General features: G+C 49.1%; 2 protein-coding genes across 2 annotated transcripts; both read left to right on the forward strand.

Moving 5' to 3' along the window:
* The first annotated feature begins 14,430 nt into the window (after positions 1-14,430).
* On the forward strand, positions 14,431-54,030 carry DLGAP3 (DLG associated protein 3). The gene is made up of 11 exons (XM_055587021.1): positions 14,431-14,514; positions 15,921-17,078; positions 21,382-21,587; positions 21,867-21,939; positions 32,596-32,809; positions 33,090-33,403; positions 33,848-33,933; positions 50,968-51,452; positions 52,400-52,491; positions 52,753-52,896; positions 53,605-54,030. The coding sequence occupies exons 2-11, from the start codon at positions 15,972-15,974 to the stop codon at positions 53,821-53,823; spliced, it is 2,940 nt and encodes a 979-aa protein (XP_055442996.1). The 5' UTR covers positions 14,431-14,514; positions 15,921-15,971; the 3' UTR covers positions 53,824-54,030.
* Positions 54,031-61,773: 7,743 nt separating this feature from the next.
* Positions 61,774-66,105, forward strand: SMIM12 (small integral membrane protein 12). The gene is made up of 2 exons (XM_055586453.1): positions 61,774-61,914; positions 65,171-66,105. The coding sequence occupies exon 2, from the start codon at positions 65,176-65,178 to the stop codon at positions 65,452-65,454; it is 279 nt and encodes a 92-aa protein (XP_055442428.1). The 5' UTR covers positions 61,774-61,914; positions 65,171-65,175; the 3' UTR covers positions 65,455-66,105.
* The last annotated feature ends 4,288 nt before the right edge of the window (positions 66,106-70,393 follow it).

Below are 70,393 nucleotides of genomic sequence, written 5' to 3' on the forward strand. Positions count from 1 at the left end.
AGGAGTGTATATGGGGGAAGAGTTTGAGAACTTGAACGTGAACATTACTACTGAGGTTTCAAGAATCAAACAGGACAGTCTGGGCTCAGTGGATGAAAGGGGCAGGGATTTTATGGAGGTCCAGGTGTGTGTATCAGCCTGTGCACACGTGTACATGTGTTTGTGTAGATGGATATGTGTACATCACTTGTCTTTGCCTTAATATGCATAACTCAACATAAATGCACTTTCTAATGTGTACATATGAAAAAATCTACAGGAATATACCTACCAAAAGAGGGATTTGTTGATGTAAACATACATGCTAATGCTCATATGTATATAGACAGAGTATGCAAAATATGTATGCACTTACTAAATATGTAGGCATTTGCTAAAACTGGGCTTCCCAGGTAGTGCTAGTAGTAAAGAATTCAGGTGACTTAAGATGCAGGTTCGATCCCGGGGTCAGGAAGATGCCCTGGCCAAGGGCATGGCAACCTACTTCAGTATTCTTGCCTGGGGAATACCATGGACAGAGGAGCCTGGTGGGCTACAGTCCATGGGTCGCAAACAGTAAAGCATGATTGAAGCAAATTGACGTGCATGTGTGTCCTAACATTGGCCCGATGGCAACCCATGGCCTCACTCACCCAGGTTAACCACAGCTTATGAAGAGTCCCTCTTCTATCACATGTGCCTCACATTCATGCATTCATTCAGCCAGTGTTTATCTCATGCCTGTGTTGAGCCATGTACTGGGAATGGTCCTCGACCTCAGGTAACTTACAGTCTAGACCTGGATCCAAGAAAGGAGAGTGTTCAGGAAAACAGGAGGACAGATGTATTCATGGGGGCTAAGGAGCGGGGGCAGTCTGGGGAGGGCTTGGTCAGTTCCGGAGTGCGAAAGGTAGGGCCTCAGTAAAGCATCCATAGAAGAGGAGGCCATTGAGCCAAGGCTTGAACAGCTATTCACCAGGTGGGCAACTTTAGGAAAAGGTGTTTCAGTGACAGGAAATGTCTCAACTGGTCTCCCTACCTCCTCCCTTGCCAGCCCCTCCTCCAGAGAGCTTTCCCATGAAAGCAGCCAGCCTGAGATAGTGTTAGGTGCTCAGTCATGTTGGATTCTTTACGACCCCATAGACTGTAGCCCGCCAGGCTCCTCTGTCCATGGACTTCTCCAGGTGAGAATACTGGAGTGGATAGCTATTCCCTTCTCCAGGGGATCTTCCTGACCCAGGGATTGAACCCAGGTCTCCTGCATTGCAGGCAGATTCTTCACCGTCTGAGCCAGTGGGGAAGCAGAATCATGCCTTTCCCATGGCTTTCCATCTCACTCAGAGTGAAATCCTGAGTGCTTGCTTAGTAGGTCCTGAGTGACAGAAGTGCTGTGTGTAAAGTAGCCTCCGGTGACCTCCCTGATTTCAAGTTCCTTCCCTGCAAGTGCTTCCTTTCGGTTCCACAAAGATGCTGAGCTGAGCACAGCCTCATCTCAGGGCTGCTGCTTTCCCCTCTGCCTGAAGCGCTCTCCCCCCAGGTACCCGCGTGACTTACTCCTTCATTTGATTCAAATCTTCGCTCAAAAGTCACTTTTTTGGAGAGGCCTCCCCCACAGTCTATCTTAAATAGCCCCCTTGTCATGCTGTCCTCTCACCTCAAGAAAAAAATTTCAGCACTTACCACCTCCATTATTTCATGCATTTGCTCAGCATCTCCTTTTCCACTAGGATATAAACTTCATGAGAATGGAGCATGAAGAGATCTGGTGTTGCTCCGGCACCCACTGTGTTCCGAGAAGTGCCTGGCTCAGAGGCACCCACTACACACAGATCTTAGGTACATCACAGTGGCAGGCAGTGAGGAGAGTGGATCGGGCCGGGCCGAGATACAAGGTGGGGAGACCAGTTAGGAACCCGCTGGAAGAGCTTTGGTGGAAATTTAGGATGAGGGCAGCCTGATGGGGAACATCAGGAGTGGAGGTGGTGAAAGGGAGACACAGTATACATGACACACGCATGCATGCACACGCACACATAGACCCACGTGTGTGCACGTATTATAGTTTAGGCAGTCATATCTACCGTCGTAGTCAAAGAAAGCTAAGGAGGAAAGTAAAAATGTCTTAATATGTTAATATGGTATGGATGCCATGAGCCCTGAGTGACAAGCTGGACACCCTCCAGCTAACCCTGGATGATGCTCTCCACGCATCTGCCTGCCTCTGTCAACCAGGCTCTAAGGACTGCCAGGCAGGTTCTGCCGTCTATGGGGTCGCACAGAGTCCGACACGACTGAAGCGACTTAGCAGCAGCAGCAGCAGCAGCAGCAGCAGGGCTTCTGCCTCAGCAAACAAGGGTAGGGTCCTGGGTCCTGAGCAGGGGAAAGGGTCTTCACACATCAGAGTCACAGAGACTTAGAGACAAGTGGGGGAGGCACGTGGACCCTGAGAGGGGTGCTCAGAGGCAGCGACCTTTGGCTGGGCCCAGACTTCCTGAGGCCAGATGTGGTGGGAGGCAGGACAGCATCCTCAGAGGCCATCCACTGGGTGGCCCCCGTCTTTCCCCGCCCCTCCTCCTCTCCCTGCTCCTCTCTGGTCCTTTTTCCTAGTAGGGTGGCTGCTGTGACCGCAAGTATGGATTTCGGAGTGAGTGGTTCCCACCTGCCCCAGGGTGTGCGAGTTCAGGGATATGGGGACACCCAAGGAATGGAGAGCCAATTTCTAGGACAGACTGGGGGTTTGGTGGTAGGGGAGGAGTCTCTCTGAGAGTCTCAGCTTGGTCTGATTTCCTCCCTAAGGAGAGAGCACGGAGACTTGAGCTTCGGTTGCAGAAAGAGGCACTGAGGTTAGCCCTCAGGCAGGCCCATTCAGCGTCTAGGGTGAAGCGACGGAAACTTAGTACCTGGGGGAAGCTTGGAGGCCGGCGGGTGAGAAACGGAGGAAGAGGTGGGAGCCGTGGGGCAGCCCCTCCGGCGCCGCCCCCTGACTCCTAGGGGCCGGGGATGGGCGGGGATGAAGGCTTCAAGTCCTCTTTGAGAGCTCCTCCCCGAGACCCCCAAGCCTGCATCTGGGTTGCTTCCTTTCCAAGAGCTAGAGACCCGTCGGGCTTCTGGGGTGTGTGACAGGGGCCTTCTGCCAATCTCTGCTCGCCTCTGGACCAGGGGCGGGGGCGCTGCCGCCGCTCCCCTCCCACCTGGGCTCTGAGCATGGGGGTTGGGCCGAGACAGCCGCCAGAGCCGCCCACCTGCCCGCGGTGTCATGGCAACGACTCTGCCCACGTGGACGTTGAAGAAAGGGAGAAGAGAGGCAAGGAGACACCACACAGACAGAAGGATGGGAGGGGGCTCCTCTAGGTCCTGCGTGCCTGAGCGTCCCCCCACCCCTCCAGTTGGACCCAGGGCCCCCAGCGTAGGGTGAGACTTGTGCTCCCGGCCTGGCTTCAGAGGATGCATGTCCTTGGGCGTCCTGAGTGATGATGACCTTGGCCTCCTGTACCGGGGGCCCCAGTGGGGTCCTGGGGGGGAGGGGGGGCTTTGGCAGGTGCCGACCTCTCCTTCTCGCCCCACCCCACAAGGGATGGTGCCTGGGGCTGAGGGGATGAGAGCCCGACCTACTTCTCCATTTTCTCCCTATTTTTCAAAAGGAAAATGACCCACTTTTCAGCCAATCAGACTGGGGCCTGTTCCCAGGCTCGTTCCCTGAGCCCCCCTGCCCAGGCCTCTGCTCCTTCCTCAGCCTGTTAGTCACGTGCTGGCCCCTCTTCCTGAGGGAAGCAGGCCGCACCTGTGTGGAGGGCCCTTCCCCGCCCTCTACGCCAGGCTGGGGAAGGGCCTGTTCCAGGGGTGGCCGGGGCCTGACTGATTCTGCATCAGTGCCCCTTTGGGCAGTCGATCACCATGGATGACGGTGGTACTGGGCACTTTGAATGTTCTGTCCCCCATCCCCTCACTCTCCTAAGATCCACACCCTGGAGAGACAGGAAGGGCTCCGGGGCTGGTGGGAGAAGGTCGTACCCCCCTCTCATTCTGTATGAGTGGGTGCTGGTGGGCCATCTTCCCAAGCTGCTCCATTTTCACATGTAAAGGGAGGGCTGGCAGCCCTGGAGAACCATGGCTGCTTGTCTGCCTTCCAAAGAACCCTCCTAGAGGGTTCTGTTTAGGCCTCTCTTCCCAAGCCCCTCCTCCTCTCTAGGATATTGGTCTGGGCCTGAGAGCCCCCTCCCTCCCTCAGCTATATTGGCTTGGGCCGGCTTGGGGGGTGATTAGGGATTTAATTATTTAGTTTCTCCAGCTCAGTAGATTAATTCCATCCATCACAGGCAGGCTGAGCCATCTCCCCATCTTAGGGCTGCCTGGCCAACCCCAGAGGGAGGCAGCATCATTGCTCACCTGGGCCCAGTATTAGATCTGGGAACAATGGATAAAGTTCTTGTTGGGGGAGGATTTGATGTATGACATTGAGCAGACGTGGGTGCTTAAGCGATGTGAGATGAACATGGGTATGTTGTATGGGGATAAACGTGAACATGTATGTGAGGTTTTGTGTCTGTGAAGCTTCTGTGTGCACAAGCATCCATGTCCTTTGGATGAAAATGCACATGTGTGAACCCCTGTGGGAACAAGTCTGTATGTATGTGTGCACATTATGTGACAATGACTAGTTATTTGAGGACAAATGCCATGTGAGTTGTGTTGGATGAGTCTGCGTGGCTGTGTAAGCTGCCTCTGGAGAACACACATGTTAAATTGTGAATAAACATTCTTGGGGCCATGGATGCCCATGTGCAAGGGGAGGGATGGCGAGGGTGGAGATTTCCTGAGGCTGAGTGATGAGTCAGGGCACACTGGGAGTCCACTTGGTGATCTCATCAGACCAGTTTGGTCAGAGAGATGCTCCTTCAGACGTGCCAGGGCTTGATCTTCTAGTGGTTGAGAGTGTCAGGCCAGGACCAGATCCATATTCAAATCCTCTACCACCTGTGTAACTTTGGGCAATTTTTACATTTCTCAGCCTCAATCTCCTCATCTGTAAAATGGGAGTAATAATGGCACCTACTGCAAAGGATGGTTTTGAGGACTACACAAAAAAGTACACTCAGCACTTGACACGGTGCCTGCTCAGTTGTAGACATTCAGTGAGCTGAGCCTTAGGCTTTGGAGTTGAAAGGTGCCAGAGGTTGTGTGGTCTGAAATGTGTTCTGTGCTTCAGTGCATCCTATACCATCCTCCAAGGTGGTTCTCCAATCTCCGCCTATATGCCTCCCTGGACAGGATACTCCCAGCTCTTCAGGAAACCCACATCATACTGGACCAGCCCTGCCTGCTGCAGAGTTCTGGTCCAGCTGCAGGGAGTCATTTCCCTCATGCTTTCTCCCATTTCTCACTCTATTTCTATGCCCCAGCAGATGGGTACTACTTCTCAATGGCTCAGTTACTAACCTGAACTTATTGAGCATCTAGTCTATGCCAGATTTTGTTTATACAGAGATAAAGCAGATGGATCCTGGTTTTTAAGGAGCTCACACCCTGCAAACACATTTTTATCCTACTGTGTTGAAGTATGGGACCTTAGAGAAGGTAGCAACTGCTATGCCCTGGGGTTGATGAGGTGGGCAAGCTTAGGTGAGGTTTCTTGGAAGAGAGGGTGCCTGAACTGCATCAGAGGCAAAGGTAGAGGGACAGGCTTTCCATATGGAAGAATCCTACAGTCTGTGCTGACTCGTCTCCCCATTCTCTCTCCTGTTGTGGTCCTGGCTCCTGCTAAGCCCAGAAATCTAGAGAAGAGAGCAGGGGTTAAGATACCCTGGATGCTGGGGGAGGACCAGGCAGAGCTGAGGAGTGAGAGGTGCCACCTCATGAACCTGGCTGTTAACCAACCAGCCAGCCCTCATGGGACCCAGCTCTGTGCTTGAATCCTCTGTGGGAGAGGCCTGGAGGAGACAGCAGGCAGCCCCTATCCCAACTCATATAGAGAGCCTGCAGGGCAGTGTGCCAGCCCAGGAGGCAGGCTTCGTGAGGGAACAAGACCCGTGGGCCAGGGAGCAGGACAGGCCACAGGCCCGACCTGGCTGAGAAACTGCTGCCCAGTGGACCCTTGCCATAGACTGGGGATTCTGCCTGTTGTTTTCTGATAACAGGCTCAAGGCTGGCAGCATTCTGGAGCCCAGGGCAGCAACAGCCCAAGTCCCACCAAACACATACAAATAAAAGAAGACACTAAGGTGCTGAAGTCAGAAGTAGCCAACATGTGGAAACATATGTGCTAGTTGCCTTGGACAGATCAACTTGGGTACTCATTGCTGCAACTTAGGAGGTAGGTTTTGTTAGTCCTGCTTTACAGATGACAGAATTGAGACCCGTGGTCATGCAGGTAGGCTGAGAGAAAATGGTTGGAAGCAGATGATTGTCTTCGCAATACCCAGCAAAACGTCACTCTGGACTTGCCCTCCCAGATCCTTGGAGCTGGAAGAGAGACCTAGCCCTGGCTGCAGGGGTTGCTGGGGTCTACAGATCAAGGGCCTCTAGTTCCCTCAGATGCCATCATCTTTGACCACTGGGGCTGCTCTGCTGTCTTCAGCATCTCCAGGGGTGGGAGGTCTTCAAAAAGAACCCAGGCAAACAGAAGGTCCTGGGTGAAACATGAACAAGTGAGTTTTCAGTTGTGGACCCCTGATCCAGATCTGAGTCAGGTGTGGCTCCAGCCTCTGCCAGAAGCTGAGAAATCCTCTCAAAGGCCCTGCTTCCAGATCTCACTGGTTCTCGCAGTTTCTCCCTCGTTGTCAGGAGCTAACTCTCAGCGCTGTGCTGTTTTACCTGCATGACCTTAATACTCATGACATCGTGGTGAGAAGGGACCTATGCTTGCTCCCATTTGAAAAGTGAAGACACTGAACTAGAGGGAGAGGTCCAGAGACTTCCTTAAGGCTTCACGTCTAGTAACCGGTGGACCCTGGAGGCCCAGGACCCACAGGCTCTCTCGCTAGCTATCCCTGACCAGGGTCCTGTAGGATTCTAATCCGGGTGGTCTGTCTCTCAGTGGTGGACTGGGATGTCTTCCCCAAAACAGGCAGGTAGAAGGGGGAGCATGGGCAGGCAGACCCTCCTGAGGACTGATCAGTTGACAAAAAGGGAAGAATGGGCCTGAAGCAGTTGACCGTGGCTGCGGCTATGGGGTGAGGCGTGAGACTGAGCAGCCTGAACTGTATCGCTTATTGCCTTTGACAGCCCTGAAAAAGCCTGAACTTTGCTTCTGGCACCTCTTGGCCACATGGCTTCTGCTGGGAGAGGAGCTGGAGCCCAGATTGTCTGGAGGAAGAGAGCTATTTGGGGCTGGGAGATTCCCCTCCTCTTCCCCCTCACTGCCTTCCTTGAAGGCAAAGGGGGCACATCTGGAGAGCCCCAGACGTGGCTGAAAAAGGACTATCCTTACCTGCTAGTTGAGAGGGGCTAGATAAACATGATGAGCAGGGCTGGGTTTGGTGGTGGGATTTCTAATACCACACCCTCCAGAGGCTCTCCAGAGCCCTTAGGGGAAAGGAGGGGAGGTCCTGTCTGTGGGCTGTTGGGCACAGGAGTAGAGTGGAAAGTGAAGACATGCAGCCATACACTTGATACTTTCTGAACACCTGTTCATGCCAGGCATTGTTCTAGACACTCAGAGTACCACAGCACGTGACAGACAAAGTCCCTGCCCCCCTGGGGCTTATATTCTGCTATGGGGAGACATACTATAAACATGGGCTAGGTAAAGAAAATAATTTCAAAGAGCGATAGCCCTATGAAGGCAATGAAAACAGGTGATGTAGAGCATTCCTGGGGGAGGGAGCTCGACTTCAGCTAGTGAGTGGTCAGGGAAGGCTTCTCTGAGCTGAGACCTGAAAGATCAGACAGAGGAAGCCATGGGAATATCTGGGGCAGAGTGTTCCAGCAGAGAGAACATCAAGTATAAAGCCCCCTGAGGTGGGATTTTCAAAGAGATTATAGGTAGTATGGGTTATTCACAGGCTGAGCACCGTCCTATGGGTCAGGAGATGGATTTAGCCTTTGGATCTTCCTGTGTCACGAGTGTTTTGGAGCAGTAAGCCCATTTTCTGTAAAATTCCTACCCTAAACCCCCAGGAGGAGTTCATTAAATAAAGTAATAAAAGTGAATGAAAAAGATCCCAACCCTCCCTCTTATTCTGTTCACCCTTCCTTCTTTCCACTTTTTGGGGCAGTGAGGGGAAGAGAACGTTTTTCTCGGGTCCAAAGGGTGGAGGTTGGGCAGAAGCCATGCTGAGTCTTCAGTGACAAATCTGGGGAGTGAGGTGAAGAGAGGCCAGGGGCCAGGAAACCAGCCCAGCGGCAGAGATCCTGCCCAAGAGAGCGGAACAAAGCCAGTGCTGAAATGGTCAAGGGGGCTCAGACAGCCCTGGATGCAGGAGAAGGTGGGGAGCCAGAGGAGGAAGGCCCATCACTGAGCATGGGGTACAGGTCAGAGGCTCTGTGTCAGGGCTCCCCAGTAGCTGGCCCCTTCACAGTGGACAAAACAGCCTCAGCCTCCAAGCTGCTGTCAGGATAGGGGGTGGAGGAGGACTGGAAAGGGAAACTGAGGTAGAATCCTGGCCACTCTGGTTAGGCTGACCCAGGGAAGGAGAAGAAAGCCTGAAGTTCTGAGGTCCTCCACCCACAGCCATGGAGGAGCCCAGGCCTACAGCAGCGAGATGAGTTCCAGGCCTAAGTTGTTATAAGTTCTGCTGTATTGGAACTGGTATGGGGATGACCTCAGAGGCTCAGTGTGAGGGGACTAGAGAAGGCTGATCCCCAGCCAGAGAGCAACCATACCCTTTGCTGCCATCTGGACCATCATGTCCAGTGTGTACCTCTTCCAGACGGTTTCTTGGGGGAAGGCAGTTAATACTTGCTTTTTTGAAATCTTTAACCCAAATCATCACTTTGTGTTCACCTCTGAGACACTGGCCTTTGTCAAAGGCTCCTTGATCCTTGAGGGCGCAGGTGTGGATGATTTTGAGTAAGAACTGCCTTTTTCTTTTTTTCTTTTTTTTTTTTAATATGTATTTAATTATTTGACTGCACGAGGTCTCACTTGCAGCATGCAGAGCTTTTTTAGTTGCAGCATGGGAACTCTTAATTGTGGCATGTGGGATCTAGTTCCCTGGCCAGGGATTGAGCCTGGGCCACCTACACTGGAAGTGAGGAATCTTAGTCACTGGACCACCAGGGAAGTCTCAGAACTGGTTTTTTTTTTTTTTTTCCTGTAGAATACTTTTGGTCTTATACAGTTGTCCCAGAGAGATTAAGTGACCTGCTCAAGGTCACACTGTAAACCCATGGAGGAAGTTTAAAAAATGAAAATACAAATACCTATTGCTCCTTTATCGAGGATTCACCATGTGCCAGGCACAGTATTATATGCTTTACCTGGTTGACCCTCACAGCCTTCATAGCTTTCTGATAACTCTAATTGTACAAAGAGAAAATAGGCTGAGCGAGGCGAACCATCTGCCCAGGTACATACAGCTAGTGAGTGAATGGAAAGGGATTTGAGCCCAGAGAGTCTGACAGCAGAGGCTATACCAGGAACTACTTTGATGCAGGAAATCTGGGAGTCACCTAGGTCTCAAGAAAGGAAAATCAGCTGGCTTGACCAAGCAGGGCCCTGGGGGAGAGGAAAAGAAAGCACCGTGACTCTTTTCCTCTGCAGCCCTTTTCCTTCCTCCATTTTCCATTCTTTTTCTGGAAGGTAATTGCTTGGGGCAGTGACAACCTCCTGGCGAATTACACAGCTGGTTTCCCAGTGAGATTTGTAACAACAACCCCGCCAGCCTGGCAGCCCCAGCAAGTTCCGGTTTAAGAAACTAATTGCTGGATTGTGTAGTTGGTGCTAAATTGGGTAATTTCTTGGTGACGGCATGTGTGCCACTTCTTCCAATCCCAGAAAGATGTGAGTTGCATCAGAGAATGTGTCACACATGGCACCCTCCTAGCCTCCTTCACCCGCCTATTTCCCAGCCAGCCACAGGCAATCACAAGAGTGGCTGCTTCCCTGGGCCCAGAGGTTCACCCCCTGGGCAGCTCGCTGTGTCCTGGGGAAGTAGGTAGATGCCTTGGTGCCATATAACGGGGGAAAGTAACACCAGCACCCAGAGTTGTCTGAGGGCTTCAGGGAGCCTCCTCTATTCTCTACTTGTTTGACCTTGGACTTGGGACAAATTCAGTACTCACCACACAGGGGAAAGGGCTAAACCACACTCTGGTTACCTCTGAAGAGTGTGGTATGTGTGAGGTTCTTAGTTTTGTGTTTCCCTTTTTTAAAAAAACAAATCCATTACTGCGTTCCTTCAGAATGGTGTTTAATCAGTTTGGCTTCCCTGGGCAGCAGCATGGGAAGGAGAAAAGCTAAGGCATTGGAGTGAGGCTATGCTGGGTTTCACTTCTGGGTTTGCCATCGACTGTGTAGCCTTGGGACTGTCTGTTAGGCCCTCCCAGCCTCAGTTTCTTCTGCAAATTGGGGGGTGGGGTAATATCTATCCCTTGGCATTTCTGTTGTTGTAGTTCAGTCACTCAGTCATGTCCGACTCTTTGTGACCCCATGGACTGCAGTACGCCAGGCTCCCCTGTCCTCCTCCATCTTCTGGAGTTTGCTCAAGTTCATGCCCATTGAATTGGTGATCCCATCTAACCCATCTCATCCTTTGCCGGCCCCCTTCTCCTTTTGCCTGCAATCTTTCCCAGCATCAGGGACTTTTCCAAGGAGGCAGTTAAAATGTCATAAATGAATGGATCTTGTTCTTTGTAGGTTTGCATCCACTTTCCCAACACATGCCATCTGCCAAGCATTGTTCTAGGAATGGGGGAGATAATGCAGTGAATAAGATGGATGGAATTCCTGCACTTTCACGGAGCTTACCTTCTAATGGGAGAGACAGACAATTTCTGAATCACACAAATTGAAAATGGTAATGATAGAAGAGCTATAGAGGTACACAGTGCCTTGAGAGCAAACAGCAGGGGGATCTGACCTAGTCAGGGAGGCCAGAGAAAGCTTCCCTGAGGAAGCAACAACTGGGCTGAGATCTGAAGGGTGTGTAGGAGTTAGCAAGGCAGAGGTGGATGGGAAAAGCTTTCCAGATGGGAGGGAAATAGGCCCCTTGATGGGAGGGATTGTGGGACTGCAAAAGACCAGCCTGGCTGGAGCAGAGGAAGCAAGTGGGGAGCGTGTTGTGAGAGGATTTTGGAAGCCCAGGAAGGGCCAGAGCCTGCAGGCCTTGTTGGATGGGTTAAGGCATTTTATCCTAAGAACATCAATAAGCCAGTGAAGAGTTTTAAGCAGGGAAGTGACATGATCAGATTTGTGTTTCCAAATGACCATTTGGAGGGGAACTGGGTAAGAATGGAGGCAGGGAGACCATTTAGGAGGCTTATGCAGACATCCATGCAGGAGATGATGTTCTGAGGTAGTTGGATTAGTTAGCAGCGCTTTCTGCTGCAAATACAGAAAATCTGGCCAACAGCGGTTTAAATAAAGAGGACTTTATTCCTTCCTGCGTTTAGGCCTGGAGGAAGGCGACTGCTTCTGTTGGTTCCCTGGCTCGACGACTCCAGGGCCGGCATTTCTGTGATTCTCTATGCCTTGCTCTCATGGTGGCAAGACAGCTGCCCTGGGTCCAGGCATTGTGATTGTATTCAAGCTGAAAAGAAAGGAAGGATGGTACTGGCGAGTCCTGCCCCTTTTATTATAAAGGCAAAATCTTTCCCAGAGACTCTCATCAGATTTTTTAATGTATATATTATTATTGAAATGTGAATCATGTGACTTCTAGGTACAAGGGAGTCTGGGAAAGGGGAAAGGAAGTTGTGAATGAGTTTTGGCCAGTCGGCTGACAGTGATTTGGTAGATATGGAAATAAGTGGGCAGATCTATTTTTAGGAAACAAAATCCATAGGACATGGTGATGGATTGAATTATTAGTCCCCTCCTTGCTTGTTTTTCCTTCTTATTGATTATGTTTAGTAATGGGGAGGCAGCAGAAGGAATGTGATGGTAATCGTGAGATATAGGAGGAAGTTTATATAATTAAATCTGTATCAATTAAATCATCTCTTTAAGAAATCCAGAAATCGGATAGCTTCCTTTTCTCTCAGTAATTTGAATTTGATTGTTTTGTGTAGTATTTGGACATTGGGGATTTTGGAAATCCAGAACGAGGGCTTCACATGGGGGACTATATTGCTTAATCTTTAGAGTTTATAGCGTGGTTTCATGTACGTTGTATCACTTGATACTAAAATCCTTGGAGATAGGTGAGCAGGTATCATTAGGCTTTGAGAGGGTGGGTCACCAGGTCTCAGGGTGGTCTGAGGGTTTGTGGTGTCAGGGTTTGTGCTTTTTTCCACTAGCAAGTACTACCCCGTAGGACATGGGAAAGGGAGTTGGGAGTGCTTTGTCTGGAGAGAAATAAATACAGGGCACATCTCCTCTGAGACTAGAGCTGGGGGAACACGGTGCATGCGCGTGTGCTAAGTCGCTTCAGTTGTGTTTGACTCTTTGCAACCCTATGGACTAGAGCCTGCCAGGCTCCTCTGTCCATTGGATTCTCCAGCAAAAATACTGGGGTAGGTTGCCATGCCTTCCTCCGGGTGTGGGGGAGAACATGGATTGATGCTAAAGAGACTGAGTTTGATAAGATCTTGATGAAGGCTCAGTGGCTGGCAGCAGCACCACCTGTGTAGTGATGGGGGATGTGGGAAAACCTGGGAATGTCCAAACCATTGGTGTGGACATTCCCAGGCTTGATGTGGCCACAGACAAAGTAAACATGGTGGTCTGGGTTTCTGCCAAACTGGCCTTTTGTGCTGTGAGCCTCAGACATGGGTCCTGCTTGGGGCAGGAAGAGGACTGTGCCATGGATGAAAGACCAAGCTATCAAAGCATCTTTCCAAGGTGGAGAGATGCTTCTCAGTGCTTTTCCAATAACTATTTGAGAGGCCATTTTGGTCTGAAGTCCCCTCTGCTTCCCCAGAGAGGGATAAAGATGGAGAAGAATTGCCATCTGGAGATAGGCAGTTGGTATCTGTAAGGTTACCCCAGTTCCCCGTCCTGGCAGGGTAACCAACAGCCTCTCCAGCTCAGGCCATAGGGTGGGCCAGAGGCTGGACAGGCCCTCCCCTCCCCTCTGTGGAAGATTCCCAGGAGACTTCACAATCTTCCTCATTGTCTCACATCCCTCAGGGTCAGGAAGTTCTTCTTGTTGTCTGACTGTGTCTCTTCCACTACTATTAATCATGCCCGCAAAGCTAGCTCTTCTTCCTGACATCCCTGTGTCTAATAATGGCATCATTAGTCTTCCAGTCACGGCTGCTGCAAACTTCAGAGTCGTCTTCCTTTCTGACTCTCTCTCTCTCTCTCCCATCTCTTCCCAGTGTTTTCCAAACCCCAAATGTCTGCTGGAACTCTCTCATCCCACCCCTCAAAATTGCTTATTTGCCCACCTCCTCTGCCTTTGTGCATGCTCTTGCCTTCACTGGGAATTCCATCTCCCTTACACACAGCCATCTTGTTCTCCATCTCAAGCAAACTCTTCTCTGGGAAGTCTTCCTTGGTTTCCCTCTACTGGAGCTGCTCTTGCCCTCATCTTAACTGGCCTAACATTTTGGAACCTCTTTCCAGCACAGTCATTTATTCATCTACTTAGTGAACATTTGTTAGGTACCCTCTCTGGGCAAAGCCCCGAGCTGAGTGCTGGAGATCCAGTGAGAAACAGAATTTGGTTCCTACTCTGCAAAAGACCAGATTCTACTTGGGGAGACAGAAACTGAAACAGACAATTTCAGTGCAATGTGATAGTTGCTTTCATGGGGTAACCCAGGGTATTCTAAAAACGCAATAGAGAGGCATAACCCAGAAAAGTCTTCAAGGGAAGGCGGAGCTTAATCTGAATAAGTGTTAGCCAGGGGAATGTGTTGGGGGGTGGATGAAAGTAGATTCTAGGAGAAGGGAGCAGCTTATGCAAAAATACAGGGACCTAAAATAACCCTCTCATGTGAAAGGTTGGTCCCCCTGTTAGACTATAAGCCTCTTAATGACAGGGACCACTCTTAAATCACCTCTATTCATGTCTCACTCTGAGTCTTGGTATGGTAGCTGCTCAACAAATATTTGTGGAATGGAATCATATTTGAGGGCAATGAAAATGCAGTGGCTCAGCACCACGGACAGATCACACAGACACCTGCAGTTGGAGGTAGTCCAACCTGTAAGCTTATTTGCATGTATTTGCATAATGAAGCCAACTTCATTTCCCTGGGGGTCCAGAGGTTCTGCATCATGGGGGATCCAATCAGTCCTGGCTTGGGGGGTTGGGCAGGGAAACTGTCAAGGCCAGAGACTGGTCCTCTGAGAACTCTGGGAGAATCTCTTTTCCTCTTTGCTTACCACCCTTTTCTTTCTGGTTAGGAGCAAGTGGTCCTGAGCCTTCTGAAGTTAGGATTCTGCCTGGCGGTGGAGATCCTGACACCAAGGATGGGACACCCCAGATGGTGAGTGATAAGAGAGTCTGGGGGATAGGGTTCTGAAATCAAAATAAGCTGGGTTTGAATCTTGATGCAAAGTGACTCACCCACTTACCGGCTTTGTGACCTTACCATTTTGAGCTATTTTCTCATGGGTAGATGTGGATAACATCTACACATAGGATTTCAGGGGGATTAGAGAACATTGAGTATGCACAGTACCCAGTACATGGCAAGTGCTCAGAGATGAACTGTGAGCGGGATCTGGAAGAAGCTTGAACCATGGTGGGTATGGGGAGGCCGTGGTGGGGAGGAGGGGAGGGTGAACCTTGGAGGTGCTGCTGTCTGGAGTCTTTGAGGCTGTCATCTCCTCACAGTCAGCAGATGGCCCAGGAGCCTGGTCTGGGATGAGGGAGGGCGCCGTCTGCCAGCTCCTTGGTCCCCGTCCCTCCTGCTGGCACTCCCTCCTGCTGTAGCTCCTGTCCTGGCAGCTCTGGAGCCCTGATTGGAGGCAGTTCTTGCTGAGAGCTGACCTCTCTGTCCTGTAGCCTTGGCAAGCCTGGGATGGGGGCCAGGGCCACTGGTTCCAATGCTTTCCCTCCATCACCTCCCTGCCCTGCCAGCCCACTGTTCCTGGGAGGAGGAACTCCTGGGTTCTAACCCCAGTTTAGGATTCAGATGCTGCCTGAATAGCCAGTGTTCCTCTTTTATGTTTCTCCTCCCTTCATGACCTCTCCTCCACTGAAATGGGGGTGGCGGTAAAAGGCATGGGGGGAATTTCATCAGGGAATATTTGGAACCCAGCAGAGGAGGGAGGAGTCATCTCAGGTTATCCCTTCCTGTCTCAGCCCTGGAGGGGAGGGAGAATGAGCCTCCAGCCAGATGGAAGGAACTGGTTGTGGAAGGAAGGGGAGGGGTTATCCTACAGAATCGTGATGGATATGTAGATTTGGGTCCAACATTCTCTTTGGTTATTGCTTCTGGGAGCTGTGACCCAGAGCCCTGGCTCTTCATAGCAGGGGAATTGGGTAGGGATGGGACACAGGTGTGGTGCTGACTCGATTTGCCTCACACCAGCTTGTTAAAAGCTAGTTCACATGATGGCTCATATGTTTGACTATTGTTTTTATGTCTGTATTGGTATCTTTTTACTTTTGTTTACCTAAGATTTAAAAAAAAAACCCGTTTGGTTGAGGACATTTCCTCTTGAGAATAAGTATTTATCATCTTTGCAGCATTTGATGAATGGTGATCTTATTTTGTGCCCTTGTGAGTGTCTTTGTCTAGTATGACTTTTAAGCCTGTAAGGACAGTACAATTAACCACAACGAACTGATATGCATTACCTAAGCAGTTCTAAGAATACCTGATAAAAGTTTCAGGTCAAGTGGCCTGTTGTTCGATCCTAATCCCATTGCTCCCTATTTTCCCAGGAGGTTCCTGGGGCCTGGCCCCCAGCGCTATGAAGAGCCCTTGCTGAGGCCATGAGGGGTTACCATGGCGACCGAGGCAGCCATCCCCGCCCAGCCCGCTTTGCCGACCAGCCGCATATGGACGTGGGCCCTGCTGCCAGGGCCCCGTACCTGGTGGGCTCCGGGGAGGCCTTCTCCACCGAGCCCCGCTTCTGTGCCCCAAGAGCTGGCCTGGGACACCTTTCTCCTGAAGGGCCCCTGAGCCTGAGTGAGGGGCCATCCATAGGCCCCGAGGGAGGGCCAGGAGGGGCCGGGGTTGGGGGGGGTAGCAGCACCTTCCCCAGGATGTACCCCGGCCAGGGCCCCTTCGACACCTGTGAAGACTGTGTGGGCCACCCGCAGGGCAAGGGTGCCCCCCGCCTGCCTCCCACACTGCTGGACCAGTTTGAAAAGCAGTTGCCAGTTCAACAGGATGGCTTCCACACGCTGCCATACCAGCGGGGTCCAGCAGGGGCTGGGCCCGGGCCTGGGCCGGGGTCTGGCACTGCCCCGGAGGCCCGCAGCGAGAGCCCCAGCCGCATCCGGCACCTGGTCCACTCTGTGCAGAAGCTGTTTGCCAAGTCCCACTCTCTGGAGGCTCCAGGGAAGCGGGACTACAATGGGCCCAAGGCCGAGGGAAGAGGTGGCTCCGGGGGAGACAGCTACCCAGGCCCGAGCTCTGGTGGCCCCCACGCCTCCCACCACCACCATCACCACCACCACCACCACCACCACCAGTCCCGGCATGGCAAGAGGAGTAAGAGCAAGGACCGCAAGGGGGATGGCCGGCACCAGGCCAAGGCCGCGGGCTGGTGGAGCTCCGATGACAACTTGGACAGTGACAGCGGCTTCCTGGCCGGTGGACGGCCCCCTGGGGAGCCCGGGGGTCCCTTCTGCCTGGAGGCTCCGGATGGGTCCTACCGGGACTTGAGCTTCAAGGGGCGCTCGGGGGGGTCAGAAGGCCGCTGTCTTGCCTGCACTGGCATGTCCATGTCACTGGATGGACAATCAGTCAAGCGAAGTGCCTGGCATACCATGATGGTCAGCCAGGGCCGGGATGGATACCCAGGGGCCGGGCCCAGCAAGGGGCTCCTGGGGCCGGAGGCTAAGGCCAAAGCCAGGACTTATCACTATCTGCAGGTGAGGCTTTGGTGGGGCTGGGGAACAGGATCCTCAGTCCTCACCAGTGTTGCCCTGGGGGCTGTGGAAGGGGTTGGATGGGAGCCAGCTCTTCCCATGATGACGGGTCTGCAGGCAGCGGGTCCTTCCCTGCCTCACTGTCGTGTAACACCTTGAACCCCTTTGGGGACTTCAGTTTCCCCGTTTGTGCAGTGAAGGGGCCCTTCTATTTTGATGTATGTCAGTGCCAGGAAGACTTTTCCTCTACCTGCTGTTTAGGACAAGCTGTGCCGGCCTCTGTCTTGTGAGGCTGGAGGCAGAATGAGGTTGAGGGTGAGCAGTGAACAGGACAGAGTGGGGCTGCCTGCCTGTGCTTCCCCAAGATTGGAGGTCAGCAGTTGGAAAGCAGCTGTCTTGCCCCCAGGCCTTCTCCAGACCTCTTTTCTGCCCAAATCTGGGTGGTCCAGATAGTGTTTGGATATGAAGGTCAGTTATTTCCAGAATGTGCCTCTGCTGGTATTGTCATTCTGGGGAACCTGCGGTGGGACACCCATGAGGCTGTGGAAGAGCCAGGGAACCTGTCCTGTGGGTTTTGCTGGGCTGGGGTGCACACTGAAGTCTGAGCTCCAGACCCAGCAGTGGGCTAGGGATTCCTGGGAGTGGATGGTGCGGGTGATAACTGGCACACTGTCCCTGTCTTCTTTTACCACCTCTGTGGTGTCTGCAGGTGAGGCTAGGAGCTCTGACCCTTTCTTCTTATGGAGCCTTGGTCCATCCCTCACTGTCCCCTCTCCATCATCCTATAGAGATGGGGTTAGGGGCTCTTCCTGCCATCCACCTTCCTCTTCTCTGCCTCACACTCCTCTCCCACATCCCCTGACGTGTCTTCTTGAGCCCTCCTATAGTTGGAGGAGAAAGAGTCTAGACAAGTTCTAGAAGTCCAGTAGACTTAGGGTTATCCCCCAAATCCACATTTCACATAGTTAATCCACATCCATTCATTCTACAAGTGTTCCCTGGGTGCTGTGAATGCAAAGATGCAGACACAGATGCTGCCTGGAGGAGTTCACAGTTTAACAGTGGGATAGACAAGGCAGCTTTCCTGGTGGCTCAGATGGTAAAGAATCTTCCTGCAATGAAGGCGACCCGGGTTCAGTCCCTGGGTCAGGAAGATCCCTTGGAGGAGGGCATGGCAACCCACTCCAGTATTCTTGCCTGGAGAATCCCCATGGACAGAGGAGCCTAGCAGGCTACAGTCCATGTGGTGGCAAAGAGTCAGGCATGACTGAGCAACTAAGCACAGCACACAGAGAATAGAGTGCAGGGAGGCGGCGAGAGAAGAGATCTTTGGGAACCTTGGGAGTCCAGAGGAGACACCTCACCCACTTGGGTGGTGGTGGCCAGGGGCTGCTCAGAGCAGCTTCTAGGAAGAATGTCCCCTGAACAGAGTCACAGTGGACAAGTTGGAGTTAGTCGCGTGCAGCGTTTCCAGGACTGAGTGTTCCAGGAAGAGGCTGCAGCATGTTCAGAGGCATGGAGAATTGAGCTTGCACATGTCTTTTGGGTATCTCTGGCGTGTTTGGTAAGTTGTTCACATGTTAGGGCTCTCCTGGGTGGGGAACTCGCTAAAGCTCAAGGGCCATAGTGGAAGCAGAAAGGAGAGAGAGACAGAAGGGGAGACTGGAGACTTATGGGATTCAGGATTGGTCTTGCACTGCCCTCTCCCTGGGTAGGAAGGCTCTCTAAACTGGGAATTGAAGGGTCCAGAAGAAAGGGCTCAGGAGAGAACACCAGCCCTTCTTCTCCCATCCCTGGAGCCTTGCCTCCACTCCGCTGCTCCCTGCTGCTTCTCCAGGGCTGCCCTGACCTCCCTGGGGGCTTCCTTTTTAGCATGCACCTCACAGTGTCCTGCAGAGGAGCCGGCAGCTCTGCAGTGGCTGTGGAGTGGGAACCCTGCAGTGTGGCAGAGCGTGCCCTGGCTGTCCTGTCACCTTCCTCTGCCTGCCTGTGGCTCCTCTCTGTAGAGTGTGGGGAAGGGGAGGCCCTGTCAGGGGCTAGGGTTCTGGGGGATCTGAGGACTGGGAAGTCTGAGCCTTTTTGGCAGAGAACAAACAGACAACCTGTACTCCCCTGGCACAAAAGCAGGGGAAGCTGGTTGTATCAGCCCAGGTGTCTTGGTTGGTTCCCCAGCCCTTTTGTTGAGACTCGATTCTCCCACTGGATTCAGGTCTCCTGCCAACTTCTTCCAGAACCCCCCTTCTCACTTGGAGCCCTTGTTCCTTTATGGAGCCTCATCTCCTCCCTGTGTTCCCATTTGATTGAGCCCAGCGCCCTCCCCTCCCCGCCCCATCCTCCCACCGAGGGCGCCTTCATGGGGCCCACCCATCCCTTAGTCCCTGTTCTCACTAATCTCTGGCCTCTCATCTAGCCTCTCCCTAGAGTCTCTGTTCATCTCCGGAACCCTATGCTCTCCCCGAACCCTGATCCCCACCCCCACTTAGCCTGTTCTTTTCAACGGGCATAGGCCAACCATTACAGACTCCCTCACCCACCTGCAGACTCATCAAGATCCCCAGCCCCCATCATCCCCTTCCTTCTTGGCTCAGAGATGATGCTAGGACCACGCATCCCATGGTGACCCCTCCATAGGGCTTGAGCCCATCTCCTCGGAATCCCTTTCATCCATGAACTGTCCCTGCTTCCTCCCCACATTTAAAGACTATCTTTCTCTTTACTGACTCTTTCCCTCATCCTGCAAACATGCCCAGATTGCTCTCATCCTAAAAAAACAAACAAAACAAACTTTCCTTAACCCCATACCCCCTTCCATCTCTTTCCTGTCTCCCCTTCATTTCCAAGTTCTTAGAGCATAGACTCCACCATTTGCTTTCATTCTCCCCTTTACTGGACTGACTTCCACACTCCTGGCCTCTGAAATGTCCTGACAGTGGTCACCAATGGCCTCTTGAGAACCCTCCTATCTCTCAATGCTTACCATTATGGTAGTTAATCTTGAGCCCTTACTCTCTGTTGGTTCATTTATTGTTTCCACCAGTGCTGTGATGCAGGCGTAATTATCATTACCAGTTCACAGATGAGGAAACTGTGGCAGAGTTTAACCAACTTTGCTCACATTTACACAGCTAGCAAGTGATGGGGCCAGAATTTGAATATGGTTCTAACTCCCCAGCCCAAACCGCTAACCTTAGCATGCACTGTGGCATTTGACATTATCAACTCCTTCTATTCTGGAAATGTCTCCTGTTTCCGTGACAGGGCGTTCTCCTGACTTCCCTCCCACCCATCTGCCCACTCCTTCTCAGGTGACTTCATAGGCTCCTCTCCCTTTCTTCGCAGTCCCCCTTTTAAATGTCAGTGGATCCCTGCCCACCTCTCTTTCTTCTTTCCTCTGGGCTGTTTCATTCACTCCTATGGATTCAGCTGCCACCCATGACTCCCCCATGTCTGCCTCCAGCTCAGATCTCTCCACTGAACTCCAGAACCAAACACTCAACCACCTGCTCCACAGTTCTTTGCCAGCTCAAGATGCTCAACCCTGAACCTATCACCTTTCCCCCAAATATGTTTCTCTGGGATTCTGTGGCTCAGTGAGCTACAACACCATCCCCCAGGTCCTCAGCCGGCAACCTCCCGGTCCTCCACGACTGCTCCCCGCCCCCTCACCCCCCAAGTCTAATCAGGCTCACTGATGCTCCTGAACACCTCTCATTTCCATCTTCTCTTCCCCCTCGTTGTCATTGTCTTAATTTAGGCCTCATCATCTCTTGCCTGGATAACAGCATCAGCCTCTTAATTGGTCTCCCTGTCACCACTTGAGCCCCTGCCCTGCTCCTGGCTCTCCACAATCCAACCTCTGTTTGGACTGTTGAAGTGCTCTTTCTGAAACACAAACTGATATCGCTCCTCCTGTGGCTCTTCACAGAAGGGAGGGGGATGTCAGAGGATTTGGGATGTAAGCACATTAAGAGGATGAAGGAGAAGGAGGGGTGAAAGGTGACTGATGTCAGGGGCTGCCTTACGGCTAGGCGTGAGATTGACATAGGTCACTTTGGCCTCTGAGCTTCAACCTCTTGGCACCTATCATGGGAGCCCTTAGACTCTTTAGATGGCCCTCAGTCAGGTAGCAGAAAGCCCATGGAGGATGAAGAGGCATGTCCTGTAGGGGAGACCTCACCTGATCTGCCTTGACATATTCCTGAGCGTGGTTTGCTTGAGCCAGGGCTGTGCATCTCCCACTGGCAGTGAAGAAAGAGGGTCCCGGCTTCCGGATTTAGTAGTTGCTTGAGGCCCCTTGTCCCTGCAGGTGCCGCAAGATGACTGGGGGGGTTACCCCACTGGGGGCAAGGACGGGGAGATCCCCTGCCGCAGGATGCGGAGCGGCAGCTACATCAAAGCCATGGGGGATGAGGAGAGCGGAGACTCGGACGGCAGCCCCAAGACATCTCCCAAAGCGGTCGCCCGGCGCTTCACCACTCGCCGCTCCTCCAGTGTGGACCAGGCCCGGATAAAGTAAGGACAAGGCAGAGCTGGGGGTTGGGGAGGGGGCAGCAAGCTGATGCTGGGTGCCTGCAGGAGGTGTGCATCGCGTGGGTTCCCTGCTTAGGGTTCCACTGGGCAGTCTTGCTCTGGCCCATATGAAGAGGGGGTCCTTTTACTCAGCAGTCTCCTCCTGGAGGTTCTGGGGGCTTCTGAGGAACAGAACCCATTCAGGGACCCCAGTGCTCTCATTCCCCTCCCCCACTTCCTAGCAGACCCCCATTCTGAATCTGGAATTTTGACCTCTCCCAGCTGCTGTGTACCACCCCGGATCCACCCGCGGAGCTCCATTCCTGGCTACAGCCGTTCCCTCACCACCGGACAGGTAGGAAGCAGCCCAGCATGCCAGGGGTAAGGGGTGGGGAGGAGGATTCGCTCCCATGCTCAGCCTTGGTCTTAAAAATCAGGAATCTGCCCCTGGAGACAGCACAGATCTGGTTCTGGGGAGCTGGGAAGCATGCCCTGGGATTCTCAGAGCTGAATCAGACTGAGGATCTCAGAGAGTCACATCCTTAAAAACTACCAAGCATCCTCCAAGTGATGGACTTGGAAGGGCAGTGTCAGTTCTCTGAGCTTCCCTAGCCCTGTCCTGGTCTGACTGCCCCAGCTCCCCTACCCCATGTAAAAGGCAGGCCTGACCGCACAGACTGAAGAGGGCAGAGCTTCAGTCTCAGAGATGATCAGGGCTTGAGCTCTCTCCTCTCCACTCCACCCTGGGGACCACTGGCAAGATACTTTCCTCTCAACGCCTCTGTTTTCTCATCGTGGAAATGATAATTGTAGTGATGCTTATCTCAGAGGGTTTTTGGGAGTTCAGAAAAAATATATGCAAACACAAGGAAGCTAGTCCCAAACTGGTATTTTATAAGTGTGAGTTCTATACCCAAGTATAGACTTTCCCCTTAACTAAAGAAGGCAGTGCAGTTTAGTAATTAAATGCTTGAGGTGGGTTTGAATTCCAGCTCCACTTCTTATCAGCTGAGTGACCTGGGGCAAGTTACTTGACTTTTTTGAGCCCCACTCTCCCTATTTAAAAATAGGCATTATAATAGTGTTCTTGGCACAGAGCCAGCACTCGATAAAGGTTAGCTATTTTTACTGTTTGCTGGGGAAAAAAAGCAATGCAAAAAGCAAAAGTCTACCCTCCTTGGCTTTCATTGTTTGTTGCTGCTGCTGTCTCTCAGCATTTCTTTGTTACATTTCCTGAATCAGGGAATCTTGACTGGCACAGTCATCTTTTCACATAAGACCAGCCTATGTTGCTAAACTTACTTGTTAATGCTCCGTCTTTGCTTCACTTGAGCCATCAGCAACATCTAACACAGCTGATGATTCTCTCCTGCCTGAAACACTTCTCTCAGTGGGCCTTGAGGATGCCACATCTTTTAGATTCTTCTAGATTCTCTCTCTGGCTGCCTATTCTCAGTCTGTGTCACTGGGGCCCGCAAACTCTTCAGGATCTAAACACTGGAGCTTTCCAGGGCTTACTTCCTGGACTTCTTCTTACACTCACTCATTGGGTGAGCTCATCCAGCCTCATGGCTTTCAATCTTATTGAGAGCCTGATGGCTTCCAAATGTTTATCATCAGCCCACATTCTCCCATAAATACTGGGCATGTATATCTAACTGTGTATTGAAATCTCGCTTGGATGCTGAGTAGACATCTCAAAATTAAAATGTCCAAAACCAGACTGCTGGTGCCCTTTTCCTTCCTCTCCAGGTTACTTGTTCCATCCACTGTCTTCTCCATTTGCTCTGATCACCTCTTCCTTTCTCACATGCACTTGTTGCAGTATTTTAGTTTGTACTTCAGTACTTTAGCATGTACAGTATTTTAGTTCCCTCTCACTATACCTTCTTGCGTTTCATTCCTTCCTTTTATTTTATTTTTTGCTGTGCCGTGTGGCTTGTGGGGTCTTAGTTCCCTGACCAGGGGTTGAACCTGGGCTCCAGGCAGTGAGAGCACCACATCCTACCCACGGGACCATCAGGGAATTCTCTCGTTCCTTCCTTTTAAAGTAAATTCTTTAGTAATTTTTTTCAGTACATGTCAGTGGCAAATTCTGCCTTTAACCAAAAATATAGTTTACCCTCACTATTGAACATAATTTAGCTTATTACAGAATTCTAGGTCAACATTTATTTTTCTCTGTGTTTTGAAGATATTCCTCTGTCATCTGTTCTGTTGTTGCTGTTGAGAAGGCTGCTATTAACCCAACTGTCTTTGTTGGTAATTTTCACTTCTCTCTGGTTGCTGTCAAGATCTTGCCTTTGATTTCGGTGTCCTGCAGTTTCACAGTGATGTGTATGTGTGTGTGCATGCTCTCTCACACACACACACACACACGTGTGTGTTTCCAGAATCTGAGGATTCATGTCTTTCATCAAATCTGGAACATTCTCTCATGTTCCTGTTCGCTGGTACACCCTTTTACTTTCAACCTATGTGCTTTTTGATCCAGTCTGACAATCTCTGGCTTTTGAATGAGTGTTTTGTCTGTTCACATTTAATGTGATTATTGATTTGGTTGGATTGTCTCATGTCATTTTTGTTCCTCTGTTCTTCCTTTATGCCTTCTTTTGTATTAAATATTTTGTGTACAGTTTTATTTCTTTTTGTTAATTCCCTTTACTATATTATTTAGTGCATTAGTGATTGCACTAAGAATTACATGTGTAACTAATTAAAACCTAGTTTATTCTGGTAAAATATACAAGCATTGCTCTAATATATCTCCTTTTCCTCTCCCTTCTTTGTGCTATTATTGCCATATATATTTTCTATATGTGTCATAAGCTAAAACTCATTATAAACTGATAATAGTAATGGAATAATTACTTTGCACACTCTTCTGTCTTTTTTAACCTTTTTAAAATCTTATGTATTTTAAAGAATTTGAGAGAAAAAGTGTGAAACATATTTATATTTATTCACATATTTACCGTTTCTGGTGCTCTTCATTTCTTCCTGTGGATTCGAATTACCCTTGGGTGTCACTTCCTTTTAACCTGAAGAACTTGCATTAGTATTTCTTATAAGATAACTCTGCTGGCAATACTTTCTTCAGTCTGTATTTATTTGGAAGCGTCTTTATTTTTCCTTCATTTTTTGAAGGATAGTTTTGCTGAATATAGAATTCCTGGTTGATCGTTTTTTTCTTTAAGCACTTTGACTATACACTTTGAACATCACTGCTTTTGGTGTTCATGGTTTCCGACGAAAAGTCAATTAATAATTTTTTTTGGTATGCAATGAATTGTTTTTTCTCTTGTGGTTATTAAGATTTTCTTAAAAAATATGTTCTCTTTGTCTTTAGAAAGTTGACTGTAATGTATCTGGGTATGGATCTCTTTGTATTTAGTGTGCTTCGGATTCATTGAGTTTCTTTGACCTGTGGATTAATGTTTTTCAGCAAATTTGGAAAGTTTGGGGCCATTATTTCTTCAGATATTTTTTCTTCCTCTCTCTCATCTTTTTTCTGGGACTCCAGTTACATGCACACTGGTATACTTGATGTTGCCCATAGGTCTCTGAGACACTGCTCATTTCTATTCAATCTTTCACCCCACTCTATTCTTTCTATTGGATAATCTATGCTGATTATCTTAAGTTTTACTGATAACTTTTTATGCTGAGCCTTTCTAGCCAGTTTTAAATTTCAGTTATTGTACTTTTCAGGTCTAGAATTTCCATTTGATTCTTTTCTTCTTTTTTAAAAATTTTCTCTTTGTTGTGATTTTCTATTAATGCCATCGCTGTTGTCATACTTTCCGTTAAATATTTAAATATGATTTCCTTTAGTTCTTTGAACATTCTTATAATAACTACCTTGTAGTCTTTGTGTAATAAATCAAACATTCATGGACATCCACATTTTCTCATTTATTTACACAGTGTCATAAATACTGTACATTTTATTTAATATATTGTAGCAACTCTGGATTCTTATTTTACCTCTTGAAGATTGCTATTGCTTTGTTTATTTGTTAATTCCTGGTCTAAATCTGTGAAATCTGTCTACCTTGCCAGATGTAGCTTCTGATGTCTCCACTAATTTTTTTTCTTTCTTGATTTTATTTTAAAGCCTGGTTTCCTAGGGGTTGACCCTGTCTCTGCATAGCTTAGTGTCCAGCCAGAGACTGATCAGAGGTTGTGCTGAAAAACTTCAAGCCAGTAAGGCTTCCTTCCTCTCCTTTCATGGTTCTGTGTGTGAGCTGAGGAATACAGACATTGCTGTTTTCAAACCTGCTCTGGCTTCTATTTTTCACAGGCTCTCCTACATTCCTTCTGTACATATGCATAGGCTCTATTGGCCAGGGATATGTGGGGGGGCTCAAGGCCTTTCTGATTTTTGTGGTACATGCACCCAGCCTCTAGTTAACCCAGATTATGTGAAGTGCTTATCAAACTCTCTGTGGCTATCTTTCCCCTCTAGAATTCCCCATCAAGTTCCTGTCTAGTCTGCCAGTCCCATTGCTTGCCTCTAAACAGTGCTGAAACCTCAACCTGTTAGTGCCGCTGGTTATTCTTATTCTTGACACTATAATGGACAGTGCTCAGAATAAAGTGAGCCCCCTTTGTTAGTTGCAGTTAAGCAGCTGGTTTTCATAGCAGGGTCCACCCTAGTTGAACTATTGCAACTTAAAGAGCTGGGAACTTGTGTTATGGGATCAACTCCAGGTGAGGACACTACAGACTCATTGTTCTTACCCAAAGTTCAGCAGTTTTCATGAATGTGTTTCTTTGTTGTATAACTTTGATTGATTTTCAGAGTGATAAAATGGTTGTTTTGGAGAGCTTTGTGCAGCTTTATAGTTGTCTTAGGGCATAGGGTTTGGTATCCTCACTCTGTTATGTCTGAAGTCAGAAGTCTGGAAAATTCTTAATGACTAGACTATTATTATCAACCCACTCCAGTATTCTTGCCTGGAGAATCCCAAGGACAGAGGAGCCTGACAGGCTACAGTCCATGGGGTCACAAGAGTTGGACATGACTTCACAACTAAACCACCATTATTATTTCTTAAAATATTGCTTCTTCTACATTTTATCTGGGCTTCCCTGGAGAGTCCACCTGCAATACAGGAAACCCAGGTTCGATCCATGGGTCAGGAAGACCCCTGGAGAAGGGACTGGCTACCCACTCCAGTATTCTTGCCTGGAGAATTCCGTGGAAAGAGGAGCCTGGCAAGCTACAGTCCATGGGTCACACAGAGTCGGACACGACTAAGCGACTAACACAGATATTTTATCTAGTCCCTCGTCTAGAACTTCTATTAGTTGTGTTTGGGGTATTTTTTATCATTTCCTTTATATATCTTAACCTCTCCTTCATATTTTCCATTTATTTACCTCTCTTTGCTGCCTTTGGAGTAAGTTCCTCAGATATATTTTCTGGTTCTCTATTTTTCTCTTCTGTTGTGTTTCATTTACTACTTAACTCATTATTTGTGTTTTAATTTTCCCCTCCCCTCTCCCCCCCTAGAAATCTGATTTGGTTTCTTTGGAAATCTTTCTGCTTTTTTTTCCCAAAGATTTTATTCTATCCTTACGTTTTCAGCTTTATTTATCTTTTTAGTTTTAGAAAATTTAAACATAGCTTAAAAGCTAATCTGCTTTAGCTAAGGTAGTGCTAGCTGCTATAACAGATAAACCTTGAATTCTCAATAGCTTAACTCAATAAAAGTTTAGTTCTTATTTCTGTCACTGTTTATATTAGTTACGTATTGTGCTAAGTTGCTTCAGTCATGTCCGACTCTTTCCTATCCTTCGGACTGTAGCCTACCAGGCTCCTCTGTCCCATGGGGTTCTCCAGGCAAGAATACTGGAGTGGGTTGCCATGGCCTCCTCCAGGGGATCTTCTCGACCCAGGGATTGAACCTGTGTCTCTTATGTCTCATGCATTGGCAGGCAGGCTCTTTTCTGCTAGCATTACTTGGGAGGCCCAGTTACCTATTGCTGCATAAAAAATTACCCCAAAACATAGTGTCTTGGAACTCTCCTGATGGTCCAGTGGTTAAGAATCTGCCTTCCAGTGCAGGAGACGCAGGTTTGATCCCTCGGCCAGGAACTGAGCCTGCACAGCACAACGAAGACCCAGTGTAGCCAAAACCAAACCAATAAAAACATGAGTCTTAAAACAAAAAATATTTATTATTTCACAATTTCTATAGGTCAGGAATCTGAGCACAGTTTAGCTGGTGCCACCTGGGTCAGATGTCTTACAGGCTTTATCAAGGTGTTGGCCAAGGCTGCAGTCATCTCAAGGTTTGACTAGAGGAAGATCTCTTTCCGTGCTCACCTGCGGTCAGCAGGCTTCCTATCCGTAATGTGTAGGACTCACCGTATGGCTCGTAATATAACACAACTCACAGCACAGCAACTTGCTTCCCCCAGAGCTAAGGCTCTGAGAGAGTGAGAGAATGTGTCCAAGATGGAAGCCCTGGTATTTTTGTGATCTAATCTCAAAAGTGACATGCCATTGTATCTGCCATATTCTCTTCATCAGAAGTGGACAAATAGGTCTAATCTGCACTCGAGAGGAGGGGACTATGCGAGAGTGTGAATGCCAGGAGGTAAAGATTTAGGGGCCACGTCAGATCACACTTTCTAATATGAGGTCATCTTCAATGGAGCTTTATTTGTGATCATCCTCATCAGCTTGGCTTAAGAGTGCGTCCCCCAGATTTTTAGATTGCTCTGTTGGACTGTTCTTGGTCTGGGACCATTTCATGTTAATTTTTAATTTGGGGAGGGATCTGGCCCATGTAGATACAAAATCCTGTGTCTGCGTGAAAACTACCTTGTGAGTATAAATCTTTAGGGAATTTATCTTCTTTCCCCCCTCCTCAGTGCCTAGACTTCTGACTACCTCCTTTGTCATCAGTTTGTGCCGATAATTGATTTTTTTTCTAGTTTATCATTTTATCAAAGCTTTCTCCTTTTCTATTTGTATGCAGGTTCCCATTTCCAATTTCATGCTTCATGTGGGCCCAGAGCCTTACTCCTACACCCAAGTGGGCGTTAAAATCTAAGTCCTTTGGTTACTGAGACCAGCTCCCCCTTCCCCCTCCCTCCCACCTCCACTGGGCTGTTTGCAGCATTGGCTTACACAGCTAATATTCTGATTTTCCAATCTCCTCTTTGTTTTTGTCCCCTGGGGACTTATCTCTCTTTCTTGTGAGCTCAGCTATGCATATGAAATGTTTGTTATATTTTATCCAGTGTTTTAGAATGTTTTAAAATGAGAGGGTTTTCCAAAGTTATCTAAGCCAAATGCTATATGTAAAGTATACAGGATGTTGCCTCGCCCCCAACTAGACCCACCAGCACCAGTACAGACAGTTTTCAGTTAGACCCAAACAAAATATTTTCTTTTAAATATCCCACAGCCTTGGAAATACTGATTCTGAGTCTGGATTGCAGAAAGGCTAAGGTTTTTATTTCCCAAGAGGATTTTTTGATTTTGACTCACCTGAAAGTAAGTGTCAGGGGGAGCAGGATAGAAGGCTGTATAGGGAAAATAGGAGAATTCACAGCATAATGTTAAAATTTCATACTTGTAATACAGTAAAGATCAGCTCAGATGCAATATTCCTCTGAGAGTCTATAAAAGTCTGCATTTCTCTTGGGTCCTCGTCCCTTATTGGAACTCTAGAAGTTCCTCTTGGCTAGTAGAGATGGAAGATGTGTGGCCCTGGGGAGTTTCTCACCCCCCTTCTGTCTGCCTTAGATAGAGTTGGTTATGGAACTAACATATGGTTGGGATTTCAAGAGCTTGAGAACCTTTGGGAAAGAGGGGCCTCTGAGAAGTATTGTCATTGTGATTTAAGAACCTCTTGCTACTAATAATAGTAGCAATGTAAATTTATTTATTTTTATTATATACATAAGTATTTTAAAATTTTGGAGAAAGAAATGGCAACCCACTCCAGTACTCTTGCCTGAAAAATTCCATGGACAAAGGAGCCTGGGGTGCTACAGCCCATGGGGTCACAAAGAGTCGGACACGACTGAGCAACTTCAGTTTCTTTCTTTCTATTTTAAAATTTATTTATTTTATTATTTATTTTTGGCTGCACTGGGTCTTCATTGCTGGTGCAGGCTTTCTCTAGTTGCAGTGCATGGGCTTTTCATTGTGGTAGCTTCTCTTGTTGCAGAGCACAGGTTCTAGGTGCATGGGCTCAGTGGATGTGGCTTTTGGGCTTAGTTTTCCCACAGCATGTGGAATCTTCCTGGACCAGGGATTGAACCTGTCTCCTGCATTGGCAGGTGGATTTTTAATCACTGGACCTCCAGGGAAGTCTGCTAATGTTTATTAAGCATCTGCTATATGCCAGATATTATGCCTAGTGCTTTACACACAGAAGAGGGCTAGAGATACAGAGATAGGCCACAGAGTGAGACTCCTTCTATCCTTGGTGTTCAGACTTGAGGTCAAAATGCTCTCTGCTGGGGTTGGGTCAGCTTTCTTGTGCTTCAGAGGGACCCTCTGGGTTGGATTGGTTCTGGCTGGGGAGTATCTTGAGCCTAGCCTAGAAATAGCAGGAGTTAGGTTATCTCTTGAGCTTTAGAAAATAGCCTGGCACCACTGGTGCTTGGTACCCCAGAGGTCAAGAGATAGGAAACTGAGAGGTAGACTCACAAGGAGTTGTGATTTGTCCATTGGCTTCCCTTGTACCTCAGATGGTGAAGAATCTGCCTGCAATGCAGGAGACCTGGGCTTGATCCCTGGGTCGGGAAGATCCCCTGGAGAAGGGAATGGCTACCCACTCCAGTATTCTTATCTGGAGAATTCCATGGGCAAAGGAACCTGATAGGCTACAGTCCATGGAGTCACAAAGAATTGGACACGAATGAGCGAATAACACTTTTTTTGTAATTTCTGTACACTTGTAATGAAGTTCGTTTAGAAAAAAGCTGAAGACAGTCTTCCTTTTTAATTACTGGGCCAATATTGGAATCACTGAACCTGAATCTCCAGAAAATTTGGCTCTGACCTTCAAAGCAGTCAAAACAAAGACAGGCTTAGAGTTAGAGAACTCTGGGTTCAGATCCTTAGGGTAGTGCCCAAGTTAATGTAAATTTAACAAGGTCTCCAGGAAATTCTGATACTCAGTCAGCTTGGCAGGAGAGCCAGGAAACTGAGCACTTTGGTTTTCTCACGTACATGCTGGGCATCTTTGAATAATTCATCCACCTTCTCTGAGCCTTGGTTTGCCCATCGGTAGAATAGGATGGGAATTCCTGCTCAATTTGAGGTAGACTGTAGTGTTATAATATCATATATACTTTGGAGGCCGAGTTTGGAAATGTTGAGCTACATTTTACACATGGATCAAGCCACTCCTTTCTCTGTTGACTGCACGTAAATAGGTTGCCATGACTCTTTCCTGGGAGATGTCACAAGATGCAGCCACGGGATACTTGCTGTCATATTCATCCTCTGGTTGCTACTGAGGACCTTGTCCATGACTTCATCCAGTGACCTCTGCATAATCACCCATGGGGGAATTTCCCTGGGACTCAGTGACAAGACTAGTGTGGTTGTCATGAGTGGTGGCCTGTGTTTGCCAGGCAGGCCCTGAGACACATGGCACAGATGGAGGGCTTACCTGCACCAAGTGCCTCTCATGTTTTTCTTTGAGTTCCCTAAATAGCCCTACGAGTATGGTACCATTATCTTTCCTATTTGACTGGTGATTAAACTGGGGCCCAAAAACTTTAAATGACTTTCTCAGGCCACACTGCTAGGAACTAGCAGAACCAGCATTTGAGTCCAGCTGAGTCTCACAACACAGCCCTTGCAAACAACCCACAGCCTATACTCAAAGTGCTGGCTGTTCTGAAGCTCAGGGTCAAAGATGCAACCATCCTGTTCCCTGAGCGTTGAGTTTACCACTAACCCACCTTCTTCCATACCTTTATATTTTCTTTTTGCCAGTTTTCTCATTCAAAGCAAATGAAGCAACAGCCTCTGGTGTATTTAGTCTTAGTGCAGTGTTATGCAACATGGTTCCATGAACAAAATTCTTGGTTTGCTTTTTCTTAGTTGCTTAAATTCTTTTTAACACATCACAAAATGATTCTGCATCACAAACTATCAAAACCAAAAACAAGCATCTTGATCCTCAATGACTGAACTTCCCTCAGAGGAGGAGGGCAGGCTAGGAACCTGCAGGCTGAACCAGGCTGAGTCCCTCCTTAGTTAGTGGGCAGAAGGTGGGGAAGGGCTTGAAACACTACAAGGTAGATAATTTTTGCTCCATTATGTACTCATTAATTTCCTTCCTTCCACATGATTATATCTCTATAGGTTGCTTTTGATCATTTTTGTAATGCAGTAGGTCATAAATGGGCTTCCCTGGTGGCTCAGACAGTAAAGAACCTGCCTGCAATGCAGGAGAACTGAGTTCAGTCCCTGGTTGGGGAAGATTCCCCTGGAGAAGGAAATGGCAACCCACTCCAGTATTCTTGCCTGGACAATTCCATGGACAGAGGAGTCTGGTGGACTGCAGTCCTTGGAGTCGCAAAGAGTTGGACATGACTGAGTGACTTTCACTTTTTCAGGTCATAAATAATAAAAGTTGTTCTTCCCTGCAGTACTCACCCCCCATACTTTGCGGTCAGCTCCCTTGTCCTCTCCCCCAGGGGTCAGGTGAGAGAACCCTGAGGGGATGGGATCAGGTGGAGAGGAAGATGGCGCCGTCTGGGAGAGGTATAGCTGGGGCAGAGGGAGGAGTATTTAGGGGAAAGATTAGACACTAAGGTTGATCCCAAAGCAGGCCCCGGGACCAGCACAGGGCAGAGGTGCCTCCATCTTTCTCTGCATGGGCTGGGGGTTTCTTTTAGTCCAAATACCTAAGTCTCACACTGAGACCCAGCCTCTGCAGAACTAGAGATGTTCCTAAGGCAAAGTGCCTCAGACACGCCCCCATTCCGGCACCACGGTAACTGTCCTTCTGGTCCCTGCACCCAGCTCAGCGAGGAGCTGAACCAGCAGCTAGAGGCCGTGTGCGGGTCCGTGTTTGGGGAACTGGAGTCCCAGGCCGTGGACGCTCTGGATCTGCCCGGCTGTTTCCGCATGCGGAGCCACAGCTACCTCCGGGCCATCCAGGCTGGCTGCTCTCAAGACGACGACTGCCTGCCCCTCCTTGCTGCCCCTGCCTCTGTCTCAGGGAGGCCCGGCTCCTGTGAGTATGCCCTCTCTGCCCCTGGCCCAGCCCTAGGTTGGAGAGTGATCTGGGTTCTAGCTCCGGCCCTGGTGGCGGCCGTGCTGCTCGACTTTGGGCAGATCGCTTGCCTCTCTGGGCCGGATGAAGGAATGATCCGTGGTTCTTTACGTAGCGGCACGTGGGTTAGGCGTGGCTGCTGGGTCCTGTGCTACCGCGTGGGTGCGGGGGGTGGTCGGCCACAGACGCTTACCAGGACGGCGTTTCTCACCCGCTGTGTCTCTGGGTTCCCTGGCCGCAGCCTTCAACTTCAGAAAGGCCCCGCCCCCCATCCCGCCGGGAAGCCAGGCCCCGCCCCGCATCTCCATCACCGCCCAGAGCAGCACCGACTCCGCCCACGAGAGCTTCACCGCGGCGGAGGGCCCAGCCCGGCGCTGCAGCTCCGCGGACGGGCTGGATGGCCCGGCCATGGGCGCGCGCACCCTGGAGTTGGCGCCAGTGCCACCCCGGGCCAGCCCCAAGCCCCCCACACTCATCATCAAGACCATTCCTGGGAGGGAGGAGCTGCGGAGCCTGGCGCGGCAGCGGAAGTGGCGGCCGTCCATCGGGGTTCAGGTATGGCCGGAGGAGGCGCCAATGAAAGTTTTGCTTTTTCATGGTTGCTTAAATTTTTAACACCATGGATTCTGTATGGCCTTGGCCATGTTGAAGATGGGTTGAGAGGGTCAGTGGGGCCTTCTGGATACACAGACCTTTTCCTCGCTTGCTCTTAGCCTGATCATCGACGGGGCGTGGGTTGGGGTTGCTGCTTCAAACAGCCGGGCCCACATCGTTGTCCCTCATCCTGGCACCATCACCCCTGGCAAGCGGAGAGCGGTGCCCAGAAGTTGTAACCTTAATGCATCCGATCTCCTGGGTCTGCCGTCCTGTTCAGGCAGGTCATATTGGCAGGATCTGCCCTCTGGCTTGAGACTCAGGCATCGCTTGCCCTTCTCCCTGGGGAAGAGCTTGAGGGCCTTGGTCTAGCCCTGCCTACTGACTCCCCAACCTTGCCACCAGGTGGAGACTATCTCAGACTCAGACACGGAGAATAGGAGTCGAAGAGAGTTCCATTCCATCGGTGTACAGGTAGAAGAAGACAAGAGGTAGGTCCCAGTGGGGATATCTCAGGCCTTGTGGACAGGGGGAGAAGAGGAGAGAGGGCTGCATAAGGACCTCACAGGCCTGGGCTCCCTGTAACCCTCTCCTCCTGGTCCTGGGGAGCAAGCCCTTTTACTGGGGAGTTGTCAGAGCAGCCACAGAGGTTCTTCGCAGAGATGCCCCACCCCGGGCAGTCATCAGATATAAAGTGAGTTCTCTTAGTTCCAGTGCCTGTCCCAGGTGCTGAGCGGTGGACAGGAGGTATACAGAGGTCCAGGGAAGGGGGTAGTAGGGAACAGTGGCAGGTGGGTGCAGAGTAGGCCTCCAGCAGCTGTGCTTTACAGAGGATCACAGGATTTTTCCAGTCCCTGCTGACTTCCTGTGGTGTACAAGTATGTGAGCTCAAAAAGAAACAAATAAACATGAAGATTGCCTCTCAGGGACCCCTGGTCGATATAACACTCCTCCTCATTCGGCTCACACAAGCATTTAACCAGTCGGGGGTACCTGTTATATGCTTGAGTCTGTGTTGTACCCAAGAAATCAACAGCCACTCTCTGGCATTAGATGGTCTCAGAAAGATTGTTTTCTTAATTTCCAACTGAAAAATTAGCACTGAGAGCTCTGGAGGGAACACTGGAAGGAATCCCTCTGTTGTTGCGTTCGTGTGGAAGATGCTTTCTTTCCCTAATGACCAGGTAGCTGTGCCACAGTGGCCCATCTACCTTCTGGGCTGCCCTGCTGCCAGGCCAGTGGCCCTAAGTGTGGTGCCTGGGGCTGGCAGTAAGAGTTTCATGGTAATCTGTGTGGCCCAGGCCGTACCTCCTGAAGGAATAAAACTAGAGTGCCCGTAGCAGTCCTTAGCAGCTCTGTTTCTGGTTGCCACTGTTGGGCTTTTAGACTTTCCCTAAATTCCCCCAGCTATTTCTGGGAACCCCTGGGAGCATTTTGTGTGTGTGTGTGATCAAGACTTCTTGAAGTTCCTGTGGGGATTCACCATTTTCCTCCTCTTCATGTTAGCTCCCTGCAGCTCCATATGCTCCTAAGGCTGTGAACGTCTCTATCGAGGACAGCAAAAAGACACCCTTGTTGCCCCCATTATTCCTGAAAGCTCCTGTCCTCCAAATTCTTTTTATTTATTTACCTTCACCGGGTCTTAGTTACAGCATGTAGGATCTAGTTCCTGACCAAGGATCGAACCCAGGCCCCTGCATTGGGAGTGTGGAGTCTTAGCCACTGGACCATCAGGGAGGTCCCCTTCAAATTCTTAATATACCGTAAAGAGCTCAGAAAAGTTGTACTTTATGGCAAACCAAATCCTATAAGTCCATGACGAGTTCTTGAGAGGTGAGGTAGGAGTCATGGCTAGGTGCAGCTCTGTGTTCAGAACCCTGCCGCCAACTCTAATGCTGAACCATGGACCATCAACCAAGCCCATGTGGCCCCGTTTGCCTCTTGATGAGGCTTCTTGGTCCCTCATCCACATAGACCCCCAGAGGTCCCCCATTCCGCAAAACAAACCTGAATCCTGGGAAGGGTACAGCAAGCATGCTGCTGAGACCTGAGCTAAATCAGCAAACTCTGTCATTCACTCCTGGATTGATTCATTTAGAAAATGCTTATTAAGCATCTGTTACATGACAGCTTTGTTAAATGCTCTGGGAAGCGTGAAAGACATGACTTTTGCCCTCATAGGAATTGTGGCCTAGAAGGGAATCAAGGCAACAAGTAAACAATCCATGAGTGGGATTTCCTCGGAGGTCCAGTGGTTAAAACTGTGTTTCCAATGCAGGGGGTGTGGGTTTGATCCTTGTCAGAGAACTAAGATCCCACAGGCTGTGTGGTTCAGCCAATAACTAAATACATTAAATAAAGTTTAAAAAGAAAATAATACATGAGTAAAAATATGATTACACACTATGGTTTAACAAGTAATGGGATATTATTACACATTACAGTGGTCATATGAAAGAAAAAATCAGGTGCTAAGAGAGAAGGGACTTTATTCAGATTAAGCAGGAGACATTTAAGCTGAGACTTGAGGGCTGACTGGGAGCACTCAGGTGATAGCAGGCGGGGGGCTGGTGGGCTTGCGGGAAGCATCCCAGAAAGAGGGAATAGCACTATGTGGGAGCACTGGGAGAGGAAAGAGTGACACGCTTCAGGAACTGAAAGAAGCTTCATATGGCTGGTGTGGAACAGGATGGAGTGGTTGTGAGGCAGTGGATTGGAGAATAGGTGGGGCCAGGTCATGTAGAGCATGGGCATGATAAAGAACTGGAACTTAATTCTTTTTTAAAAAACCTTCTTATTTTATATTGGAGTATAGTAGCTCAGACGGTAAAGAATCCGCCTGCAATGCAGAAGACCCAGGTTCGATCCCTGGGTCAGGAAGATCCCTTGGTGAGGGGAATGGCTACCCACTCCAGTATTCTTGCCTGGAGAATTCTGTGCACAGAGGGCCCTGACGGGATCGCAGAGAGGCAGACACGACTGAGTGACTGACGCTTGGACACCTGGATAGCTGATTAACAGTCCTGTGACGGTTTCAGGTGGACAGCAAAGGGACTCAGCCATGCATATACGTGCATCCATTCTTCCCTAAACTCCCCTTGGAATTTAATTCTAACTGATGAGTGGCCTTTGAAAGGTTAAAGAAGGGGTGTGGTATGATCTAATTTATGTTTACAAGGGATCACTAGCTGCTGAGTGAAAAATTAATTTGAGGGAAGTAAGGGCAGACATGGGGAGGCTAGGAAGCAGGATTTTTTCATGGTCCAGAAGGAAGGCATTGTGGACAATCTCAGGTTAGGGATCTTTTTTCCCTGTTAAAAGTATACTTGGGTACTACCAATGTGTGGGAACACTGTTAGGTTTTACATGTTAATTTTGTATTCAGTAACCTTCTGCTCTGTCTTATTAAGACCCAAAGTTTGTCTGAAAATCATGATTTTTTTTTTATGTAGTCAGTTTTGCAAATGAGAATATTTCTTTTAAATCTATATTTTAAAAATTTCTTGGAATTCCCTGGCTGTCAAATGGTTAGGACTCCACATTTCCACTGCTGAGGGTGTGGGTTCAATCCGTGGTCAGGGAACTAAGATCCCACAAGCTGCATGGCACAGTCAAATAAGTAAGTAAATAGATAAAAGTAAAATCTCTTTTTCTTGTAACAGTGCGTCAACTAGGACTTCTAGTTCACTGTTGAGTGTAGCATTCGTGTGTCATTCCTGGTATTAGTGACTATCTCCTAAGTCCCACTTAGAAGTATGATGATGTTGGCTGCAGATTTTGATGGAAATCATTTACCAGTTAAGGAAATTCCTTTCTATTTCTAGTAGGCTAAGAGTTTTTATTTTTCAACAAAAAATGAGAGTGGAATTTTATTGAGTGCTTTTCCAGAATCTACTGAGATATGATCCTAGATTTTCTCCTTTTATCTGTAATGTGCTGAATTATATTGATAGATTTTTCCATGTTGACCCATTCCTTCATTCCTGGGTTAAACCTCGATGGATCCCATTATCAATTTGGATTAAGTTTGGCTAAACAGGGCTAAACAGGGCCTACTCACTCCAGTGTTCTTGGGCTTCCCTTGTGGCTCAGCTGGTAAAGAATCCTCCCACAATGTGGGAGACCTGAGTTTGATCCCTGGGTTGGGAAGATCCCTTGGAGAAGGGAAAGTCAACCCACTCCAGTATTCTGGCCTGGAGAATTCCTTGGACTGTAGAGTCCATGGGGTAGCAAAGAGTCAGACACGACTGAGGGACTTTTACTTTCAGCAGACAGGGAAGATGCAGGATCCATCCCTGGGTTGGAAAGATGCCCTGGAGAAGGACATGGCAACCCACTCCAGTATTCTTGCCTGGAGAATCCCATGGATAGATGAGCCTGGCAGGCTACAGTCCATGGGGTCACAAAGAGTTGGACATGACTGAAGTGACTTAGCATGGACACAAACAAATAAAAAGCCTGGATGTAGAAGTTCAGTGTCAGGACCCCAGACTCTTCTTATCTTGCTGCTCTTCTACCCTTTGTATAGCACTCATTCAAGAAGCTGATGATTAAACCCTAGCTATCCTGTCTGCATTCTGAGCAGTACCAAGGAGGAAGAGAGGAGGAGGATGCAGTCCCTCCTTTTTAAGAGACTTCCTAAAAGTTACAGACAGCACTTTCACACATCACATTGGCTCAAGCTTCATCCCATGGTGGCATCTGGCTGCAAGGGAGGCTGTGGAATAGTCTTTTATTGGGAAGCAAAGTGCAATGAGCAGAGCTGAAAATTAGGGTTCTTATTGCTGCAGACAAAGAGAAAAATGAGTATATGGAACTCTAACAGTTTTTGTCACAGTCTTGTGGTGTTATTTTCATAGACATTGCTGGATTTTTGAATAGCTGTTACTTTATTTGAGATTTTTATATTTATGTTCATAAATCATATTGGCCTACAATTTTGTTTTGGTTGTTGTTATTTAGTTCAGGCATTAAGGTTATGCTTGACTTTGAAAATGAGCTTGGTAGTGTTCTCTGTGTTTCTGTTCTTTGAAACAATTTGTGTAAAATAAGGGTTATCTCTTCCTTAAAGTTTTGGTAAAGGCTGCCTATAAAGCTGTCTGGGCCTGATGCCTTTCTGGGATAGGAGAAACTTCAAACTACAGCTTCAGTTTCTTTAGCGGTTATTGATCTGCTGCTGCTAAGGCCCTTCAGTCGTGTCTGACTCTGTGTGACCCCATAGACGGCAGCCCACCAGGCTCCCCCATCCCTGGGATTCTCCAGGTTATTGATCCAGTCTGGTTTTATTTTTCTTCTTGAGTCAATTTTGGTGACTCATGTATTTCTAAAAAATGGGCCCTATAACAAAAATCGACAGTTTTCAAAATTTTGGGTATAAATATTCTGATACTATTATAATTTTATAAAATTTTAACATATTTATAAGCTGTGCCTCATTTTTATTCCTAATACCACATATTTATACCCTGCCTCTCTTTCTTGACTCATTTTGCCAAAGGTTTGTATATTTTATTATTTTAATATATTTTTAAAAATTGTCCTTTATAGGTCTTAAAAAAAAAACACTAGCTTTTGGTTTGGATGAGCGTCTCTATTGTTTCTCTTTTACCTTTAATATTTCCTTTCTTCTACTACTTTTGTGTTATTATTTTCTTTCTTTCACCATGTTTGTTTATTTTCAGCCTCTAGAACACTACTTCTTATTTTCTAATGTGTTTTTAACGCTATCCATTCGCTTCTAACTACATTGCTGTATCTGTATCTCATCAGTTTTGGGGTGCAGTGTTTTCATTGTTCAGTTCTAACTAGTTTGTAACTTTCATCATAATTTCTTTTTTAACTTGTAAATTATTTAGAAGAATTTTTTTAAAGATTTCCAAATGTATTTTGTGTGTGTGTGTGTGCGGGGCTCCTTTTCATTCTCAGTTTCTAGATTTGCTACATTGTGGTTATCGAATGCATTCTGTATGCTATTTATTCCTTAGAATTTGTCAGGGCTTCTTCATCATATACGTATATGTAGTCAGACTTACAAATTACATTTTTCAAATGTTTACCTTTGGTTTTTGGATGTTTAACAGGTATGAGACAGGTGTGTTAAAAATGTCTTACATGATTATGGATGTGCTGTTTCCCCTGGGAATTTTATTAATCCTTTTCTTTAACTTGAAAGAATGCTGTTTAGTATTGCCGACCACGAATTGGCACCTGCCGCGGGTGCTTGCCACCATCCGCCTCCACGAGGGTCACATCATGTGCTGTTGCTGCAAGAGCAGCTCCGCCACCCATGAGGAGCTCAGGGTGGAGCAGAAGTGAGGCGTTCTGCGGGAAACCCGGCAGCACAGGCCCTCAGATAGTCAGATGTTCTCAGGAGCTGTTTCCATGAGCCCAGTTCTTGTATCTCATCATATCTAGAAAAGCACTAAAGTCTTTCACCGTGACAACTGTTTCTCAGCAGAAACTTTCTACAAAAAACTGTGCTTGATTGCACATACTCCCCCTTTACCAAAATCACGTGTATACTGTCCTTCCGCCTCACCTCTTTGAGCAGTTTCTCAGAGCTATCTGAGCTTGTATCTCCCAGGCTGCAGTCCTTTTTGCCCCCTATAAAACTTAACTGGCAGCCCTTACATTATGCATTTTTTTAAGTCAGTAGTATTCAGGCTTATGATTATTGTATCTTCTTGATGGGTTGGCCCTTTTATCATTAAATAGGATGCTTTTCATCCTTATTGCTGGTTTTTGCCTTGAAGTTGATTTTGCCTGGTTTAATTGCTATGTCTGCTTTCTTTTGATTAATTTTCAACTGCATCTTTTTTCATCCTTTGTCTCCTCATGTCTCTGTATCCTTGTGTTTTAGATATGTTGCTCATAAGCAGTATGGGGCTAGAGTTTAGTAGACCTATTTAATCCATTTATATATTTTTGATTACTGATTTATTTGACCTTATTTCTATCATCTCTTGGAAAATTTTCTTCCAGACATGCTTTTTCTTTGTTTTTATCCTCCCCTACTTTTCTGCCATCTATTGACCTGATCAAGGTGACTTTATTTCTCTTATTCCCTCCATCTCTCCACTGGTTTGGAAGTATATGTTTTAGTAGTGATTTCCCTCAGATTTCAAACAAATATACTTAATTTCACACTTCTCTAATAGAGTCTGAAATTAGTATTTCTATCTTGAAATAGGCACAAAATAAGAACCTTGAAACACTTTAATTTCCTTCTTAGTTCCAATTTTCCATGTTATGTTTTTCTATTATTCTGATTATACCTCTTTACAAAACCCTGCCAAATCAGTTGTTGTTATATCTTTTATGGCTTAATAGTTTGGATTTACAAACATGTTTTAACAATTTATGTGTTCACTATTGCTAGTTACTGCCCACTGCTTCCTCCTGGGTTCAATTCCCTTTATGCCAAAGTACTGCTTGAGCTTGGGACCAGTTTTAGAGTTAATATCTCAGCTTGAGGTTTCTGTATTTCACTGGTACTACTCATTCAGACCCCACAGCCACACACAGAGCAGCCTTAATATTCTGATTTTTCAGCATCCTGCTTCCAGGCTACATACCTGAATCATGACATGAGTTTTTTAGTCTGCGTTTGTAAATGAAACAACCTTTTTTTTTTTTTTTTTTGGCTGCTGGCTTTATTCATGGGGTCTCCTTCCAGGTCCCCAGGATGCACAGGCTCAGGGTGTCTCCTTTTATCCTCCCTGGGCATTACCATCTAGCCTCTAGCATATGTCTGGCCCGTATTCCTGTGGCTCACTTGGCTGAGTTTCCTGTTCACCACTCAGATTTTGAACCTCTTCTTTGTTTCTGATACTTGAAGTTGTCTCTTTCCTATTTTCAAGCTTGGCATTGTAGCAAAACCACCTTTTGGGCTTTGCTTGATCCAGCATTTCTATGTGAATGGGGGTGGTAGGTGGGAACTTCTTAGGTTGGTTCAGTCCACTACATCGATCAGTCGTCTGGACTAGGCCATGAACAGCAGATAGAGAAGTGGACTGATTTTGGAAGCATTTGGAGTGAAGTCAGGAAGGGTGGGGACAGGTAGAGGCTGAGGTCTTCCTTGTCCTCATGTAGGTGCTCAGGGAGGTTTGGAGGGGTGGGTTGGGGAGGGGAGATGGTGTTGGATCAATGTCTAAGGAACTGAATTGCTTGGGACAGGTGATCACATTGGGAATCCGGAGCGGGTGACAGGTGGGGAGAGAAGAAATCTGGCGCATCTTTCTGGCCAGGTTCGCTTGCGTGTCTGCTGGAGGCATCCTTAGTTATGCGCCTGCGCTGTCCTTTCTGTCCCTTATGTCCCTGGCACTCAAAGTCTGACTTACCACACACCATGTCCCAACTGGTACGTAAAAGTGAGCCATGAGTACCAGCAGCCGTTCTAGGCATGCATCCAGGCTTAGCCCCCCCCACCCGCTGCCACCAAATTTTCCTGGACTCTCTTGTCCTTGCTCCTGTCTCACTGGTCCCAGTATTTCTCTCTTTCTCTCTCTGTACTTTGGTTTTAAAAATGGCAGGGGAGGAAAAGTTTCTCCTTTTCTGCCATGCAGGGGTTCTCTGCTAATCTTTTGGGTGAAAAATTCAGATTTATTGCCCGTAACACCTGAGAGTTGCCTGTGGGTCTTTGCTGTTGTTCATCAGCAGTGGTGGCCTGGCTTAGAAACAGACAGGAGTTGGGGTTGGTGCCCTTCAGTTCCATCTCCACCATGCCCCCACCTAAGATTCATTTGTCCACAGGCGTTAATTGTATCCCTGGTATTTGTGTTACGTTTTGTTCTGGGCACCAAGGATACAGAGGGGAACCCAGCCAGACACAACCCTGCACTGTGAAGCTTGCTGCTGCATTAATCTAAGAACCTCCTAAGTGATGCAGAATATAACCGCAGGAGCCTCAGAGGAGACGTATATACACTGTGAGAGTGTGTGATACGGGGCCTGGACCCATCATGGGGGTCAGGCATGGACTCCCCATTGTGGAGGAGGTGACATTTGAGTGGAGACCTGAAGGATGAGCAAAAATCAACAAGGTGAAGGTGGGAGCTGAGCGTTCCCGGCAGAAGGACCAGCAGGTGCTAAGACTCTGTGGTGGGAAGGAGGGAGGGAGCATAGTTAAGAAACAGTTACCAGCCCTGTCTCAGAGCATCCCACAACACCTGTCTTTCCAGACCCAGCACACTCTGGGCCTTGATAAAAGAATACATCAAATGTCGTTGCTGAATATCAGAAGTCTGTTCCTAGGGCCTTCTGAGCACATCGAAACCATGTGATTTTTACTTCTGACTCTCTCCAAACATGGGATCCCCTTGTAGCTTCCATTTCTAGATCTCTCCCATTAAGATCTTATCTTAAATCCCAAATTTAGCAAAAACAAAACAAAACAACAAACATGAGTAGAGAACACTATACTAGCCAATTAAATTTGATTATCAGATAAGCAGTGAATTATTTTTAGGAAAAGTATTTCCCAAAGAGTACTTGAGACATATACTAAAAAATTAGCTGTTATTTATTTGAAATTAAAATTTAACTGAGAGTCCTGTAGTATTTTATCTGACAACCCTGCTTAGATCCAAATGCCCACTTAGGGATACCTGGTGAACTCTGTGCAGGAAGTCCACCCCTTTCTTAGTATCATGGTCATTTCTGGCACTGTGACTTGAGAAGGGAATGTGCTGAAAGAACAGGATGCATCCATCCTCATGATGTTATATTCCAAGAGCAGTCCTGCAAAAGCAGTGAGTTGCTGACTGGCCACAAGACTGGGGGGTGGACACCACCTCTAGTCCTCTGCCGTCAACTCCAAGATGGTCATGATTCTCAGTCTCCCATCCTAGCCCCACTTGGGTGGAGGTTGGGAGACAGCCCCCAGGCTAGGGATGGTGGACTCGGGGATCCCTGATTGATCATATGCTTAAGCTCTTGGATGCTTTCTCAGAGAGGGAGCTGGTACAACGGCTGAGCCTTGCTGAAATCTCCAGGCCCATTTTCCCTTCCACCCCTGCCAGTCTGCTGCCAAATACTCCTAGCAAAACCACTTGACAACTCCTAGCAAGTTGAGCATTCCTTGGACAATGCATCTCTTGGGATAAGCCAGTTTCTTCCCAGAGCCTTTTGTTATCCCTTAGAGAATCACAGTAGAAACATCTTCCAGAAGTAACCATGATGACAACTTCCAGAAGCATCAGGAATGTGAGCATTGTCATTCTAAAGGACTTGAGGGGAGAAGGCCTCCTCAACCTTGTTAAAAGGCTTGGGGAGAAAATATTGTGAAAGGCATTGTTATGAGTTAATGGTGATTCATAAGTGAAGCCAATTTCTATCCTGTGTTTGCAGCTGTTGGTGAAGACTGCAGCAAATACTGCCAGATCCAGAACTAAACAGGGGCATAAGCCCTGCACTTCAGTGCCCTGAAAATGGATCTGTGAGAGTTACAATTAGGTTTGGCTGTGAGTTATAGAAAATCCCTAAATGACAGTGACTCAAATATGACAGAAATTTATTTCTCTCTTACTTAGAAGTCCAGAGAGTCAGTTGAGGGCTGGTGGGTGCTACACAGTGTCAGGATCCAGTCTTCTTTTACCTTATTGCTCCTCCATCCTCAGTACTTGGCTTCCATCTCATGTTCCAAAATGGCTGCTTGGGGTCCAGCCATTGTGTCTGCATTCTGGGCAGCAGGGAGGAGAAAGGAACAAAGGAGGGCATACCCTTTCCCTTTAGGAACATTTTCTGAAAGTTGCACATTCTACTTCTGCTTATATCCCCTGAGCTACAACTTAACCACATGCTGCACCTGGCTGCAAGGGGAATTGGTAAAAGAATCTTTATTTGAAGTGGCCATGTGTCTAACTTAAAACTGTGGGATTCTATAATTAAGGGAGAAGGGCAATGGATGTTGAAGGGTGATTCGTAGTCTCTGCCATCCTTCCTTCCAACCAACAAACCAACCAACCTACCACTCAAGCAACATTTATTTGAGGAACTGCCCAATTTAATAAGGGAGACAGATATACAAATACACAACTATAATGCAGTGTGATATGGAGTATAAAAGAGGTTTTATTCAGAGTGCTGTGGGAGAACAGATGGAAATGATCAAAAGCAGTCATGATAATCAGTAACTACAATGGTCTTGCTGGGTTCTCAGTGCTACACTCCCATTATTTTATTTGTCCACCTCCCTTTCTTTTCAGTGCAAGCTACAAGCCTTCCTGCCTTACCATATAATAGCTAACATTTGCAATGGGCAGGCCAGGTGCTGTTAAATTTTTTAGATTTATCGTAACACTCCTGTGAATAGGTACTGTTATCATTCTCATTTACAGATAAGGAAACTGAGGCACAAACCATAGAGCTGGGCTTTGGACCCAGGCTGTGTGGCTCCAGAGCATACATGCTTAACCACTCTGCTAGCCTGCATCCCCAAAAGCTGTTCATTCTCATTTCCTCCCCCAGCCTCCTTACCCCCTAATCTCCAGCAGACAACTGCCCTGCTTACTTTATTATTTTTTTAATTTATATTTTATTTTTTGGCCATGACTTGCGGCAAGTGGGATCTTAGTTCCCTGACCAGGGGTCAAACCCGTGCCACCTGTAGTTAAAGCGTGGAGTCTTAACCACTGGACCACCAGTGAAGTCCCCTCCCTGCGTATTTTATTGTAACAATTGAGGTCATCTGGTGGGATCTCTTTCTACTTCTGGACCAACCTCTAGCTTTGCATCTCTTCCCTTGCCTTCTCCAACAGTCTGGCCTCAGGGCTTGAGGTATCTGCCTTTCTGGTTAAGGCTGCCCCTCTCCCTCAATCCTAGAGAGGCAGTGGAGTGTCATGGTTTAAGAGTTGGCCGCTGTGGACAGACTGCCCTAAATTGATACTACCAGGTCTCAGGAAGTCACTTAGCTTCTCTAAGTCTTAGTTTTCTCACCTGTAAGTAGGGTTGATACTAATGTGATGATTGAGCATATTGATTAAAGCATATAAAGTGCTTTAGCACATGCTAACTGCTCAGAGGATGTTCATTTTTATTTGTTCCCCTCATATCTGGTCCTTGGATTACTGCCTTTTTATTCTCTAGCTTCAGTTGACTTCTCTTTACAAATTGCATTGTTACCTATTGCTGATAGGATATATAGTCACAAATTTAGCAGCATCTAATAATCCATATTTATGATTTGACATTTCTAGAGGTTGGAAGTCTGCACTGGGTTTCACTGGGCTAAAATCAAGGTGTTGGCAGGACTCATCCCTTCTGGAGTCTCTGGCAAGCCTCCATTTTGTCACCTTTTCCAGTTTAGAGAGGCTGTCTGCATTCCTTGGCTTGTAGCCCATTTCTGGTTTCAGAGCCAACAGTGGCGGGCAGAGTCCTCACATGATGTCATTCCAGCCTTGATTCTGTTGCCCCATTGCCTTCTCTGATGCTGACTTTCCTGCTCCCCTCTTTCACTTATAAGGACTCTTGACTAAAATGTACACAACTGGATAGTGCAGGATCTCAAGATCCTTGATGTGGTCATTTCTGCAAAGTCTTTTTTTGCCGTGGAAGGTAACCTATTCACAGGTTGTGGGGATTGGGACATGGACTTCTTTGGGGGGCCATTATTCTCCCTGCCCCTTAGGGACATAGCATGTGAGAACCATCCTGAACAAAATGTCCCTCCTCACAGTCCTATTGAGATATAATTTCCAGATAATCATATTATCCCTTCCTTAAAAGTACTTTGCCTTCTCTCTTCCTCCCTTCTCTACCAGGCTCTTTGGAAGAGTTGTCTTGCCTGGTGGTGGTGGTTTAGTCGCTAAGTCCTGTCTGACTCTTTGTGACCCCATGGACTGTAGCCCACCAGGCTCCTCTGTCCATGGGATTTCCCAGGCAAGAATACAGAGTGGGTTACCATGTCCTTCTCCAGGGGATTCTCCTGACCTGGGGATGGAACCCAAGTCTCCTGAATTGCAGACAGATTCTTTACCACTGAGCCACCAGGGAAGCCCACTGTCTTGCCTAGTTTTCTCCACCTCCTGCCTGGGGAATCCCAGGGACAGAGGAGCCTGGCGGGCTACATACAGTCCATAGGGTCGCAAAGAGTCAGACATGACTGAGCACTCAGGCACACACTCCTTCTCACAGCCCCCTGCCTCTGCATCTTGCTCTTACTCCACCAAACTGGCTCTTGCCCTGATCACAAGTGGCTTCCATGTCGCCAAGTCGGTGGACACCTTTCCTTCTCTGCTGCTGCTGCTGCTAAGTCCCTTCAGTTGTGTCCGACTCTGTGCGACCCCATAGACGGCAGCCCACCAGGCTTCCCCGTCCCTGGGATTCTCCAGGCAAGAACACTGGAGTGGGTTGCCATTTCCTTCTCCAATGCATGAAAGTAAAAAGTGAAAGTGAAGTCGCTCAGTTGTTTCCGACTCTTTGCGACCCCATGGACTGCAGCCTACCAGGCTCCTCCATCCATGGATTTTCCAGGCAAGAGTACTGGAGTGGGGTGCCATTGCCTTCTCCGAATTCCATTCTCAGTTGGTTGCATTTTCCAGTTGGTTGCTCATTCCCTCTTGAGACCCTTTTTTGGGGGGACTCTCCACTTTTTTGGTCTCCTATCTGCTTTTAGGTGACTTTCTCTTGATTTTCTTCCTTTTCCTCTCTGGCTTAGACACATCTGGGGCTAGACTGTCTCTATCAGCCCCTGAAATGCCTTTGCATCTTTGTTCCATTGCTCTTTTCTTGGGTAATCTTATCCCACATTGCTAGTTTTATTTATTTTTAAAATCATTTATTTATTTTTGGCTGCTCTGGGTCTTTGTTGCTGCAAGCAGGTTTTCTCTAGTTGCGGCAAGCGGGGGCTACTCTCTGATTGGTGTGCCCGGGGTTCTCATTGCGGGGACTTCTCTTGTTTCGGAGCACAGGTTCTAGGCACCCGGGCTCAGTAGTTGTGATGCGTGGGCTTAGTTGCCCCACGGCATGCGGAATCTTTCTGGACCAGGGATCAAACACCTGCACTGGCAGGCAAATTCTTAGCCATCGGACCACCAGGGAAGTCCTACACTGCTAGTTTTAAGTGCCACTTGCTCAAGGATGACCAGTTCCTGCTTGTGCTGTGCAAATCTCTGGCTCCTGGCTGGAAGTGTTGGTAAAGATTGTGTTTCCAGTAATCCTATAAGCTCCTCAATTTCTTTGGTCTTACTTCAAGTAGACACGATGAGAGAGCTCCTTGAGGTACTGATTTGAGAACCATGAAGCCTGGAGCACTCAGGCTTCTGAAGTTCCAGACTATGTGGCCTATTTCCATCAAGACACAGAGTGATCTTCTCAGGACCTCTCAGAGGATAGTGAAAGGCACAGACCCAGTGATACTGAAGGACAGGTCCATGCTTCGTGGGGGTAACAGGAAAGCAAATAGGGAAGGCATATCTTCACTAATGTATTTACTGGGGCAAGCCCCACCTTTCCCAGTGTGGTTTGCAATTGCCGGAGCACTGAAGGAGCCAGAGACTAACTGGAGCTCAAAGCACAAAAATATTCAAAGGAAGCCAAAGGGCATCCTAACAGTTCAGTTAGACACACAAAACTCTCACCAGAAACAGAAAAATGTAACCAAACAGTGGCATGCATGAGTGCTCAGTCATGTCTGACTCTTTGCCACTCTATGGATTGTAGCCCAGCAGGCTCCTCTGGGGTTCATGGGATTCCCCAGGCAAGAATGCTGAAGTGAGTTACAATGCCTTTCTCCAGGGGATTTTCCTGACCCAGGGATGGAACCTGTGTCTCCTGCTCGGCAGGAGGATTCTTTACCCACTGAGCCACCTGCTGCTGCTGCTGCTAAGTCACTTCAGTCGTGTCCGACTCTGTGTGACCCCATGGACAGCAGCCCACCAGGCTCCCCCGTCCCTGGGCTTCTCCAGGCAAGAACACTGGAGTGGGGTGCCATTTCAGCCCTAAAGAGTGGGATTGCCTCCATGTGCAAGAAGACCGCTGAGAGAGACATGGTTCTGAGGATGGTCTAGGAGGCTCACAGAAGACGGCACTTGAGCAGGGAACCAACAGGCAGTGAGGAGGAGGAAGGCCCTTTCAAGTGGGGGAATAGCGAGCGCAGAGGCTAAAGTCAGGGCCACGAGAATCTACTTGGGGAGCAAAGAGGGTGCAAGCTGGATGAAATCAGAGGGAACTGCATCCAGAGTAAACGTCAGCACAGGAAGCCTGGACTCTATCTTGGTGGCAGTGGGGAGCAATGAAGGGTTTTGAGCAGGGAATGAGTTGGGCAGAGGTCAGCTTCAGAAAGACTACTCCAGGGACTTCCCTGGTGGTCCAGTGGCTAAGACTCTGCACTCCCCATGCCAGGGGCCCAGGTTTGATCCCTGGTCAGGGAACTATTATTAGATCCCACATGCTGCAACTGAGTTCTCATGCCACAACTAAAGATCTTGCACTGCAGAATAAAGATCCCTTGTGCCTTGACTAAGACACAGCACAGCTAAATAAGTAAATAAGTATTAAAGAAAGAAAGAAAGACTATTCTAGTCCTGGGTGGATTGGTGAGGGAAAGTTGGGCCCCAGATCCTAAAATATGCATAGGTATAATTGTATAAGACATAATTTTTAAAATTATAATTTTATTTAAAAATTCAGTATTTCCATATACTATATATATATATATTGCAGTGGTCACCACGATAAGTCTAGTTACCATCTGTCACCATATAAAGTTACTACAGTAGTATTGACTATATTATTCATGCTGTACATTTCACCCCTGTGAGTTATTTATAATATTTTGTAGCTCGAAGTTTGTCCCTCTTAATCTCCCTCACCTATTACACTCATCCCCCACCTGCAAAGTATACTTTTAGAGAAACGAGGTACCTTGGCAATGGTACTGGTCCATTCATATCATTTTATATCATATATGTGTGTGTGTTTGTATGTAATATATATTCATATATACCATATAATGTATTTTACACACACACACATATATATATATATATGTACTAGATGGTCCAGGTGGAAGGTGAGTGACTTCCCAAAGGCACATAGCATCAAGGCCAGCATTAGAACTCAGGTCTGCCTTTTATTCCTGTGCTCTTCTCTGCTATACTGAGTGGAGGCAGTGGTGTCTAAAAGGAGGCTGATCCAGTAGTCAAGGTAAGAACGATGCAAATCCTGATCAGGGCAAGACAGGGCAGGTGGCAAGGTGAAGACCATGCAGGACGCAATGTGGATATGTTCTTGCTTTCTCTCTCTCTCGGTGGGGGTTGGGACATAGGGCCGGTTGGAGACTGCACATGAGTGCATCTCTCTTTCCTGGGTCCTGCCGCATCCTTCCGGGCCTGGTTTCTATGGCAACAGGCTCCCAGCAGGCAGCCCTCCAGCTGGAGGGAAGCAGGCAGGGAAAGAAGGCCTGGGCAGCAAGAGGAAGGCTGAAGTTGTGGGGGTTGTGGGAGTCTCCAGGAAGCTGGAGGAGCCCCTAAACCTAGCTCCCAACCCCCTTTTTCTTCTGACCATGAGAGTGGAGGTAGCTTAGGACACATGGGCTTTTCTTGCCTGCTCCTTGAATTTCCAGACCGCAGACTTCTATTCATCTCTCCCTGCCACCCCTGCATCTCCTGACTCTCACTTTAAGTGTTGTCTGACCCCAACCTCATGCCCCTCGGGAGCAGTGACTTCTTCATAGAAAAGAGCCCTCACTCTGACTGAACTCAGTCAGGTGGTGGGGTGGGGGGGCAGAACAAGGCCACTTGACTCTGTTTTGCATAAGATTTGCATATTATTAACTCAAAGACAAGAAATTTCCAGGCCCTGTGTCATTCCTGTCAACAACTTAATTCAGCTCTCTTGGCACTGGCTGACTGTCTGGCCAGGCTCTGTGCTGAGCCATGGGGTCCCTAGAGGAGAAGTCCTCCCAGCTGCAGCCCACCCCTCTTCCCCCAGCTGCTCTAAGACAGTTCTTCCTGATGTTCTAGCAGCTGGTATGGTGGGGAGTTCTTGGGCTGTGGAGCGTGGCAGCCCTGAGTCCACATTCTGGCTCTGCTGTTTCGCAGCTGGGTGACCGTGGGCCTCTCTGGGCCATAGCTGATTTGTCTCTCCATAGAGCTAAGGACATACCCATACAGCTGGTATAAATTAGCAAAGACACAGTGTTAAAATGCTGAAATACTTCTGTGCTTGTGGCGAAGAGCCACCACCCTGGACCCTCCTGGGGCCCCTCTGGTCCCCCCCTCAACCCAGCTTCTGCAGGATGACGCCCTAGCACTTTGGCTTTGTCTGTCTGATGGGTATATGCCAGCCTCTGCTCTGCCCATCGAGTATATGTGGTTTAATGTTTTGACCATCACCCCTGTCCAGAACCGGTGCAGCAGGTAGGTATATTATGTGCTCACTGGTGGCAAAGACTGATCCATTTAAAGGTGGTGGATGACTGTCCATCACTTTGTAGGTTTCCTGTCTCATCCCTTTTGGCCTGGGGTGCAGGTGAGGCTGGGGTGAGACTGGGCAGGGGCAGAGATGACCGCCTCCTCTCTCACCAGGCGGGCGAGGTTCAAACGCTCTAACAGTGTGACAGCTGGCGTGCAGGCTGACCTGGAGCTGGAGGGCCTGGCTGGCCTGGCCACCGTGGCCACAGAAGACAAGGCCCTGCAGTTCGGACGCTCCTTCCAGAGGCACGCCTCTGAGCCCCAGCCCGGGCCTCGGGCCCCCACCTACTCAGTCTTCCGCACGGTCCACACGCAGGGCCAGTGGGCCTACCGTGAGGGCTACCCACTGCCGTACGAGCCGCCGGCCACCGATGGGTCGCCCGGCCCTGCCCCTGCCCCTACCCCCGGCCCCGGGTCCGGGCGCCGCGACTCCTGGATGGAGCGCGGCTCACGTAGCCTCCCGGACTCAGGCCGCACATCCCCCTGCCCACGGGATGGCGAGTGGTTCATCAAGATGCTGAGGGCGGAGGTGGAGAAGCTAGAGCACTGGTGCCAGCAGATGGAGCGCGAGGCGGAGGACTATGAGCTGCCAGAGGAGAGTGAGTGCGGGGACTCTGTGCGCCGGAGGCGCGGTGGCTGGCGGTGGCTGGGAATGCGGTGGGATAGGAGAGGACCTTGGGTGTGACTGTGCCTTTCTCAGTTTGGCAGCGTGACCCCAGGCCTTGGTGGTTCCCACTGGCAGCATGCCGGGAGCTCCTGGAAGGAAGAGCAAGCAGCTTCAGAGGCCAGAGCTAGGACTGGGGAAAGTGAGCGGGTGAAAGGGCTGGGCTTTCTAGCATCGCTACCAGCCTAAGGCCATGGAGATTCCAGGAGCCCCTGTTCCCACCTGGACTGGCTGGGAATCCAGGTCTGATCCAGGTGTGAGAGCAGGACTTCAGGCAGATGGGGAGGTGGTGTGTGGGTCAGCTCTTGTCTGCGGCCTGGGAGAAGGAGAATCAGCCAGGAAGACGTGGTCCTGCCAGAGAGGCCTGCCAGGTCCAGTGTGAGGGGAGACAACGGTTTACTGCTGAACCCTCAAGCTGATAGGATTGTGACTAGAAGATGAGTCAGGGACGTTTGGTAATTTGGTAATTCATTCTTTGATAATTCTCAGTGAACCAAGGACTCACCTGCTGATGGGTGACGAAGTTCTGCCAGCGAGGCATCACTGAGCTAGTGCCTGGCTGGCTAAGGCCGTAGGACTGGACTGGTGCTGATTTCCATCTGTCCTCTGACATGGGAGGGAAGAGGACACAGGAGGATAACCAGTCAAGAAATGTAGATTGTATGATTGAAGAAACATCAGTGTCTGGGGAGTCAGTCTTCTTGGTGAAGTGGGCCAGGAATTGCTTGTTAGTATCTTGAGCATATGGGATGGGGAGGGGCCGGAGGAGACGGATGGATGGTGCCAGGTAACAAGAGGGGTCAGAGTCATCCCATGCAGACTTCCTGGAGGCAGAGGAAGGAGAGGCATCATTCCCCTCCCCCATCTCCTTTTGCTCTCCAGTCCTGGAGAAAATCCGCAGTGCCGTGGGCAGCACACAACTTCTCCTGTCCCAAAAGGTTCAGCAGTTCTTCCGGCTGTGTCAGCAAAGCATGGTGAGTGCTCATGGGCATAGAGCCCACCAGGTGTGTGTGCCTGGTAGATGACCAGAGCGTGTGGATGCCTGGAAGTGAGCACAGGTGTTTGTGCCCATGATGGAGAGGTCTGGGCTCTTTCTTGTCTCCCTGCCTCCTGGTCCCCACTCCACTCTCCCAGATTGAACTGGACAATGAGGGTGGGGTGGGGCTTTCTCAGGTCCCGGCTGGGGCTCAGGCCTCTCTGACTGGCTGCCTGCCCTCTGACTCCTTCCACTGCAGGACCCCACTGCGTTCCCCGTGCCCACCTTCCAGGACCTGGCGGGTTTCTGGGACCTCCTGCAGCTCTCTATCGAGGATGTGACCCTCAAGTTCCTGGAGCTACAGCAACTCAAGGCCAACAGCTGGAAACTCCTGGAGCCTAAGGTGGGGGGGTCGCTTCAAGCCAAGAGTGCAGAGCCTGGGAAATGCCCTTCCCCAGAGAGTGTGGGCGGGGGAGAGGAGGGCAGGAGAAGAGACCCTGGGCAGCCAGGGCAGACCTGGACAGGTGATGGGGACCCTCTACGACCACCCTCTGGGTCACTGCCCTTTGCTTGGCTCCAAGGCAAGAACCATCTCATTACTGCCTGAGCTGCAAGAACCCCTTTCTTTGGTGGCTGCGGCTGTAGTTTGAGGGAGCCAGAATGGCAGACTGCCTTCAGCTTGGCTCTAGGCACGGTGGGGGACCTTCAGCCCTCATCTGACTAGACCTTCATAGAGATGGGGCCCAACAGCTTGGAATGTGACCCGCATTGCCTCGCCCGGGTCAGGGGCGCTGCACTCCCCCTGGGTCTGGAGGGAGAGCATCCACTCCCCAAGAGGGAGCGAACCCTCTCTCTCAGATGCGAGAGGTGGAAAACGGCTTCACCAGGGGGCGCACGAGTCCACCTTTTTTAAAAGATGAAAAATGTGAGTTTGACCTTGGCAGAACAGGCACCCCTGGGGCTTCGGGGTGAGGGGGCCCGCACGCGCTCTCGAGAGCCTGGCTCACGAGTCAGAGGTGTGCGCTGTGAACTCCTCCGGGCCGAGGGGGAGCGAGGTGGCGAGTCGGCCGGGACCCCGCCCCCGAACTAAAAGCCGCTCCTCTGCCGGCAGGAGGAGAAGAAGGTCCCTCCGCCGATACCAAAGAAGCCCTCGCGGGGCCGGGGTGTGCCGGTGAAGGAGCGCTCCCTGGACTCGGTGGACCGGCAGCGGCAGGAAGCGCGCAAGCGGCTCCTGGCGGCCAAGCGCGCCGCCTCCTTCCGCCACAGCTCGGCCACCGAGAGCGCCGACAGCATCGAGATCTACATCCCCGAGGCCCAGACCAGGCTGTGACCGGCCCGGCCCGCCCAGCCCGGGCCCGGGCCCGCGGTTTTCTACCCGTACTGTACACCCAGCGTCGAGGTCACTGTGAACGCGGGCCGCCCCGTGCGCCCGCCCCGCCGGCACCGCACGCCCCGGCCCCTGCTGCCCGTCACGCGCTCGTGGGTTTTTTACCTTCCTGACCCCACGCGAAGGCGCCCGGGCTGGGCTGGGGGCCGTGCCTCTCCGTCCTGTGCCCCCACCGGGACCCCTCTTCCTCGAGGTCCGACGCTTCGTCCCCACCTGCTCCCCACGGGCACCATCTCTGCCATTACTCCCCCACCCCACCCCCGACGGGCCAGGCCGGGCCGGGTCCCCCATCTGGGCTCTGCGTCCCCCTTCTCCCCGCCCCACTCCCCCCTCCCCACCCCGCGGGGCTGGGCTTCGTGGGGAAATCAAGCTTCGTGGCTTTTTATGAAGAATCCCGAACCCCGCCTAGGAGCCCGCCCCACCCTCCCAGGGGCTCTCCCCTGAGCCCTCAGCCCACCGGGCCCAGGGACCACAGTGGCTGGACCAACCCAGGACCAGGGCGCCTGGGCCGCTCCCCTTTCCCCAGCTGCTGGGGAGGGGAGATGGGGGCTTCCCCTCACCACACCTGTGGCTGTTCCCACATCCCCTTGAGTATCCCAGGAAAAATAAAACGGCAGAACTGCACTTGAGCCAGTTGCTCGCTCCAGAAGAAGCCACTTCTGCGCGTGCGTGCGTGGGGCGGGGGACGCCAGGGAGCGGGGTGGGAAGGCCCGAGCCCACATTCTTGATCTGGGGAGAGCAGGGTTTCGTGGGCCAGCTGGGGGAAAGGGGCTTTGGCCCTCCGGTGGCGACAGAAGGACCCTCCTAGAGGGGCCGGGGTCGGGGTGGAGAGGCCAGTCTTTCACCTCCTTCTAGTTCAGTCTGGCTTCCTTTATGCCTTCCAATTCCCTGGGCTTCCTTCCCCTCTTCCCCGCGCCCCCACCTCCACCCCGCCCCAGAGGGAAGCATGTGCTTCATAAACAGTGAGGGCTGCTGTTCTTCGATATGAACAAATATTGGTGTTCTTTTCCCTAAAAAGCCAGTGTTCTCTCTGCTCCGGAAAACTGTTAAGTTCTGCACCGTCACATTTTCTGATGCCTCCAGTGCATGGGCACATTGATGGGAAGCAAAAGAGAGAACAGAACTTTCCTGGGAAGCTAAGTGGCATCCCCAACCTAATGTTTATCGGATGCTTGCTGTGGGTCAGGCAAGATGTGAGTGCTTTACATGAATGTAGCTCAGTCTTCTAACAGATGAGAAAGCTGAAGCTCAGGAGAGGTCAAGCGTTCAGGCCAAAGTGACAGGCAGAGCTAAGAGTGTAGACCCAAGTCTGTCCAATGTCAATCCTGAGCTTTTAGCTCTACAGCCTTTTGAGCCCGGAAAAAAGCGGCAGCTCCTACCCACCGTGTCTTCCAGTCCTCAGGCTGACGTGTCACCTTGAGACAGGAGGAAGAACTTTCCCTAGGGGTTGCCTGCTCTTCTGGGTCACTCTGGACTAGCCAGTTCTCATTCATTTATTCAGCAAGTATTTATTAAGAACCACGGTTGGCCCTGTCCATCACTGGGAAGATAGTCCTGAACAAGTTTCTACTCTTGTGGTGCTAGCAGCTGTATGGGAAAAATAGATAAGTAAGCAAGCAGTTACATTATAAGGATGAGTGCTGGAGAGATGACTAGGTATTAGCCCCTGAAAGAGGGCTCTGAAGAACATACAAGATCAGAGAACATCTCTGCAGAAGCCTGGAGGAGAAAGAGGCATTGGGAGTGCAGAGGCTTGATCATGCTGGGCTTTTGGGTCAATTTGAGGAAGGTGGGCCTGGGTCCTGAGGGCCATGGGGAGCCACGGAAGGGTTTTGAACAGGAGAGTGACATGAGCAGATATTTTACAGGCTGGTTTGGAAGACCACCTGAAAAGCAAGAGGTCCTCTATACATTGGGAGGTGAAGAGGGCTCCTGTGCAAGACAAAGTGAATAGAATCTTTGCCCTTGGATAAGTTTTTGACAAATGAGGTGATTCTGATGCTGGCCAGGTTTGGGAACACTAAAATTGTTTGACTCTCTCAAGTTTCATCTAGAACTGCTCATAAGTCTGTTAACCCCAGACTTGCCAAGAGAGACATTGGCTGAGTGACTTTATCATCCTGAGGTTCGAAACTGGGGACCTGGGTGAAGTTTGAACTAGACAACATTCAAAGCAATCATATGAGGCAGGTGTTGTTATCAACTCCAATTTACAGATGAAAAAACTGAGGCTTGGAGAGGTTCAACAACTTACCCCAAATCATGAAGCCAGGAAATGGCTGAGTCTAAGTTTAACCCTCTACATTATACAGCTTTTTATGAGTCTGCATGTTTTCCCAGAAACTAGGCCAGGCTTGCTGGGACCAAGAGGTATATGGGAGTGGATGGCAGAGGACAGGCAGCATCTGAGACTGTGCAGGCATCCCACTGCAGACGTGATGTCTAAAATCTCCCCGTGTGGGGCCAATGGAGGGGCTGACGGGGGGAGTCTCCTTAGGGTGTTGTGGCCCAGGTTGTTGTGCTGGGCTCCATGGGCATGTGAAGGATTAGATCCAATCCCTGAGTTGCTCCCATCTGGCTTAGCGAGTCACATAAACACAAAGTTATGGCACAGTTCAGTTCAGTTCAGTTGCTCAGTCGTGTCCAACTATTTGCGACCCCATGAACCGCAGCGCGCCAGGCCTCCCTGTCCATCACCAACTCCCGGAGTTCACTCAGACTCACGTCCATCGAGTCAGTGATGCCATCCAGCCATCTCATCCTCTGTTGTCCCCTTCTCCTCCTGCCCCCAATCCCTCCCAGCATCAGAGTCTTTTCCAATGAGTCAACTCTCTCATGAGGTGGCCAAAGTACTGGAGTTTCAGCTTTGGCATCATTCTTTCCAAAGAAATCCCAGGGCCGATCTCCTTCAGAATGGACTGGTTGGATCTCCTTGCAGTCCAAGGGACTCTCAAGAATCTTCTCCAACACCACTGTTCAAAAGCATCAATTCTTCGGCGCTCAGCCTTCTTCACAGTCCAACTCTCACATCCATACATGACCACAGGAAAAACCATAGCCTGACTAGATGGACCTTTGTTGGCAAAGTAATGTCTCTGCTTTTGAATATGCTATCTAGATTGGTCATAACTTTTCTTCCAAGGAGTAAGCGTCTTTTAAAAAATTTCATGGCTGCAGTCACCATCTGCAGTGATTTTGGAGCCCCCAAAAATAAAGTTTGACACTGTTTCCACTGTTTCCCCATCTATTTCCCATGAAGTGATGGGACCGGATGCCATGATCTTCGTTTTCTGAATGTTGAGCTTTAAGCCAACCTTTTCACTCTCCACTTTCACTTTCATCAAGAGGCTTTTTAGTTCCTCTTCACTTTCTGCCATAAGGGTGGTGTCATCTGCATATCTGAGGTTATTGATATTTCTCCCGGCAATCTTGATTCCAGCTTGTGCTTCTTCCAGTCCAGCGTTTCTCATGATGTACTCTGCATATAAGTTAAATAAGCAGGGTGACAATATACAAAGGGAGGCGTATTCACCCAGGGGGCTGAAGAGACCAGAGGAGGGAGCCTCTAACAGCCAGCAAGTCTGGGAAAGCTTTCTGCAAGAGAGGCCTTTTGAACTGGGTCTTGCAGGATGAATTAAAGAGTTTTGCAGTCAGGGATGAAAAGGGAAGACATTCATTTCAGGCAAACGAAGCCACTTAGGCGAAGTCTTGGAACAGTACGTGTGTAGTAGATGATGGGAAGAGCAGAGACTGAGAGAGGTGACAGGCAGGACAGGGGTAGAGAAGAAATAAAGGAGATGTGGCTGGAAGGGACCCATGAGTGTAAGCTGGAGATTTCATGGTTTTATTTAAGTGTTTGAAAGAAATGGACTGAAGGAGACAATGGAAGGCAGGGAGATCACTGAAGGAGTTGCCAAGGTGGTCCAGGTAAGGGATGATGTTGAATTTGAGAGACATTGAGGCGGCCTAGGTGCTGTAAACTGGATCTGGGGACTAATGCAAAGATGAAGAGGCCTTGAAAATGTCAGTCAAGTTTTTGGCTGACTAAATAATGCCATAAATGGGCATAGGACATTGCAGAAGGAGGCCTGAATTTGAGGAACACTAAAAATAAAGTGAAAGCAAAACATATGGGTGGCCAATTACCAAGCACTTAGGAGGAGCTGAAAGTGAAGTGTGTGAAAGTGTGAAAGTTGCTCAGTTGTGTCTGATTCTTTGTGACCCCATGGATATGGAATTCTACAGGCTAGAGTACTGGAGTGGGTAGCCTTTCCCTTCTCCAGGGGATCTTCCCAACCCAGGGATTTTTTTTTTTTAATTAAGATTTTTTTTTTGGAAGTGGACCAGTTTTAAAGTTTTCATTGAATTTGTTACAATGTTGTTTCTTTCTTTTTTTTTCCCCATTTTTTGACCGAGAGCATGTGGGATCTTAGCTCCCAATCAGGAATCAAAAGTGCACATGGCACCCCTCCCCCCTCATCCCCAAAGGTGAAATGTTAACCACTAGGCTAACAGGAAAGTCTCTCTTTGTCATTTTTTTTAAAAACACTTGGTGAACAGATTTTCTGAGATTAGCAGGCAGCAGGGCCAGCATTTGAATCTATAACTCTCTGATTCTTAAGTCTGTGTCCTGGAGTCCCACTCAGTTCTCAGGCAACAGAACTGCTCGCCAGCATTTGAGACTCAAGGTTCCTCTGGGGAATCTTCCCTGATTCTTCCTGGGGATCCTTCTCTGTGCTGCTTGTGCACACTCCTGTCATCACATTTTGCACCCTCTCTCGACATTTCCTAGACCCTTCTGCTTCCACCATAGACAACTCCTGAGGGAAAAGATGGTCCCACCTATTTTTGCATCCCCAATGCCTAGCACATGTTAATTGGCTGACAGAAAGCTAGTTAATGTAGGCAATTCTGTTCCCTTCTCTGTTGTTGTTCAGGGCTAAGTCACGTCCAGCTCTTTGCAACCCCCTGAACTTCAGCACACCAGGTTCCTCTGTCCTCCACTATTTCCCAAAGTTTGCTCAAACTCATGTCCATGGAGTCAACAGTGCTATCCAACCATCTCATCCTCTTTCACCCCCTTCTCCTCCTGCCCTCAATCTTTCCCAGCATCAAGGTCTTTTCCAATGAGTCAGTTTTTCGTATCAGGCGGCCAAAGTATTGGGAGTTTCAGCTTCAGCATCAGTCCTTCCAATGAATATCAGGACTGATTTCCTTTAGGATGGACTGGTTGGATCTCCTTGCTGTCCAAGGGACTCTCAAGAGTCATTTCCACCACCACAATTCAAAAGCATCAATTCTTCAGCACTCAGCTTTCTTCATGGTCCAACTCTTACATACATACATGACTACTGGAAAAAACCATAGCTTTGACTAGATGAACCTTTGTTGGCAAAGTGATATCTCTGCTTTTTAATATGCTGTCTAGGTTTGTCATAGCTTTCTTCTTTCTACATATTCAGTTAGTGAACACTTTCTGCTAATAGTGGTTTCCTATACATTTCTTTTTCAAAAACTTATTTACTTGGCTGTTCTGGGTCTTAGTTGCAGCATGGGATCTTTGATCATCATTGTGGCTTTAGGGATCTTTCAGTTGCAGCATCTGGGAGCTAGTTCCCTGACCCGGGATCAAACCTGGGCCCCCTGCATAGGGAGCACAGAGTCTTGGCCACAGCACCACCAGGGAAGTCCCCGGTTTCTTACACCTTTCTTTATCAGTTCCTTTTTCTCCTCCTCCATTGTCAGAACTTAGCATTGAGATCTTTGAGATTGTACAGGAAGGGGATCTAATCTGATAATGCAATCTAGGAGGCTTCCTACCAAGGTGTCCTTTAAGCTTGAAAAACAAGCCAGAGCTCCTTTGGTAAAGAAAGGTGGGAAGGGCAATCCAGGTAGATGAAAAAGTGTAAATAAAGGGCATGGAGGTGTGAAACAGTGGTCTCTATTGGGGGAAGAGGAGGGGTTTAGTATGTGTTACTGCTGCATCACATGGGTGGTGATGCAGAGCTAGTTGGGGTGTTATGAAGCCTACACTCTGGTGTTTTTCTCTTCTTCTTTTATACACTATAAAATAAACATCTGTACAGGGTGCAGTCGGGACACAGAGGAGGGAGTGAATACTTGCACGTGGGGGGCCAAGTAAGACTTAGGTGTTGCTGCTGCTGCTGCTAAGTCACTTCAGTCGTGTCCGACTCTGTGCTACCCCATAGACGGCAGCCCACCAGGCTCCCCCGTCCCTGGGATTCTCCAGGCAAGAACACTGGAGTGGGTTGCCGTTTCCTTCTCCAGTGTGTGAAAGTGAAGTCACGCAGTCGTGTCTGACTCTTAGCGACCCCATGGACTGCAGCCTACCAGGCTCCTCCGTCCATGGGATTTTCCAGGCAAGAGTACTGGAGTGGGGTGCCAGGCCAAGTAAGACTTAGATGTTACTGTATTTTAATTATTTGTATGAGAGGAGAGTGAAGAAGTTGGCTTAAAGCTCAACATTCAGAAAACTAAGATCATGGCATCTGGTTCCATCACTTCATGGCAAATAGATGGGGAAACAGTGGAAACAGTGGCTGACTTTATTTTTTGGGGCTCCAAAATCACTGCAGATGGTGACTGCAGCCATGAAATTAAAAGATGTTTACTCCTTGGTAGGAAAGTTATGACCAACCTAGACAGCATGTTAAAAAGCAGAGATATTACTTTGCCAACAAAGGTCCCTGTGGTCAAGGCTATGGTTTTTTCCAGTAGTCATGTATGGAGGTGAGAGTTGGACTATAAAGAAAGCTGAACGCTGAAAAATTGATGCTTTTGAACTGTGGTGTTGGAGAAGACTCTTGAGAGTCCCTTGGACTGCAAGGAGATCCAACCAGTTCATCCTAAAGCAGATCAGTCCTGAGTGTTCATTGGAAGGATTGATGTTGAAGCTGAAACTCCAATACTTTGGCCACCTGATGCCAAGAGCTGACTCATTTGAAAAGACCCTGATGCTGGGATGGATTGGGGGCAGGAGGAGAAGGTGACGACAGAGGATGAGATGGTTGGATGGCATCACCGACTCAATGGAGATGAGTTTGAGTGAACTCCGGGAGTTGGTGATGGACAGGGAGGCCTGGCGTTCTGTGGTCCATAGGGTCGCGAAGAGTCGGACACGACTGAGCGACGGAACTGAACTGATCCTGACGGTGGTGTCATTTATTCCCCTGCTTGCGGTGTGCCAGCAGAGCACTTTGCATACATTATCTCATCAACTCTCAGAACATCCTGTGAAATGGGTGTTATTACGTCTATGCATAAGACGGAAAGGAGGCCCAGTCACACGGCTGAATGTCACACATTTCCCAATGTCACGCGGCTAGAAAGGTAGCCCAGATCGGAATAGTTTTTTAAGAGTTCTAGATTTTACTCTGCTGAGCCCTTCTTGAGGTCAAGGGTCATGTTTTTTATTTTTCTGTGCCCAGACAAAAGTCTTAGGAGCCGCCTAGTCAACATCACGGAGAAGGTTACGGCACCCCACTCCAGTACTCTTGCCTGGAGAATCCCATGGACGGAGGAGCCCGGTGGGCTGCAGTCCATGGGTTCGCTCAGAGTCGGACAGGACTGAGCGACTTCACTTTCACTTTTCACTTTCATGCACTGGAGAAGGAAATGGCAACCCACTCCAGTATTCTTGCCTGGAGAATCCCAGGGACGGGGGAGCCTGGTGGGCTGCCGTCTATGGGGTTGCACAGAGTCGGACACGACTGAAGCGACTTAGCAGCAGTCAACATCAGTTGAATCCTTTCTCCAACCGAAAGCCTGTGGTGACGTCACTGAGAAACCTCCCGGCCGGAAGGCGACGCTGTTCGCATCTCAGCTCCGCGCGGCCAGCTGCGGGCGCCTAGCTTCCCCAGTCCTTTCAGCCAATCCCTGCGCTCCGAGGGAGCCGGAGCCAGTGGGCGGGTCCCCGGGCTAGGCCCCGCGGGCCGCTGGGAGAGGCGGTGTCTGGGCTCCAGGAGCTCGGCTGGAGGGCGGGGTCCGGACGGTGGTGTGCGGACTTTCGCGCAGGTGAGCACGCGTCCCGGCAGGCGATCCCTCTTCTGGAGCTGCTGCTGGGCCGCCCGTAGCTGTGGTGACGCCTCGTGGCCTTGACCTCTGAGTTAGGGGAGGGATAATGCCTAGCGTTGGCTCCGGCCCTGACGAGGCCTGAGAAGAAGAGATGGCCCCTCTCTCATCCCCGGGCTCGGCGTGAGCGTCTGAGCGCCCTGCGAACACTTAGCGGTCAGGGCTTCTCGGTCTTAGGCACGTGGGTGAGGACGGACCCGACGAGGTCAGACAGGTGGTACAGGGGCCGGGCCCGGGCAACCCAGAGAAGGGCGAAGGGCAGACCCTTGGACCCTGACCTCCTTGCGCTCTCATCCCTGGACCGGTCTCAATGAAGGTCAGGGTTGATTTTTCCACCCAGTCTGGTCTCCTTTGCCCTTGTTAGCGGTTTTCAAATCTCCTGACTGCAGTTTCTCATCTCATTGGGCCTCCAGGACCCCCGGCACAAGGGCAGGTTTCCCCGCAACCCGTTTGACCTTTTCTTGCTCAGACTTCCTCCGTGCGGGGCTGGAAATAGGCCTCACGGTATTTGCCAGACACTTTGGCCTCTCATTTTGACCTCTTAGGGATGACTTGTTAGAGTATCTAGCTTCCTGTGATCAGCAGAGGCACCTGCTGTGTTCCTGCCGCCTTTTAAGGGCGGGTGGTTGAATGACTGCGGTGGTTTTACACAAGCCAGTTGCTCATTCATTCAACAGACTTCTTCAGCATTTAATGCCGGACGGAGGGGGAAGGTTGGGAGATGGTTAGGCCACAGTGCGAACGCACAAACCTCTGCCTTGCCCTTTTGGACCGCAAAGTGTTTTGAGAAATGCGCACAAATGGGGTAGGCCAGCCCAATGTGCGACACAGACAAAGTGGTTCTAAATGTTGACTAAATGAATAGATTAAGTTATTTGGGGATGATTAGAATGTGAACCACAGAGGGAGACCTTGGGCTGCATATGAGAGAGAAAAACATGGTGGACTCATGCTTCATATATTTTAAGACAAATTGGTGACCTGTGCGGAGAGTTGCTGTTGAGGGAAAGTGTTTACTCACAGAGGACTTGCTTATAAGATAGGAAAGAAAATGAAGACGTATTAGGTTTGAGATTCTTCAAGGGTGCCTTATCATTTCACAAATCTCAGAGTGTATCACAAATCTCAGAGTTTTCAAAAAGAGAATCTCTTCTAGGTAATGAAGTGCCAAGTTGATGGGGAAGAACTGCAGGAAGCTCTCTTCAAGACCAGGATTTGGACAGAAGCCAGTCCATGGGGTCACACAGAGGCGGACAGGACTGCGTGGAGCGAACTGTGTGCTCACACACACACCTATTTGCAGGGTGTTCTTTCCAGTTGAAGGAACATAGGTGTTGAAGATGGAGAGGCCTGGGTTCCAATTAGTGGCTTTGTCATTTCTGGTGATCTTGGGCCAGTTAAGGTTATGTTCCTGAGCCTTTGTGGCCTTCAACAAAAATCTGGGCTAGTAATGCCTTCCTCATAGAGGCGATCTTCCCCTGTGAAGGTCAGGTGACGACTGCTGTGTGAATTGTCTGGCATAGTGCCTGGTGCTAAGACAGGGACTCAGCACAACCTCAGAGCTGCTCTGGCAGTTTTTCCCCTGGTGATGGTCCGTTACAATCTTGGGCCCACAAAATGCTGGGATTCCTCCAAAGAGAATTGGAACCAAAGAGAGAGGGAGAGAGTCATCTGAGCTTTGGTGAGGTAGATCAGAGACAGCCAAGCTGGGGAAAACACCTACAGGGGTACAAAAGGAGTGATATTTCAGTTGAGACTTTTGGGCACATTACTTAATCCTCTGGTAATGCCATCTATCACAGAGTGGACATGTGTTTTAGAGAAGATAGAATATATAGAGTGCTCACCCCAAGCTCTGGCACTTAGTGCACAATAAATAAACATGATTATCACTATCATGATAATTGTGAGTCGTCCTTGATAATTGTTAATAATAATCGTTTGAGACTGAACGGCCATTAGAGTGACCCACTTTGTGTGTTTTACATTCTTTTGGTGTTGTCTTCATTTCTGGAAACTCTAGGGCCATGGCTTGTACAGTGTTGTGTTTTGTTTTATGGAAAAAACAAGTGAAAGTGTTAGTCACTCAGTAGTGTCTGACTCTTTGTAACTCCATGGACTGTAGTCTGCTAGGCTCCTCTGTCCATGGACTTCTTCATGCAAGAATACTGGAGTGGGTTGCCATTTCCTTCTCCAGGGGATCTTCCTGGCCCAGGGATCGAACCCACGTCTCCTGCATTGGCAGGCAGATTCTTTATCAACTGCTATTTATTTGGCTGTGCGCTGCCTCGGTTGTGGCAAGCAGAATCTCTGGTTGGTGGCATTTGAACTCTCAGTTGCCGCCTGTGGGATCTAGTTCCCTGACCAGGAAGCGTACCCAGGCCCCATCCACTGGGAGCGTGGAGTCTTAACCACTGGATCACCAGGGAAGTTCTGTACAGTGGTTTTTTTTTCTTTTTTTAAAAAAACATAGAATTTTCATTTTCAAGTTCTAGTGTGTCTAGAGAATGTATAATGGGTTGGTGATATTTTTAAGAGATTATTATGTAAATATGAGGATATGGCTTTGGTTGAAGAGAGTGTATTTTGAAAGGGGTTTGGCCAGCAGATTTGTAGAGGTTCGTCTAGTCAGGAAAGTCAGGTTCAGAATAGGAAAAAACCGTTCTCTCTTTACCTAAAATCCAGACTGGTTGGGTAATGGATTTGGCTGCCTAAACATGCTCCTCCTTCTTTACGTGGGGCAAAGGACAAGAGACTCACTGTGGGATTGTGTGTGGTGGGGAAGGGGTGGCTAGCTCTGCTGATGGAGATATTGTATAGAGCAAAGGAAGGCTCTTACCGACTCTTGAAATGTTGGCAAACTGCAGGGAGGACCTGGGGTCACCAGCAGGCTTGAAGCTTTATTAGGTAAGTCTCAGAAGGTCTCTTGTGGGGAACACTGCCATACATGGTTGCGTAACTGTCAAAGAGTGTAGTCCATAAAATAGACTCTCGCCCTCTTCCCTAACAGTGGGATCTTCTGACATTGCCTAGATCGTTTCAGGGACCCCACTGTTGCATAAAGCGGGGTGCCCTCTTGTGTTGCTCTGCATGGGGTGGATGCTCAGTACACCGCCTGGTAAGCGGAGCGCCGCAGCGTGTTGTCCATGCTTGGTGGGGAGGGCGCTCTTCTCCCTAATGGCCTTGTGCTCTCCTGCAGATGCCATGTGGCCTATGCTTTGGACCGTGGTGCGCACCTATGCTCCGTATGTCACCTTTCCCGTGGCCTTCGTGGTTGGGGCTGTGGGCTACCACCTGGAATGGTTCATCAGGGGGAAGGAGCCACAGCCTGTGGAGGAGGAGAAGAGCATCTCAGAGCGCCGGGAGGACCGCAAGCTGGATGAGCTGCTAGGCAAGGACCACACCCAGGTGGTGAGCCTTAAGGACAAGCTGGAATTTGCTCCTAAAGCCGTCCTGAACAGAAACCGCCCGGAGAAGAACTAATGGAGGACCCAGGGCCCTATGGGGCCTTCCGTGGGCCATGGCTGGGCCTGCCACCACGTCGACGCAGCCCCAGAACCCACGTCTGATTTGCTTTATTGCTGCTTCTGGCTCCTCCCACCCCCCACAGCCACACACATACTGGCTGCTCTGCTGTGGCGAGGCAGATGCACTGGAAGCGGAGGGGCCAGTGAAGAGGAAGGCCTGGGAGGGTTCTGGCCTGAAGGTTGCCTCAGCTGGATGGTGGCCACGACTGCTGGGGCTTCTGCGCTGCTGGGTGCACCACTCGGGGGAGAGTTACAAAACGAACACTGGCTGTCAGTCCCGGTGGGGAGGCAGTTTGGCCTCAAGTGGGAGTGGCTGGGATTGGGGTGGTGGGGTACCTCATGCCTGGTTCCGGTTTGCACTGGCAAGAGTTCACAGATCTACCTGGCTCTCTTAACTAGCTTGCCCTGTCCTTTGTGCTCATTCTTCTTGAAATCCTGTCCTGGCAGCTCAGGGAGGGGATTCCCCTGGGAAGGAACGCCGTTTTCTGTTCTTGGGAGCCCAGACTGTTCGCCTTGGGGCAGGTGAATTAGCTTGAATCACCATCTTTCACCCCGCTCCCCATTACTGTGTAGTGCAAAACTCGATTAAAGTGGCGTCTGAGAACCATTTTGATCTATCTTCCAGGTGATGTTTGCGGTCTCCTTAGGAGTTATGTAAGTGCAGACATCTCCAGGTAGGATGACATTGGCCTTTAACTAAGGACTTCAGGGCCCTGGAGCTTTGTTTTACTAGTGTGATTGCATTGGATCCTGGAGACGGTGAGTCCTGGAGGCACAGGTTCCCATGGGCCTTTTTATCGTGATAACAAGAGGCTTATAGGCTTTCAAAGTCTAAATTAGAGTAGACTAGGGAGCTTGACAATTAACATCAAATTTTCCAACTTCATACTCATATGCACACATAAAAAGTAGAATATATACGTAATATTTGGTAGGGGGTTTGAAAAATGGTTACCCACACTCCGAGGTCTCTAGTACAGATAAAAAGGTAACGTTTTGGTATTTTCACTAATTCTTGGCCTAATTGATTTTAGTTACTTATCATTATTGAACATGTAATTTTATATTCTCTTTTTACATAGTATTTCATATCAGAATCACTTTTCCATCTTATCACATGGTCTTCATAATCCTAATTTTTTTCAGTTGCCCATCAAGTGGGACTATAGCTTAGTTTGTTTTTTAACTGTCTCCCTATCGCTGGACATTTGGGTTGTTTCTGATTGTTCACTCAGAAATACTGCCAAGAGTATCTTATATGAGACTTTTCTTGCATTTTGGAATACAGGAAATGGGTGGGAACAGTAAATGGCATTCTGGATGAAGTGGAATGATTAATTTAAGGGTCTTAATGCATAATAACTGAACGTCTGTCCTGAAGTGCAGTTGGAGCTTATACTAAATGCTGCCACTAAAGATGTTGTCAATGAGGTTGGAGAGGGTGAGAGCAGAGAGCAGACCTGTTGCCTCATGAAGTCAGTTGACCTTCACCCCGAGTGAGCAAAGGCAAGTAGTGTGTTTGATGAAGAATGAATTACCTTAAAAGGGGGAGGGCATTTGCCCTGCTTCTTACCTCAGGATCTGAGGCCTGATGGTGTTACCAGGTGGGTGAAGGTAGAACTGAACAGGCGAGGTTCTGGCTGTGGCGTGGGGGGACCGGGGGATACAAAGGACGGTAGCCAGAGAAGGAGGGGCAAGTCAAGTCCGTGGCTTCCCCCTCAGTCGCTGAAGCCTGGTGGGAATGTTGAGGTGAACTGCTGCTGTTTCTCAGGGAGTAAATTGGGTGGGGAACGTGGGGTAGCAGCATCTGCTGCTGAAATAAGAATGAGGTTTCTGGTTCTGAAAGGATGTGCTAGGATCAGTTTGGTTACGGGCTGGGGCTGACGCAGGCCTCATCAGCGGGCCAGTGCTGCCCCCCTGTGGCAGTCTCGAGTGCCACCAAGCCTGGGATCCCTTCTCGGGAGCAGCACTCAGGCCCATAGGGGTCAGTGAGGTGTCTTAAATGAGAGGCGCTGGAAAGCACGGGCCTGCCTGAAGGGGGCAGTGGCTGTGCAGCTTCTTCCAGTTTGTGCTTTTGGCCAGAGATAGCAGATTTTTATCTTCTTTTTTTTTCCTAAAAAGATACTAGAAATTCAGATTTTTGTGGATTTTTTTTTTTTTTTGGCATGGAAACTTCTGATTTTCAAATGTTGACAGTTTATTTTTTAAAACAATTCTAAGTATGCTCACATACCCATGGGGTTAATTTGACCTGGCGGCTGCCAGTTTGCCACCTGCCAAGCTGCCCCTCGCGTTCTAATGAAATCTGAGAGAGGAGCTTTATTTTTAAGGACAGCTGTGGCAAACATGAGACCCCTCGAAACGCTTCTGGGCATCCTGCACGTACGCAGTTTAACATCAGCCTAAGCAAAACATCAGAGGACAGAAACCATAACACAAGTAACACCAAAAACATTTTCCCACAGACGAGGACGTTTCTGGGTTTTCAGATGTTTTAGAATAACCCTGCCGGCCCTGCCGTGCCTCCTCCCAGTGCCTGGCAGAGGAAGCCCTGTCCTCGGAAATCCAAGCTGCTCCCTTTTTCTAGTCTCACTTTGTACCCCCTTTAAGTCATTTTATTTCGGAGGGCTTGCTCTCACTGAATTTCTGCCTGTAGCAAGTCTGTCAGTGTTCCCAGCTGGCTGTTGTTTCCCACAGGCCGGCTGAGCTCGCCTGCTGCTGTGGGACCCTGAGATAGCGCCTACTTTCTTGCCTCTGCTCAGGTCATGTTAGGCAGCAGGGTGGTGTTTTTTGTTTTGATGTGGACCATTTTTAAAGTCATTTTTGGAATGTGTTACAATATTACTTCTGTTTTACTTGTTGTTTTTTTGCCCATGAGGCGTGTGGGATCTTAGCACCTGACCGGGGATCGAACCCACTCCTCCTACGTTGGAAGGGCAAGTCTTAACCACTAGACTACTAGGGAAGTCCCAAGCAGCAGGCTTTCCGTGGATTTGGCAAAGGTAGGCCAGACTTGCTGGGACCAACCAAGGCACAGCCTGGTTTTCTTCCACACTTTCTGGTTCCCTGAAACATACTAGTAGCAGATGGCCTTGGGGTTTGCCTCCCCACCCCGGGTAATAATGGTGGCTTTGTGGCTGTGTAGTCACTAGTTATGTCTGACTCTGCGGCTCCGTGAATGGTATCCTGCCAGGCTCCTTTGTCCGTGGGATTTTTCAGGCAAGAATGTTGGGAGTGGGTAGCCGTTTCCTTCTTTAGGTGATCTTCCCAACCCAGGGATCGAACCTGCGTTTTCCTGCAGTGGCAGGCGGATTCTTTACCGCTGAGCCACCAGGGAAGCCCAGTGCTGGCCTTAGAGCAGCCTCGCCCTGTCTGCGCATGTCAGGGCTCACTTCTCTGCCCTCCGGGGCCTGGTGTCTGGTGCTTTTCCACTCCCTCTCTTGCCTTTCCTGTGCCTGTTGCTGTGTTAGCGCGAGTCAGCTGGGCAGCTGCCAGGACAGGCCAGCCGGGGCCTCTGACCCCTGTCAGCTTGCCAGCGCCCAGGCTGATGAGGCTGTCAGCTGAGCGAGACACCGTGAGATTAGACTCCCTAGAGTCACTTGGGAACCGGGCAGTGAAAACGAAGAGGCTTGCTCGTGTCTTATCTCACTTTTCCTTTTCCCCTCTAGCACGGGTCTCTGGGCACTTGTAGAATGGTGAGCCAGGGCTGTGTGGCACAGTGAAAATAAAGTGGATCCTCGAGTTCGGCAGATGTATGATACTGCCTCAACTGCTAGCTGAGTGATGTAACCTTTCTCAACTTCAGGTGTCAGTTTTCTGGTAAACAGGAATAAGAATACCTATTTTTGCTGGGTTGTTGCAAAGCTAAGATATCATATGTAAAGTTCTTAGCAGAGCCCATGGCAGTAGGTAGGTGCTCAGTAAATGTTGGCTGCTTTAGTTTTTTTGCAAGAAAAAGAGTTCCGTGTATCCTTATGGTCCTGGTGAGCTGCGATCAGGAGGAGAGAGCAAGCAACTGTGGCTGGGAGAGTGATCCTGGGACCCGCCCTCATAGGTCTGCTGGTCCAGGGCTTCTTGGGGAGTGTTTCACAGGACGGACTGCCTTATCCCAGAACCAGGCTGCCTAGGGAAGTGCAGGCTTCAACCTGTGTTGCCAAGTAGTAGTCACAGAGACGAGCAGTGGGGAGCAAGGTGTGGGGGAGCACCCAAGAGTGTCGCCCTCAGGATGGCTGGAACAGGGAGCCTTGGGCCTGGAGGCACGAGAGCGGTGCGACCTCTACCCCTGCTGGCCCCGGAAGGATGGGGATACCGCTGTCCTCTCTGTTGTGTAAAAAGAGTGAGAAGCCAGCTTAGAGCTTCAGAAACATGCAAGTGCTGTTGTATCCCGGTAAAATCCCCCTGTTATCGAATCGGGACGGCAGCCAGTCTGATAATGGAATAGACAGACATAAATGCTCCTCTGTGCCTTTCCTGAACAGTCTCTCCAAAGTCTGCCAAAGAGAAGTCATGGGGAATCAGCTTTAAGAGTAAAGAGGCGTTATTAATAATTAGTATGTGTCGTTTTGCTTCCTGTCTCATGGGTACCTTGATGTACTTCAGTCAGTTCAGTTGCTCCGTTGTATTCGGCTCTTTGCGACCCCATGGACCGCAGCACGCCAGGCCTCCCTGTCCCTCACCAACTCCTGAAGTTCACTCAAGCTCATGTCCATTGAGTCGGTGATGCCATCCAGCCATCTCATCCTCTGTATGTACGTAAAAGCTGTTTATTCCTTTTGAGTTAAGTTTGTTAACATTAGTTATCTGTTTATCAAATCCTTCTTAGTGCAGAGATAAGCCTTGGCTTTGTTTTTTGTTTAAAAATTCCAAATGGGTCCTCCACATATTTTTGATATTTT

The sequence above is a fragment of the Bubalus kerabau genome, chromosome 6 (assembly GCF_029407905.1).
Source record: "Bubalus kerabau isolate K-KA32 ecotype Philippines breed swamp buffalo chromosome 6, PCC_UOA_SB_1v2, whole genome shotgun sequence".
Taxonomy (NCBI): Eukaryota; Metazoa; Chordata; class Mammalia; order Artiodactyla; family Bovidae; genus Bubalus; species Bubalus kerabau.

Excerpts from the sequence above, each read along its gene's own strand:
- DLGAP3 (XM_055587021.1), top strand. The coding sequence starts at position 15,972 with ATGAGGGGTTACCATGGCGACCGAGGCAGCCATCCCCGCCCAGCCCGC. Across the intron at positions 33,934-50,967 it reads CAGGTAGAAGAAGACAAGAG|GCGGGCGAGGTTCAAACGCT; the intron begins GTAGGTCCCAGT and ends CTCTCTCACCAG. Across the intron at positions 51,453-52,399 it reads CTATGAGCTGCCAGAGGAGA|TCCTGGAGAAAATCCGCAGT; the intron begins GTGAGTGCGGGG and ends TTTGCTCTCCAG.
- SMIM12 (XM_055586453.1), top strand. The coding sequence starts at position 65,176 with ATGTGGCCTATGCTTTGGACCGTGGTGCGCACCTATGCTCCGTATGTC.